At 43.0% G+C, this 72089-nt stretch overlaps 1 protein-coding gene across 1 annotated transcript; it reads left to right on the forward strand.

The window, feature by feature from the left end:
• Nucleotides 1-25892: 25892 nt before the first annotated feature.
• MAGEA11 (MAGE family member A11) lies at nucleotides 25893-31776 on the forward strand. Its single transcript, XM_055376208.2, has 5 exons — nucleotides 25893-26382; nucleotides 27654-27766; nucleotides 28989-29084; nucleotides 30112-30185; nucleotides 30261-31776. Exons 2-5 carry the CDS (start codon nucleotides 27671-27673, stop codon nucleotides 31282-31284), a joined length of 1290 nt encoding a protein of 429 aa, XP_055232183.1. The 5' UTR covers nucleotides 25893-26382; nucleotides 27654-27670; the 3' UTR covers nucleotides 31285-31776.
• Nucleotides 31777-72089: the final 40313 nt, after the last annotated feature.

Here is a 72089-nt window from a genome sequence, read left to right on the forward strand (position 1 = left end):
ACTTGTTGAATGGCTTTAACCAAAATGCTTATAGTGATATGGACAATGAAGTCCAGGCTGAGGTGGTCTCAGATAGAGATGACAAACTTGTAGGGAACTGGAATAAAGACGACTCTTGCTATGCTAGCAAACAGACTGGTGGCATTTTGCCCCTGCCCCAGAGATCTGTGGAACTTTGAACTTGAGAGCGATGATTTAGCGTATCTAGCAGAAGAAATTTCTAAGCAGCAAACCATTCAAAAGGTGAAAGAGCATATAAATTGGAACATTTGTAGCCTGACAATGCAGTGGGAAAGAAAATCCCGTTTTCTGGGGAGAAATTCAAGCCAACTGCAGATATTTGCATAAGTAACATGGAGACAAATGTAATCACCAAGACAATGGGGAAAATGTCTCCAGAGCATGCCAGAGACCTTCACGGCAGCCCTTCCCATCATAGGTCCAGAGGCTGAGGAGGGAAAAATAGTTTCCTGGGCCAGGGCCACCATACTGTGTACAGCCCGGGGACTGGGTGCCCTGTGTTCCAGCCCCTCCAGCCGTGTCTACAAGGAGCCAAGGTACAGCTCGAGTCATGGCTTCAGAGGGTGCAATCACCAAGTCTTGGCAGCTTCCCTGTGGTGTTGAGCCTGCCGGTCCAGGGAAGTCAAGAATTGAGGTTTGGCAACCTCTGCGTACTTCAGAGGATGTATGGAAACTCTTGGATGTTCAGGAAGAAGATTCTTGCAGGGGTGGGGCCCTCATGGAGAACCTCTGCTAAAGCAGTGATGAAAGGATATGTGGGGTTGGAGCCTCTACACAGTGTCCTCACTGGGGTATTCCCTAGTGGAACTGTGAGAAGAGAACTACAGTCCTCCAGATCCCAGAATGGTAGATCCACTGACAGCTTGCACCATGCACGTGGAAAAGCCACAGACACTCAGCACCAGCCCTTGAGGGAAGTTGGGTGGGGGGTTGTACCCTGCAATGCCACAGGGGCAGAGCTGCCCAAGGCCATGAGAGACCACCTCTTGCATCAGCATGACCTAGATGTGAGACATGAAATCAAAGGAGATCATTTTGGAAATTTAAGGTTTAATGACTGACCTATTGGATTTTGGACTTGCATGGGGCCTGTAGCCCCTTTGTTTTGGCCAATTTCTCCCAGGTGGAATGGATGTCTTTACCCCCATTGTATCTAAGAAGTAACTAACTTGCTTTTGATTTTACGGGCTCATCGGCAGAAGGGACTTGCCTTGTCTCAAATGAGATTTGGAAGTTGTACTTTTCGGTTAATTCTGAAATGAGTTAAAACTTTGGGAGACTGTCAGGAAGGCATGATTTTGTTTTGAAATGTGAGGACATGAGATTTGGGAGGGGCCAGGAGCAGAATGTTGTGGTTTGGCTGTGTCCTACCAAAATCTCATCTCGAATGGTAGTTCCCATAATCCCTATGTGTCATGGGAGGAACATGGTGAGAGGTAATTTAACCATGGGGATGGTTACCCTCATGCTGTTCTTGTGATAGTGAGTGAGTTGTCTGATGGTTTTATATGGGGCTTTTTCCCCTTTTGCTCAGCACTTCTCCTTGCTGCCACCATGTGAAGAAGGACATATTTGTTTCCCCTCCTGCATGATTGTAAGTTTCCTGAGGCCCCTCTAGCCTTGTGAAACTTTGTGTCAATTAAACCTCTTTCCTTTATAGATTACCCAGTCTCTGCCAGTTCTTTATAGTAGCATGAGAATGGACTAATGCAGTCAGACTGACCAGATGGCAGGGAAGGAGAGAAGACAGGACACCATCAGCTCATGAGGGGCATTAGGAGGATCCAAGAAAGGGCAACTGCCAGAGTCCATGAGAGAGACCACGCACACAACCAAGTCCACAGAGCCCCAGGCAGGCTGGCACTCAGAGCTCTGAATCGAGAGTTCAGCCCAGTGGGATCAGGGACCTGAGGGAGATAAGGGGAAAGGCAGGAGGGAGGACAGGACAATGAGCAGGAATAGGCTTGGGAAATCTGGGAACCATCATCTCCAGCTGAACATGGCCACGTGATGTGAGTGAGCAGGCCTGATAGCTGAATGCACCAGGGCATTTCATCTGCTTTCATCTGTTTTCATCTGCTTTCACACCACAACAATCAACACAGAAGACTTCTGTGACCGAATGTATGGGGATTTCTCCTCACCAAAAAGCAAGAAATCAATTCTACAGCAGACACCACCTAGGTGCCTTTTAATTCAATTCCATTCTGACGCTATCTATCTGGAGATAGCATCAGATCCACAGGTTGAGGACTCAGTCCCACAACAGTGCCCTCTCTTCAGATGCTAGTCAAAAGTCCAGGCCTCTGGAACTTCTAACTGATTGGCTTCAACTTCAGTTGTCATGACCCCTTCTTTAGGCTTGATTTGCTGGATCAGCTCACAAAACTCAGGGAGACATTTATGTTTACTGGTTTATAACAAAGGATATTTTAAAGGACACAATGAAACAGCCATATAAAGAGGTACATAGGGCGAGTTCTGGAGGGTCTGCCCTGCAAGGGCTTCTGTTCCCATGCAGTTGGGGTGCAGCACTCTCCTGGCACGTGGATGAGTTCTTATGCACCTTTCTGGAAGCCTCCATGAATTCAGCTGTTCAGAAGCTCTCAATATCCTGTCCTCCTGACCCTTTTACTAAGACTTCATTGGATAGGCATGATTGAAGCATGGACAGATGTGTAGAAATATGATTGGACAGAAAGATATAACCTAGTACTAAGACACTGAGTTGGGAAACCAGCAAGGCCTGTCTGTTCAGATTCTTCCTGTTCTCCCTGAGCAGCATTGTGTCCTCCAGGGTATGGGTCAGGACCTCTTCTGAAATGGGAGTTTAAGACCTACGATCAGACAAGGTAGGTCAGAGAATTTCTTTATGACCAGCTCTAAGACAGGTGAGGAGAGATGACTATTTTTAGTTTCTATGGCTTGTCTTAGGGAGAAAAAGAAGAAGGTGAAAGGGGGGCAAAAGAAAGTTAGAAAGCGAGACTGTGTTTTCTGAGGTCTCCTTCTGAGGCCTAAAGCACTCCAACATTACAACAAAAGACTGTCTTCCACCTTTACTATTCCGAAGCTGTTCTGAAGCTGCTTCAGGAACCAAAGACAACAGGACAAATATTTTAATGAAAGATATTCTTATTGTTTTACTCAGGAAATAACAAGATCTATAAGAATGTCAGGAATCATGGAGTGATATATGTATGTACATATACATATACATATACACATACATATACATATACAATTAGCCTACATTAAAATTTCCCCATCTCCTGTCAGGAAGGGTATAGCTGGCTGCCTGAGTCATTCTCTTGATCACTCTAGTAATCCTGTGCACTCTCACCAGGGCAGGGAGCTGTCTTGACCCCCAGTGGAGGCTGACAATTTTTTTCCTGTGTACACTGGACCCCTTTCATAGAGGTGGGTGCTATGCAAGTGGAGCTGGTGACTGATGGCTGACCATTGATACAGGCTAGGAATACCAATGAGCAAGGTAAGGGAATGTGCATCTGCAAGGAGGGGTAAGCTGGAGTGGGAATGCCCAGGACCAACTAATTCAGTAACTATAGATAAAGGGCTATGAAAAATGATCCAGATGATGTTCCCAGCTCAGAATGCCTCCCATGGTTTCTGCGTCCTTGTCACAACAGAGAACCTGTGTCCTGTGACTATAAAAGTGGGTCTATATGTCAGCAGATAATGTCTGGAATAGAGGATTGGTTTAAAGTGCAGATATTTGGAGGGTAGATGGAAAACCCATGGAGATGGTACACACTTCCTTGTTAAACCTCTTCTAATCTAATGTGTTGTAGGCAGCTGGCAACTTTGCAGTAACTAAAGTCAGTGAAGCAAAGGGCTGAAAGCAATATTAGGCACAAGTAGAGGATGCCAGGACACCACAGTGCATCCCATATCTCACTAGTAGACCATGGTTGCCAAATTTTAGACATAGAATCCCTTATGTTAACTGAAGCCTTCCATAGAACTCCAATTTATGAACATTAGAAGGCAGAGCAGTCTGGCTGAGGTGAGCACTCTAGTCCCAGAGTCGTGTTCGCCCAGCATCCTTTCTCCCTCCTTTAGGCAGTGGGCCCTGATGCCTTACCTGCTACAGAACACTGGGGATGCCCCTGCACTGCTGGGAAAGCTCTGTGCTAGAAGACCTTCCTCAAAGGTGGGCTTCATCATGCCCCTGCACAGGCACATATCTATGTGGATGCCATTCTGCCCAATGCACTGAATCCCAATTTTGCTTCCTGGCTCTCCAGCCCTGCCAACAACTGATAGCCCCCAATCTTTTTATCGTCAGCATACCTCACCATGTCACCTCTTGTTTACCCAGTTCTTCATTGTCCTACCCCTGACCTAAACACACGTAGGCACACACTGTTCTTCTACATATTTATCTATTCTCTATTCTCAAAATGGGACTGTTTACCCTCCCTCCCTCCAATCCACTATCCCTCTGAGAATTTTGCAAGGATCTTCCTTAGTGTTGGCCCCAATCTCTGTCTCTAACCTCATTCCTAGCCCTGCTTCAGCCTCTCCTCTGGGAAAGAGGCCCCTGCTACTGCCTATCATCACCAAACAGCACTATGGGCATGTTCGCTGTGTTTCCTTCTTTTGAGAGTGTTCTTAGACCATGTACAAGCATGCTCAACAAGAGCAAGGATCTTGACTCATTTTACTTTTACCTGTTGCCTCTGCTTCCGCACATGGTGCACAATCCCCTTGACTGATGTTCAGATGGCTTCATCTCAACCAAAATTTATTAGAGATATGTCTCTTAATTTCCTTTAAGAAAACAAGGTAAAGTTCTTTCTATAAGAGTTTCTCATTCAAGGAATATTACAGAGTAATTGTCTGGAGTTCACAGCACTCTCTCTGTTCACATAATAAATGATGAGTGTTTTTTAAAAATGTCTTGTTATGTGCAGGCTCACCTTATTAGTATACCTCATGTGCAATGAGGAAAACAGTCATCTCTATTCAGCTCTACCCATTGGCACTTAGAATAGTCAGATACATAAAAACCAACGGTATACTTCCATTTCCCCCTTCTCATCCTATGGTCTATTCTAAGCATACATTTTGCATTTACATATGTTGTAAGCCACATCATACATTGCTATTTTTAACTTAATACCTTTAAGTACTGTTATTTTAAACAGTTACTTTGCTGTGAAGACATTACATAATAAGGAAAATATGTTTTATACTTATGCATGCAGTTGCACCTTCTAGGGCTCTTGATTCCTTTGTGTAGATCCGGATTTTTCTCTGGCATCACTTTCCATCTGCCTGGAGGACTTACTTTAACATTTCTTCTAGTGCACATATGTTGGTGATAAATTCATTCTAATTTTGCATTCCCGAAACAAAAGTGTTTCATCTTTATTCTTGGAATATATTTTCATCAATATAGAAGTTTACGTCTTTAGTATTTGTTTCCTTCAATATTTAAATATAGTACTCTCCTCTGGCTTTCATTATCTTTCAAAAGAAATCTGCTGTCATCGTTATCTTTGTTCCTTTGTAGGTAATGTACATAATTTGTATCTCTGTTTACTTTTAAAAGTTTCTTGTGATTTCTTCTTAAAATCTCAGTGATTTTAAACAATTTGATTATCAAATGCCTTGGTATACCTTTATACATGTTTATTGTTTTGTGATTTTTTTTAGTTTATTAGATTTTGGGGTTTATAGTTTTTATCAAACCTGGAAACTTTTCATTATTTCCTCAAGTATTTTTTTATCCCTCATTTTCCCCTCTGCTTTGTGGTTCTCATATACATTCATAATTTTTTAAATGTCTTTGCCTACAATCTCTATTATCAGTGTCATGTGTGTGTTTTATCCTCATTATTGATCCTAATTTCTGCTTTTTTACAAAATTGGTCATTGTGATTGGATGGAAGACATTTTGAATTTTACTTTGTTGAGTGCTAGATAGTTTTGTATTTCTATAAAATATTATTGGGATTTATTCTTCAGCATGGGTAAGTTTCTTGAAAATAGTGGCATTTTTTTCAAGTCTTGCTCTTTTTAGGTGAGATCGGAGCAGTTTTTAGTCTATAGCTTATAATGCCTCATAACCTGGACAAAACCCTCTTAAGGTTTTTAGCTGATGTCCCATGCTTTATAAGGTTTTTCACTCTGAATACAGGAAACAAGAACTATCCTCATACCCATGTAAGCTCTGGAGATTTCTCTCCGTACCGCTTTCTCCTCTTCATTATTTTGTTCTGCAAATTTTAGTCTCCCTGTGCTCTAAATTCTACCTCCTCAACTCCAAAAACATCAAGGCTTTCCTGCTGTGTACTCTGCCCTCCAGGCAGTAAGCTAAGGAAATTTTAGGGCTCACTTTATTTTCCATCTCTCATTGCTCAGAGATCAGTTATTTGTTTCAACATGTACAGTAAACTGAAAATAGTTGTGTTACAAGAGAAACTTAGAAAAATTAAAATTGTAAAGAGTTTATTTCAGCAAACAGCAATTCATGAATTGGGCAGCATAAAACCACAAGTGGTCCAGGGCTTCACCAAAAGGGCATGAGGGCAGAACTTTTATGATGTGCATGCAGAAGCAAGGCAAAGAAAATATTTTTTTTTGGTTTAGGTGGAGCTGTAGGGCCAGGCGCAGTGGCTCATGCCTGTAATCCTAGCACATTATGAGGTTGAAGTGGACAGATCACTTGAGGTCAGGAGTTCGAGACCAGCCTGGCCAACATGGCAAAACCTCATCTCTACTAAAAATACAAAAATCACCTGGGTGTGGTGACACACACCTGTAATCCTGGCTATTCAGGTGGCTAAGTCATGAGAATCATATGAACCTGAGAGGCATAGGTTGCAGTGAGCCGTGATCACAACACTGCACAACAGCTTGGGCACCAGAGTGAGGCCCTGTCTCAAAAAAAAAAAAAAAAGTGGAGCAGTAGTCTTAAAGCCCCTAGTTAGTGGTTGTTTGGTGATTTCTGATTGGCAAAGCCCCTGTTAGAGGTTAGCTGGCCAACTTTGGTAAAGTTTGTTTCATTTTTCCATTTGTATTAAGTAAAGTTTCAGTTTGTTTACATAGGAACTCAGGGTGCTAGAGCTGCTTCAGTCTTATGGCCTCCCAATTAATTATTTTAACAAGTGTGTGCAGTGATTCATGATTTTCTTGATACTTCTCTTCATGCATATTGTTCAGTTTTTCCACTATATTCTTTAACATGTCGATATGGTTTGGCTGTGTCCCCACCCAAATCTCATCTTGAATTCCCACGTGTTGTGGGAGGGACCCGGTGGGAGGTAATCAAATCATAAGGTCAGGTGTTTCCCCTCCTTTTCTCGTGATAGTGAATAAGTCTCATGAGATCTGATGGTTCTATGAAGGGGAGTTTCCCTGCACAAGCTCTCTCTCTTTTTGCTTGCTGCCATCCATGTAAGATGTGACTTGCCCCTTGCCTTCCACCATAATTGTGAGGCTTCCCCAGTCATGTGGAACTGTAAGTCCATTAAACCTCTTTGTAATCTTCCCACTCTCAACTATGTCTTTGTTGGCAGTGTGCAAATGGACTGATACACATATTAATCACAATTCTTTTCAAGTATCTTTGTAATGTAGTCAGCAGTTAGGTCATTTCTGAGTCCAGGTCTGTTTATTGCTTTTCTTCATGAAAATGAGTTACTAGTTATTAAATTTTTTGTATTTTATAATTTTTATTGAATGCCAGTCCTCATGTGTAGAAGAACAGTAGAGGCTGAGGTAAATAATATTAATGCATGTAAATTGGAATGTATCTTATTCAGCTAGGTTGTAAGTTTGTGTGTGAGGGAAGTGTGTGGTCAATTTCTTCAGTAGTTTAGCTGGGTTTAGGCTTTGTTTTTGCTATCACCTTCAAAGTCTCCCAATGGTGATCTGTCTCTACCTGTGTGCAGAGTGAGGTCTATCATGTGAGAGTGTTATATCAGAGTTCCTGCCCCCTCTTCAGCTTTTATGAGCTCAGTAGGCTGCACCCCAGAGAGGCTCTCTACTGATGCTCTTTCCTATTCTTCACCACAATTCTGTGTGTTGTCAGTTTGCTTTCTTTTTTAAAAAAATACATGTACCATAAATTTACCACTTCAAAAGTATGATTCCATCATTTCACTATTTTTAACTATTAATAAGTTGTGCCATATCAAATTCCAGAACATTTTCATTATCCCCAAGAGAAAACACCTCCTCATTTAACAATCACTTTCCGTTCCCTCTTCTTCTAGCTCTTGGCAGGAATTAATTTACTTTTTGTCCATAGATTTTCCTATTCTGGGAACTTCATAATAATGTAATCATACAACATGTAGCTTTTTGTGTGTGTTTGTCTTCTTTCACTTACCATATTATTTTTAAACTTCATTCATGTGATAGCGTTTATCAGCACTTCATTTTTTTAAGGATGAATGACATTTCATTGTATGTATATACATTTTGCTTATACATTCATCTCCTGATGGACATTTAGGTTATTTCCACTTTTTGGTATTATGAATAATGCGTCTATGTGCATTCATGTACAAGTGTTTGATTATTTGCTTTCAATTATTTTGGGTGTAGGTCTAGGAATGGAATGGCTGGGTCATAAGGTAACACTCCATTCTTAACTTTCTGAGGATCTTCCAAAATGTTTTTCATAGCAGCTGCATCATTTTACATTTCTAGCAGTAGTGTATGAGGATTCTAATTTCTGTATATCCTTAGAGATACTATTATTGTCTGTCATTTTTATTTTTGCCATTCTAGTTGTATGTAAAGTGGTATCTCATTGTGATTTTGATTTGTGTTTCCCTGATGACTAACGATGTTGAGCACCTTTTCATGTGCTTATTGGGCATTTACGTATCTTCTTTGGAGAACTGTCTATTCAAATCCTTTGCTCATTTTAAATTGTGTTATGTGTTTTACTTGTTAAAATGTGACTGTTCTCTTAATATTCTGGATATTAGATCCTTATCCCTATGATTAACATATGTTTTCTCCCATTCTGTGAGTTGCCTTTTCAATTTTTTGATGATGTCCTTTGAAGTATTTGAGACAACTTGCTCAATTCCTCTAGTGAATTCACTTTCTCACTCTGCAAAAAATCTATTTCAAATCTTCTCGAATCTCCAAAACACTCCAGCCTTCAACAGTATCTGATGATTTTCCTTTTTCTTTCTTTCTTTTCTCTTTCTTTCTTTCTTTCTTTCTCTTTCTTTCTTTCTTTTCTTTTTTTTAATTTTATTTCGACAAAGTGTCACCCTTGTTGCCCAGGCTGGAGTGCAATGGCGTGATCTTGGCTCATTGGAACCTCTGCCTCCCAGGTTCAAGTGATTCTCCTGCCTCAGCCTCCCGAGTAGGTGGGATTACAGGCATCCATCATCACACCCGGCTACCTTTTGTATTTCAGTAGGGATGGGGTTTCACCATGTTAACCAGGCTGGTCTCGAACTCCTGACCTCAGGTGATCTGCCCACCTCGGATTCCCAAATGTTGAGATTACAGGCATGAGCCACCGCACCCGGCCAATTTTCCACCTTTCTGATAAGGCAAATGAAAGCTATTTGATGGCAGTTCACTCTTTATCTCACCTCTGATGCCACCAATATGCCTGCATTCTCTGTCATTTCTTTTCTGACAAAAGACAAAGCTTTTCAGCACTATCTAAGAGCCTAGAATGGACTCTTTCTCAAGCATTTTTCTCTTGAAATTGTCTCATTTTTTCTCTTTTATTAGCTAATCCTTGCTTTTTACTGGATCGTTGACACCTAAAAATAATGTGACAATTTCAACTTTCAAAAAATGTCTTCCTTGAGCTCATACTGCGGCTAGGTTGCATTTTTCCCTCCAATTTATAGCATAGTTTTCCCCCACAAAAACACAAATTGATAAACTAGATTTCCTCAAACTAAAAACAAACAAACAAAAAAAACAAAAAACCTTTTTGTGCTCTAAAAGGCACCTCTAGAAAGAGAGACAACCCACAGATTGGGAGAAAACATTTGCAAGCTATGTATCAGATAAGAAAGTTGTATCCAGAATACATAAGGAACATTTACAATACCACCATATAAAGACAAACCATTAAAAATGAGCAAAGAATATGAACAGAAATTTCCCTAAAGAATATCTACAAATGGCCAAAAGAACATGAAAGGATGCTCAACTTCGTTAGTCACTAGGGAAATGTGAGTCAAAACCTAAATGAGATACTATTTCATACTAACTACAATGGCTGTAATAAAAATGACAGATAATAATGTGTTGACAAGGTGGTAGAGAAATTAGAGCCCTCATACATTGTTGCTGGGAATGTTAAATTGCAAAAAAGTGCATCCACTTCAGAAAGTGGAAAGCAGCTCTTGCTATGTGGTATGCTTTTGTTGGCGGAAGATTCTGAAAAGGATCCAGTCAGGACATCCTGCCTGATTCCACCTGACTAATGAACAGAGGACCCTGAATTCAGTGAGTCACAGACTCCCTGAGGCAGAGGCACAAAGAAGAAACACCACGTCTGGATTAGCACATGGGGACATGCACAGGAGTCTCCTGTGAATCTTGTTGATATGTAGGTTCTCACTGCTTAGGGCTGAGTGGGGCCTGAGATGCTGGTTCCTAACTAGCCCCCAGGTGATGCGGTTGGAGGAGCATTGCCTGGAGTCCAGAAGCACTGTTGTAGGACAGAGTGGAAGAAATAAGTCAGACTGGTGACAACTGACCCTCAGCATAAGCAAATTTATTTCCTTGAAGAGGAGAGAAAGGTGAAGTAGAGAAAAAGCAGTCAGGGCAGGGCTTGGGCTTCCTCCAGGCAGATTCTGGGTGTGCCCTGGTGGTCATTCAGAAGGTGCTGGGTTTGATCAAGTGGCCCTGACCTGAAGCCCTGCCACATTAGGCTCCTTAAAGATTCACTTAAGGGATGGTGACAAGCAGCTTTGAATTGGTCTTTGTGTGTAGGAAAGTATCTGTGTGTAAAGTCACGCATGGGATGATGGTTGGTTGGGGGTGCTGGTCTGGCTTATGCCCTCCACTGTGATGTACTTTCCTGAGATGGCAGGAGAAGAATGGGATAGCCTCCTAGGGATGACCTGGGGCAAATCCAAGGGAGGAGGGGCACTGCTTCAGGTATAGGTCTTCTTCCAGACTCAGGATCCAAGCTGGTGGTGCCCTGCTGACTCCTGGTAGTTCTCAGTCCTAACCCACCTCACTTACTGTCTGACCAATGCCAAGGCCATCTGACTGATCCCCGCAGAAGGAGTCATAGGGTCTGGGTTGCTGGCTCCTCCTGCCACTGCTGGCCCTGACACGCGTGCATTTGGAAGCTTTTACATCGCTTCTGGCCCTAGCGTTTCCTTCAAGTACTGTCCCTCTGCTCGGGCAGGTCGAAGTTGACACCACTCCTACTGCTGTACCTTTCATCAAACACTGCAGCAAGCACTCCCTGGAGACAGCATGGAAGAAATAGTATTTCCGTGGCCACTGGCATCTTCACTGCTCTGTCCATATTCACTATCTTGTTGTCCTCTATGTGTTTCTCTGGTTAATCTTAAGGAGTGTGGACCAAGACTGCAGATAGAACAGAGCCTCCACTTCAATGGGCCCCACTCCTGGGACCTCACTGTGTGTCCCCACACCTGAAATCCTAAGACCCTTTCCTGACCCCACATCCTCTACAGACCCCAAGCACCACACCCCTTGACCCTGTGCCCTCTCCCTATTCAACACCCTCCTGAGGACCCCACATCTCTTCCCTGACCTCACCGCCTCTCTCCTCAAATTTCACAACCATCCCTTCATTACATTCCTCTCACTTGGCACCCTCCATCATTACCTATTCACCCTCTCAGGGCTCCTCACAGAAAGGAGTTGTCATGGTCTTGAGTCTCCTTCCAGTCTTTTCCTGCTACGTGCAAGGCCCCACAGTTTTTGCTCTTCCCAGGCCAGTGGCAGCCCCATTGTAATTCGCCTGGGCCTATGAGTCTGAGAAGCTAGCAACTGAAAGGCAGTGGAGAGGTCTTTTGGAGGCTGATGGACGTCCTGCAGTCCTGTACCCATATGGAAGGTCCATGATGCCCTTGAGTCTTTTTGACATCAGATGCTTTCGCCCCTACCAGGGGCAGGGGGTTCCTAGGGGTGGGAAGGCTAGGAATTCAGGACTCCTGGCTGGCTTGAGGCCTAAGGAAAAAAAAATGGTTTCGTGTGCCAGGCCCAGGGCCTTGCTGCTTTGTGCAGTCTCAAAACTTGGTGCCCTGCATCCCAGCCATGGCTAAAAGGGGCCAATGTACAGCTCAGGCCATTGCTTCAGGTAGTGCAAGCCCCAAGCCTTGGTGGTTTCCAGGTGGTATTGGGCCTGCAGGTGCATGCTGTTCTCATGATACTGACTGAGTTTTCACAAGATCTGGTTGTTTTATAAGGGGCTCTTCCCCCTTCGCACTGCACTTTTCTTTCCTGCCACCTTGTGAAGACGGACATGTTTGCTTCCCCTTCTGCCATAATTGTAAGTTTTCTGAGTCCTCCTCAGCCACCTGGAACTATTAATCAATTAAACCTCTTTCCTGTCTAAATTACCCAGTCTTGGGTATTTTTTTATAACAGTGTGAAAAGGGACAAATACAATCAATGTCATCTGCAGATAGAGATGGTTTCATTTTTTTCTTTTCCTGTCAGTATGTCTTTAATATCTTGTTCTTGCTTTATTACATTGGTCTGGACTTTCACAGAGATGTTGGTAGGATTGGTCAGAATTGACATCCCAGCTTTTTATCCAGTCCATCATTAAGTATGATGTTAACTGTAGAGGTTTTCTTTTTTTTTTCATGTCCTATATCAAGTTGAATTATTTCTTTTTTAATTCGACTTGTCTAGACTTTTTATCATAAAAATTTTTTAATCATTTGAATATGATCAAATGCATTTTCCTTTAGTCTGTTGATACAGTTAATTACAGAGATTGATTTGTGAATATTGAATTTCTGAGACAAATCTCAATAATGATACATTCTCCTTTTAATATTGTTGGTAAAGGCAGTCATGTCCTGTCTGTTGACCAACCTGCTCAGCTGCATAAGATGGGCCTTATACCTGGAACATTTTCTTCTTGGGAGATAAAGAGCCCTCACAGCCTGTGCTGTGCTTATTGTCTTGTGAGACAATATATTTCTTTGTTCCAGGCTTGATGCGTACCTCTTTGTTCTGATTAAATGCATGAGTTGATGGCCCTCAGGCTCCCACCCCGCTTTCTGGGTATTAAACTCAGCATGCATTAGCTATTTTTCCTGTTGCTCTCTTTCCCTTGCCCCACCGACAGGCCCTATTGTATGTTGTTACCCTCCCTGTGTTTTCACTGTTTAGCTCCCACTTATGAGTGACAACATGTGATGTTTGGTTTCCTGTTCCTGCATTAGTTTGCTGAGGATAATGGCTTGCAGCTCCATTCATGTCACTGCAAAGGACATTATCTCATTCCTTTTTATGGCTGAATAGTATTCCATGGTGTACATGTACCACATTTTATTTATATAGTCTATCATTGACGGGCATTTGGGTTGATTTCATGTCTTTGCTATTGTGAATAGGCACTCATTTTTCTATTATTCCATTTTATCTTCATTGTTGCCTAATTATGTATATCTCTTTTAGTGAATTTTTTGTGGTTGCCCTAAAGTTTACAATGTAATCTCTACTTAATCACAATCTACCTTCAAATAATATATTATTTCGCATGTCATGTAAGTACTTAACAATTGCACATACCCAATTTCTCCCTCTTGTCTTTTGGGCAGATCTCACAAAGTCTTTGCTAGTCCAATTTGGAGCTCTGAAGCAAAGATTGCTTGGAGGAGGGGTCCCTTTTATGGGACTTTCTAAGCCATTTTACCCTCGACTTGCTCAGTCATTGGCTGGTGGCCTTTCTGAGAAGTGTATGGTCTTGACTACAGCTGCATTGCCTAATCATTGATTGGTGGCCACCCCTAGAAGATTGTGACTTCAGCTGTAAAGTTAGTCCCTGAAAGAGATATTAGGCTGTCAGATAAGCACACTTATTGAAGCTGTGCAACAAATTATTTATTGAGGGATATCTTACAGTCTCTGATTGGGTTACCCATGCTGACTTGTAATCTATGGTGTGGCACTGGTAAGCGCGTATGTACAGGATTGTGTTCCCAACTTGAGAAGGCAGCCCATCTAAACTCTTCCATTTGGCAGAGGTAGCCATTGTTCATCTTTTGGAGTAGTTTTTTTTATTATTATTTTTGATGTAGCCTGTTCAGGCACAGCTGTAGTCCTGTATTAGTCCATTCTCACACAACTATAAAGAATACTACCTGAAACTGAGTAATTATAAAGGAAAAAAGTTTAATTGACTCACAGTTTTGCAGGCCTAACAGGAAACATGGCTAGAAGGCCTCAGGAAACTTTCAATCATGGTGGAAGACGAAGGGGAAGCAGGCACCTTCTTCATAAGGCTGCAGGATGGAGGGTTTGCACAAATGAGAAAGTGCTACACTTTAAAACCATCTGCTCTCATGAGAACTCACTCACTATCTTGAGAACAGCATGGGGGGACCCTCCCCCATGATCTGATGACATCCCACATGGTCCTTCCCCTGACATGTAGGGATTACAATTCGAAATGAGATTTGGGTGGGAATGCAGATCCAAACCATATCAAGTCCTTGGAATTTAGTGTTTATTATAGTTTAGATATGTTTAGTTATAAGCTCAGGAGAGATTCTTATTTTCATGCTTTATAAATCAGTGTTTTCTGGTTAATTGCACAGTACATCTGGTCTCTGGAAGTGGCAAAATAGGGTCATCACCATGTCTCTCTAAAACTGTGCAATCAACAATGCAAGCTAGTGCACTTGAACCATGCGATGAGCTGGTGTTCATTTGTACATGACCATGTGTGTATATATGTCTTCATTATCATTTATCTCAAAATATTTTCTAATTTCCTTTGTGATTTTTTCTTTTGCCCATTGGTTGTTTAGGAGTATGTAGTTTAATTTTCACAAATTTGTGAATATCTGAAATTTACCACAGTTATTAATTTCTTTTTTTTTTGGAAATTTAAATATGTTAACTTTTTTTTATTATACTTTAAGTTTTAGGGTACATGTGCACAATGTGCAGGTTAGTTACGTATGTATACATGTGCCATGCTGGTGTGTTGCACCCATTAACTAGTCATTTAGCATTAGGTATATCTCCTAAAGCTATCCCTCCCCCCTCCCCCGACCCCACAACAGTCCCCAGAGTGTGATGTTCCCCGTCCTGTGTCCATGTGATCTCATTGTTCAGTTCCCACCTATGAGTGAGAATATGTGGTGTTTGGTTTTTTGTTCTTGCGATAGTTTACTGAGAATGATGATTTCCAATTTCATCCATGTCCCTATAAAGGACATGAACTCATCATTTTTTATGGCTGCATAGTATTCCATGGTGTATATGTGCCACATTTTCTTAATCCAGTCTATCATTGTTGGACATTTAGGTTGGCTCCAAGTCTTTGCTATTGTGAATAGTGCTGCCATAAACATACGTGTGCATGTGTCTTTATAGCAGCATGATTTATAGTCTTTTGGGTAAATACCCAGTAATGGGATGGCTGGGTCAAATGGTATTTCTAGTTCTAGATCCCTGAGGACTTGCCACACTGACTTCCACAAGGGTTGAACTAGGTTACAGTCCCAGCAACAGTGTAAAAGTGTTCCTATTTCTCCACATCCTCTCTAGCACCTGTTGTTTCCTGACTTTTTAATGATTGCCATTCTAACTGGTGTGAGATGGTATCTCATTGTGGTTTTGATTTGCATTTCTCTGATGGCCAGTGATGGTGAGCATTTTTTCATGTGTTTTTTGGCTGCATAAATGTCTTCTTTTGAGAAGTGTCTGTTCATGTCCTTTGCCCACTTTTTGATGGGGTTGTTTGTTTTTTTCTTGTAAATTTGTTTGAGTTCATTGTAGATTCTGGATATTAGCCCTTTGTCAGATGAGTAGGTTGCGAAAACTTTCTCCCATTTTGTAGGTTGCCTGTTCACTCTGATGGTAGTTTCTTTTGCTGTGCAGAAGCTCTTTAGTTTAATTAGATCCCATTTGTCAATTTTGGCTTTTGTTGCCATTGCTTTTGGTGTTTTAGACATGAAGTCCTTGTCCATGCCTATGTCCTGAATGGTAATGCCTAGGTTTTCTTCTAGGGTTTTTATGGTTTTAGATCTAACGTTTAAGTCTTTAATCCATCTTGAATTAATTTTTGTATAAGGTGTAAGGAAGGGATCCAGTTTCAGCTTTCTACATATGGCTAGCCAGTTTTCCCAGCACCATTTATTAAATAGGGAATCCTTTCCCCATTGCTTGTTTTTCTCAGGTTTGTCCAAGATGAGATAGTTGTAGATATGCGGCGTTATTTCTGAGGGCTCTATTCTGTTCCATTGATCTATATCTCTGCTTTGGTACCAGTACCATGCTGTTTTGGTTACTGTAGCCTTGTAGTATAGTTTGAAGTCAGGTAGCATGATGTTAATTTCATATTTTATTCCATCGCAGACAGATAAAGTACTTTGTACAATCTCAATCCCCTTATATTTATTGAGACTTGTTTTGTGGGCTTACATATTGTTTATCCTGAAAGGTGATCCATGTATACTTGAGAAAAATATTCCACTGTTTTGGGTGCTGTGTTCTATAATTGGGGGTTAGGTCTGGCTGGTTTATATTGTTGTTGAAATATTCTATAGTCATGGCAACCTTCTATCTTGTTATACCTTTATTGAAATTAGGGTTTAAAGTCTCCAATAATTATTGTTGAATTATTTATTTCTCTCTTTAATTCTTTCTGTCTATATTTTGGGGTCTGTGTTATTAGGTACATATATGTTTATAATGTTTCATATTTTTGATAGACTAAAACTTTTATCACCATTATAAAATATCTTCCTTTTTCTCTAGTAACAACTTTTATTTTAAAGTCTATTTTGTCTGGTATTAGCATAGCCATTCCAGCTCTCTTTTGGTTACTGCTTGTATGATATATCTTTTCCCATATACTTACTTTCATCCTATTTATGTATTTAGATGTATACATGTATATAAATCTCTTATAATCAGTATATAGTTAGAACAGGATTCCAAAATACATTTCCCCAATCCCTGACTTTAATCGAGGTGATTAATCCATTTACATTTAAAATTACTGGTAAGGTAATATTTCTGTGTTGTAGTCAGTGATTTACTCTTTATATCACATATGTATTTTTCCTTCTTTATATTTTCAATACTACCTTCCTTTGTGAAAAATATATGTTTTTCTAGTCTACCATTTTAATCCCATTGCCATTTAAGGTATTATTTTCTTAGCAGTTGTCCTGGGGACTACAATTGATAGTTTAACTTGTACCAATCTAGTTAAATTAATACCAACTTAATTAAAATAGTATACAGTGGGTTTGTTCACATACAGTTCCATTCTCTCCCTACTTCTTTGTGTTGCTATTGTCATACAGTAACTGTTAAGAGGCTGGAATGTCCAGGGTTGAGGATTCCTACAGGATAAGAGCAGGCCTAGACTAGAGCAATGACAAGTAGACGGAGAAAAGGGGCCTCAGCTTCCTCCTCTAAAATGACCTCAGTTGTGCATATCAGGGCTGGTCACAAATATTTGGTTCTCTTCTTTCTGGACACATAAGATTGCCTTTATCTGCTCCTTTAAATTTAAGATAGGGAGAAAAGAAAATTGACAACATGTTAGGCACAAAAAGAGATTTATACTTGGAAAGTAGGTAACTCTAGGCTTTTTCAAAATACAAAAACATTTGTGCAAGGAACAATGCACTTTTTAAAATAACCATTGAGCCATCCCAATGAAGTGCAAGCAGTGGTGTGGAGAATTTGGAATGTGGCTCTAGTCCTCCTCAGAGATGTGAACCTGGGCAGCCAGGGTCAGGCACAGTGTGGGCCCTTTTCTTTGGCATTCAATGTGTTCACCTGGAGGACTCTCCCTTGCAGAGCTCTAGGGTGTGAGATTGGATGCAGGGAGGGCGAGCCTGGAGGAAGTCTTCAAAGCAACTCTCACAGACCTATGTGTTGATCCAGGTCCTGGTTCAATAGCCCTGGTTATTGCCCCAAGCAGGACTAGAACAAGTTATATCATGTCTATACAGTTCAAAGATGTGGGATTAAACAATCCATGGTAACAGATTTTCAAGGGGAAAAGAAAATAAATGCATTAATTAATGCACATGTGGATCATAAGACATATACAGTTTCAGGAATATTAAAATATGGGGGAAGGTACATCATGGGCACACAATAATAATAGCCACTTATTAATGACCATGTTATTCGGGCCAAGCATTTTACATACAAGTGGCATGTTATATGATGCTCACATAAACACTCTGAAGTTGTGCTATTATTACTCCCATTTTACAGATGAAAAAACTGAAGTACATAAAGGATACTTTATGTATGGGCTTATAAGCGACAGGGCTAATATTCAAACTTACTTTCTTATGGGTTCAAAGCCCTGTCTCTGTACTGGGTTGAGCTGCAACCCACAAACAAGGGAGTACCAGCCATCTTCCACTGCTAACTATTGCCCTATCAATATGCCCCTAGGACTGATCTTAAAGGAGCCAAGAGGTGGTGCCAGTGAAAGCTTGAAACAGAATCCTACCCAATGGCCTCTCTCCTGTTCTATCCATATGACATGGAGACAAATGCCGTGGAGGAGAGGTGGGTCCTAGGATAAAGGGTGTGAAGATGGAGAAGTTTCTGCATTGAGAGCTCCAGATGGGCTGCGGTTCAGAACCACGACCCCTGCAATGAGCTTGTGCTCCATTAACAGAACATTGGGGATCCAGAGGGGAATGCAGATGAGGTGAAGACATTAAAGAGTTAAGTAGGATTGAGAAGGGACTCCGCTCACTATTTTCCTCCCCCTTTTTTTCACTCCTGCTTCATTCAGAAAATATTTGGAGCAGGCTACAAAGAAGTACGTAACACAGCAAGATAAAATGCATTACACACAAATAAAACAAAGGGATCCCAGAGATAAATCAAGTGAAAAGATGGTGGAGCCTGAAGCAGGCTTAGAACCTCAAATATATGCCAGGAAGTCCAGCCTCCAGGAAGACTTCCATTGACCTTTAGGGTACCCTGGCAGCTCATGGCCCAAGTGCAGTTGCCCAGGCTAAGCTACAGCAACCATTTGACATGGATATCAGAAGTCCAGTCTTCCAGAGGCTGCTATTATGTCCAGACATGTGCCCTGCCTTGCTGTGTACCTGCCTGGCCTGGTCTCTTTTATTCTCAGCAGATTAGGTGACTCAACAATTTCCTTCAAGCCAACTCCACTGAGCAGGCTGGCAACCAGATACATGGTGGGGCAAGTAGGACGGAGCGCAGTGCCCATGAGACATGTGGACTCTCACTGCATCCACGTAGGTGTCAGTGTCTGCAGGGCTTGTTTGCACTGACCCTCAGTCTGAGTGATGGGCAACCTTGGCTTTGTCCTCTGATGCTATTTTGTGGATTTCCCTTGGGACATAACAAGCATCCTTCCACTAGCCCCCCTATCCCTATGTTCAGCTCCAGCCCTGGGATCAAGGATAAAAGGAGACCCAGGACTCCTTATTTGCTCAGGAAAGGCTGACAGGGTAATTGGCACAGGGAAGAGCTGGTGATATGGTTTGGCTCTGTGTCCCTACACAAATCTCCTTCTGAATTGTACTCCCATAATTCCCATAATTCCCATGTGTCGTGAGAGGGACACGGTTTGAGATAATTGAATCATGGGGGCAGTTACCCTGTGCTGTTCTCGTGATAGTGAATGAGTCTCACAAGATCTCATGGTTTTTAAAAAATGAGAGTTGCCCTGCATAAGCTCTCTTTGCCTGCCGTCATCCACGTAAGATGTGACTTGCTCCTTTTTGCCTTCCCCCATCATTGTGAGGCCTCCCTAGCCATGTGGAACTGTAAGTCCAATTAAACCCCTTTCTTTTTTAAATTGCCAGGTCTCGGGTAAGTCCTTATCAGCAGCATGAAAATGGACTAATACAGCTTTCAAGAAGCATGCAGGAGGTCAGCCCCTTGCCAAGGAAGCTGAAGTTAAGTGCAGCGCTTCAGTCATAGCTGGTGGAACAGAGAGGTCTCTTAGGAGAGCAGGACCATGGCTGACAGGCCTCACATCAGTCCCTCAGTGGGCAGGCTCAGGACATCTAGAGACAGTCAGGACCTTCCCCTGTATGGGCACAGGAAGGCCCCCATCTGCTTTGCCCTACCCTGGTCAGGATTGCCTCCATCCTCTGTGGTGTGTAACCACACAGGAGGCTGCTGTGGAATATGCTAGACCCTGGAAATGCCTCCAGAAGAGGCTGTTGGTGGGGTGCTGTGAGACCCTCTAGCTGCTGTAGCCCTGCAGCACTTAGGCATCCTAGAGTTAGCACTCTCCCCATCCGTCATTTCTCTCCAACAAAGGGCACTAAGTGTCACGGTTGTCATCCTGGAGTGCGACAAAGCAGTCTGCTCTGGAGTTCTTTCTGGAAGCACTCGGTTCATGACATCTTGCAGGGCTCCAGCTCACCTCCAGTCCCATTTTACTTCTACATTCCTCCCGTGGCCAGCCTAAGGCAGTATAGATGGGTCCAGCAGGTGATCCTTCTCACACTTTTCCAAACTCATCACAGCCTACGTCCTTTGGTAACAAGAAAGCCTTACCCTTCCCGGCTCCTTTCCAAATCCTAATTTGACCTGAGGATATTCTGGGACCTGGAGGAGTATACTAATGACCACAGACCTCACAGTGGGTTTCACCCATTAGTCTTCTTAAACTTTTTGGGGGGTACACTGAGATCCTAGATGGCTCTTTGGGTAGCTGACAAAACAGTTCGGCATCACCTCTCTGGATCAAGTTTAGAAAGCAAAAACTCATAGGCGCCTTAACGAGGTGATTAGTTTAATTAATGTGTGGGCATTACGTAGGGAATCATTTGAAAAGTAACTCATCATTATAGTGATTTGTCACTCATTCACACAGCATTCTTTTATTATTTACCAACCCCTAGGAAACTCACCAAATGGCTACCTCATCTTCTGCCAGTTCTATCTGAACCATAATACTTTGGAAGGGGATTTCTAAGTAGAGAATTTTAAATAAAAGATTAACTGTTCATGAGCCTCAGCACTGAGTCTTGAGTAGTTGTATTGGAGAGCTGCAATTCCAAGCCCCAGGTGGGAAGACTGAAGTCAGATACGGGAGACTGTGGGCAAGTGTGGGCACTGCAGCCAAGGTGATGGGAGCTCAGAGATGGGCCTCAGGAGAAGGAAACCCCAAATCCCAACAGGTACAATTAGGCTGTTAGATTCCACCTTGCAAGGACTACTGTGTTAACTTGCATATCCAAACAAGATGGAAAAAGAAATGGCATCAGGGAAAGGTCACAGCTGCCTCCTGACAAGAGAGAGTGTTCAGATAGCCCTGGGTGGCTAGAGCCCTGCCATGCTCACTTACCCAGGATGCGAGGAGCACAAACCAGAAGCTGGGAAAGCAGGCCTTTGGAGTCCCCTTAAAACTCAGATGCTTACCTGGTCCAGGAGCCAACAATTAGAAGATAGTGGGAGCATTCAAACTTTGGCTGTTGGGTGTTTGGAAAGATTGAAAATTCCATGAGACTTTAGTACCAGAGAAGCTCCAAATACTAGGACCATAGAACTGGCAGTTCTTTAGTCATTCCATAAATGAATACTGAGCATGTATTGTGTGCCAGGCACTGTCCTGGGCTCTGAGGATGTAGTATTGAACACATTTCCTCCCTAGGTGGAACTTATATTCTAGTGAGGTAAAGGGTAGGCACACAATAAATCATGAAACAAACTTAAAGGTGCAGTAGATTTAATGGTTAACTTCCAAATCACCTTTGGTAGGCTTCCAAATGAACTTGCCTGGGGGAGGTCTTGTGATTTCTGTTGCCATCCTGTCCCTCAGTAAAGTGTCTTATCCTGCATTCCACAAATTGTTTACATATGGATTAATATGTAATGTACCAACATTGAAAAGTTTGCTGATTTATTTTTAAATCATGAAATTTTACTGGTTGTTTTGCACATGGACATTTTAGTCTGTATGTTGCAATTTGGTACAATGATTCTAACCTCCGTATTGTATCCTCTAATAAAAAACGACAACTGCCATATAAAAAGTTCTCTCTTCTTCTAAACTCTCATAAAACCCTTCCAACTTGTAAGACTCTCCAGAACACTCCCAACTTTGTTGGTTTCTCCTCCCAGGTCAGTCCTCACATTTGGCTTCCAATAAACATTTATCCTCTTATTTTTGCCTAACCAGTCTTAATTTTGGTCGACATGGTGATAAATACTATGGAAACATATTGAATCTAGAGAACTGAATAAGTGTTTGGGATGAGTTAAGAGGAATGATTGCAATTTTAGAAAGGGTATTCACTTTTTAATGAGGTTATTTGTTTTTGTTTGTTCAATTGTTTAAGCACCTTATAGATTCTGAATATTAGACCTTTGTCAGATGCGTAGTTTGGGAATATTTTCTTCCATTCTGCAGGTTGTCTGCTTACTCTGTGGATAGTTTCTTTTGCTGAGCAGAAGCTTTTGAGTTTAATTAGGTTAACTTGTCAATTTTTGTTTTAGTTGCAATAGCTTTTGAGAACATAGTCATAAATTATTTCCCGAGGGTGATATCCAGAATGGTGTTTCCTAGGTTTTCTTCTAGGATTCTTATAGTTTGAGGTCTTACATTTAAATCTTTAATCCATGTCGAATTAATTTTTGTATATGATGAAAGGTCAGGATCCAACTATTGGGTACTATGCTCACTACTTGAGTGACGGGATCAATAATATCACAAATCTCAGCATCTCACAATATACCCATGCAACAAAGTTTCACACGTACCCCCTGAATCTAAAATGAAAGTGAAATTACAAAAATAAATAATAAAGACACAAATTCTATGAAGAAAAAGAAAGGTTATTCATAGAAGCCCTCACAGAGAAGACATTTGGAGAGAGACCCAAGGGTGTCTGGAAAGCAGTATTAGCTAGCAGTATTATAGGAGCATGTGTCTAGAAGAGAACAAAGGCGTGCAGTACCTCAGGGCCCTGGAGCAGAGAGTAGGAGGTAGGGGTCTAGGGAGGCTGGTCTATTGAAGCCAGACCCTTTTCTCTGAGCCATAGGCTGTCTCAGAGCCAGGTCAGCTGCACTGTACCATGAACTGGCTTATTGGATCCAGGATTCTATCCAAGGTTACTGAGTTGGTTTACATTATTCCAGCATTTGAGACGTGGGGTAGGTAGAAGTATAGTTGGAAACAGATTAGTAATGGATTGAAGATTTTTGATGCTGAATATCAAGTATATTGGGTATATTATACTATACTCTACTATTTTACAAGTCTGACACTTTAATAAAGTTATTTCATCATAATATCATGCCATTAAATTTGAAATCCTAAGTGAAATGAACTATATTTTATAAAAAAAAAAAAAAATGGCCCGGCGCAGTGGCTCACGCCTGCAATCCCAGCACTTTGGAAGGCCGAGACAGGTGGATCACGAGGTCAGGAGTTCGAGACCCGTCTGGACAATGTGGTGAAACCCCGTCTCTACTAAAAATACAAAAATTAGCCGGGTGTGGTAGCGCACACCTGAAATCCTAGCTACTCAGGAGGCTGAGGCAGGAGAATGCTTGAACCCGGGAGGAGGAGGTTGCAGTGAGCTGAGATCGCTCCACTGCACTCCAGCCTGGGCGACTGAGCGAGACTCTGTCTCGAAAAAAAAAAAAGATCAAATTGGTCCATAAAGAAACAGAAAACTTTAATCAAACATTACAAACTAAAACTGTATTCTCAGTTCAAGCCACCCACAAATGATCCAGGAAAAGAAAGTTTCAGAGGCCAGTTTTACCAAATAATTAGAACTCATTGCCATCCTAAGCAAACTCTTAAAAACCATACAAAAAGATGGGCAATTGTGGAACTCATTTTCTGAGACTAGTGTTCTTTGTTTCAAATACCAGAAGAGGACCTTACCATGAAAAGAACACTTAAACCAAAGTTACTCACATAGCAACAAATATCCTAAATAAATTAATAGCCAATTCATTAGGGCAGTGTACTAAATGGAAAAACGGGATATATCCAAAGAATGAAAATACAATTTGACATTAAAATATACCTTCAGTGTGATTCCCTATATTAACAAGATTATAGAGGCAAAACATATGATCATATTAATGGATACAGAAAAATATTTTGAAAAAATTAGTAATCATCCATGATAAAAATAACTAGAAAATTAAGAGTAGAAGGAAATTTTGTTTCATCAAATTGATAGCAAATATACTTAATTGTAAAATGTTGGGTGCATTCATGTCAGGCACGGGTCATAAATGTATGCTATCATTGCTATTTTTCAAAGTTGTATTGGAATACAAAGCCACAGATATGGATACCAAAATAAATAAGAGGTATGTATATTGGAAAGAAAGAGTGATATTTGGTAGGGTAATGCAACAGTCTATCTAGAAAATTCAAAAAAATGCACACTTGAAATAGTCAAATGAATAAGAGACGTGAAAAATAGCGAACAGAAGATCAATAAAGCAAAATCAAAAGATTTGCAAAACAGACAATAACTATTAAGAATGGGTCATAGAAAATACCCCATTCACAATAGCAACAATATCCAAAAATTACCTAACAAGAAGACTAATAAAAGCATGTATGATTTTTACTGAGGCAACTATACAAGTACTGATATATCCAGTTCAAAGAGCACCCAAATAAACAACGCAGTATATGATATCATTGATAGGGAATAGAATATTGCAAAGATGGCAATTCTATTTTTTCAAAAATTGACAGACGTAATTCCTTAACCAGCCAAGATGACTGTCAAGCTCAGGCATCTGTTGGTTTTTGATTGTTTGGTTTGGTTTTGTTTTTTTGAGACAGGACCTCACTCTATTTCCAAGGCTGGAGTGCAGTGGTGTGAACACAGCTCACTGCAGCACTGACATCCTGGGCTCCAGTGATCCTCCCACCTTAGCCTCCCTACCAGCTGGGACTGCAGTCACACGCCACCACACCCAGCTAATTTTTCATTTCTTTTTTCTTTTTCTTTTTCTTTCTTTCTTTTTTTTTTATTTTTGAGATGGGGTCTTGTTATGTAGCTCAGATTAATCTTGAGCTACTGGGCTCAAGTGATCCTCCTGCCTTGGCCTACCAAAGTGTTTGGATTACAGGTGTGAACCACTGCGTTCAGTCTTGGGCTTCTATCTTAGACTCCCCAAAACAACCCGGGAAAACTAAAGAATAAAAATAAATAAATAAAGGAACAAGCAAACAATATCAAAAAAGAAATCTAAACAAAAAAACATGAGAGAGCCCTGAGAATTTCATTGTATTTTGAAGGAATACTTGTGATTGGGGGGGAAGAGTAGCAGGGAAGTTGGGGTGGATAGGAAGAAATAAATGTTTAAAATTCTGCCCCTACTTCACTGTGGCAAACTCGGGTAGGGTCTCAGACCACAGGTGCCAGTAGTCATGGGGTAACTTCAGGACAGGAGGAAACACTGGTTGATTAAAGGAATACGGCTGGAATTTTTGCTGATAACCACTAAAACCACGTCAGTAGATAAAGATTGGCTTTTTAAAAATTATCGTTTTAATTGAAGATAAAGAATGGATTAAATTAGAGTATTGACCATTAGAGTGAAATAGGCATGGTTAGGTTAAGTATGATTTTTGACACTGAATGAGAATTAAAAAATGAAAATCACTAAAATGAACTATGAAGTGTTAGATAAATTCTAAACGCAGGACTTCCGCAAATTTCTTGCAGCCACTCAGCCTCTTCAGTGTAAAAATAAAGCTTTCAGGGCAAAAGTTTGCAAAGTCTAGATCTGGCTGGGGAGGAGCCCCCGTGGGAAGGTGTGCATCTTCTCCAAGAGGTCACTACAATCACGGGTACTGAAGCCACATGGAAGCACCTAGCCTGGGATCCGCAGCTATTCTCTGCAAGGGGTGCAGTTGGGCAATGCTCAGAGGTGACAGAAACAGAGCATCTCCCACCCATCACTTCATGAAAGAACCGGTAGCCAAGAGGAGGACCCTCCTGAGTGAGGACTGACGGTCCACCCTCCCCACATAGAGGGGCCACAGAATCCAGCTTGGTCCCTCCTGTCAGCCCCGGAAGACCTTGGCAATGTTGTCCCCTGACCTCACACCTCCCGCTCACTGCCACCTCAGGGGACTCAGAGTCAGAGACTTGGTCCGAGAGGAGCAGACATCATTGGCAGAGGACGGAGCTCCAGGCTCTGCAAGGAATCAAGGTCAGAAACCGGAGGGAGGATTGAGGCACCCCCATGACCCTCGACCACATCTGCACCCCTCGCCACTACTTTTCCCCCCGCCCCGCCCCTCCCCGCCTTGCCTCACCCCGCCCCCACACGGGCAGAATCGGGTTCGCCCCTGATGTAAATCCAGGGAAGCTCCAGGCGTGGGGGCCGGATGTGACCTCCACTGGCTTCTGCCTCTGGGATCTGAGAGAAGCGAAAGCGTCTTTCTGAGGGGTGTCTTGAGAGTGGCAGAGGGCAGCAGGTCCAGGCTCTGTGACGAGGCAAGGTGAGAGCTGAGGGAGGACTGAGGAGGCCTCCTACCCAGATAGAGGGCCCCAAATAATCCAGCGCCAACCCTGGAGCCAGCCCTGAAACAACAGGGGATCAAATTATCAGGCTGAGACAATCCCCCACCTCAATGCTCAAGGAGACTCTGCGAGTCTATGGTGTGACCCGGGCAGAGGCAGTTCCATAAAGGGTGGGGCCCCGGCCTTTCCAGACATCGACATCAGGACTCTGAGAAATTATGGAGAGGTTCCACCCCATCCTGATAGAGGGGCCCCAGAGTCCATCCTTGTCCCTGCAGTCAACGCAAAGGACCTCCGGGCTTGGTACTGCGGACTTGCACATTAGGGGGTCAGAGAGAAGTGATAGCCCGGTTCTGAGGGGTGGCTTGTGACCTGCTGAGGGCAGCGGGCCCAGGCTCTGTGAGGAGGCAAGATGAGACACTGAGGGAGGACTGAGGACGCTCCCTCCCCAGATAGAGGACCCCAGATAATCCAGCACCGCCTCTGCTGCCAGCCCTGGATCACCCCATGGGGACGGACTTCTCAGGCTGGGCCGTCCCCTCCGACACCCCCCTCGGCTTCTGCCCCCCGCCGCTTAAGCCTCAGGGAACTGTGGGGTCAGAGCTTGGTGTGACCAGGGCAGGGCTGGTTAGGAGGGAGCAGGACCCAGGTTCTGCCAGGCATCAAGGTCAGGACCCCGAGGGAGGGCTGAGGCCCCACAGAGCGAGGCTCCCTCTCTGCTGTCAGCCCTGGGAAGTTCCTGGCATGGCCCCCAGGCAAGTGGTTCCTGATTTCCGCATCCTGGGCTGACAGAGGGAAGGGGCTTGGTATCATGAGAACGACCTAGGGGGAGCACAGACAGGGCTCAGTCCCTGCTGGGAGGTGAGCAAGGCCTGAGGGACAACTGAAGGGACCCAGCACCCCAGAACAGCCCCCCCATAGCCCCGCCGTCTCAGACTGAGGTGCCTCTTCATTCAGCCTTGGGAATCTGAGGGATGGAGACTCAGTTCCGCAGAGGGGCTCTGGGGTGCAGCCCTGCCAGCATCAAGAGGAAGAAGAAGAGGGAGGACTCAGGAGACCTTGGACTCCAGGTCAGTAGGGACCTTGGCCCTTGGAGTTCCAAGGCACAGTGGCCACATGTGGTGCATCCTCACTCTGCCTTTGGGGTGTCAGAGAGGAGTGGGTTGTGGTCTGAGGAGTGGAGCCTCAGGTCAACCCAGGGAGGAGTCCCAGAGGGAGGACTCAGGCAACCAATTATCCCTGAGGTAGAAAACCTGCCCCTGCCATCGGTCCTTGGAGGCCCCAGGCAGGACTCTAGGAAAGAGAGGCAGCTCCCCACTTCCTAGTTGGGGTTCTCTGGGAGATGGTGGTCTTGGCCTGCAAAACTCATCCACAGTTCAGCAGGAGAGACATGGATAGGCCTTGTCAGGAGTAAATCTGAATACCTGGAGGAAACCCAGAGAGAGGAGGCACCCCTGAAATCTGCTTCATCTATCAGCCTTTGGCATCCCATGAGGGGTGTCCATGTAGTGCCCCTTCACTTTCTGCCTCCCATATCTCAGAGAGGTGGGGCCCTTGGTCTGAGGCAGGTCCTCAGGTCAGCAGAGGGATACACACCTGGTCAGCACAGGGTGGAGTCCAGGATCTGCCAGTAGTCAAGGAGAGGAAAATTGATGAAGACTGAAGGTAAGAATGTACCCTCCCACATGCCAAAGAAAAAGGGACCTCACAAATCCCTGCTTCCTCTGTTTTCATCCCTCGGAGGCCCCAGGCAGGGGAGGCATGTGCCATGCTCACATTTCTGCCACGAGGTTGGGGGTGGCACCTTGCTCAGGGAGGTGAGCACCTTGTTTCAAGGGGGTGATGACAGGTCAGCAGGTGGAGCCACACCTGAACAGCAGAGGGAGGAGTCCCACGATCTTTAGGACTCAAGGTGTATGTGTCCCCTTTGTGAGGACTGGAGATACCCCCATCCCATAATGAAGGGATCCCACAGAGTCTGTCCCCTGTCCTTGGCTGTATGGGGACCTCATCACGGGTGGCCCCAAGTGGCAAGGTCACTTGTACCACAGGCAGAAAGTTGGGAAACCTTCAGGGAGATGAGGTCTTGGTGTAAAGGGATATGTCTGCTCATCTCAGGGGTTGGGAGTAGAGGAAGGACAGGCCCTGGCAGAAGTAAAGATGAAAAACCCACAGGAGGACTTTGGAATCCCCAGAACAGAAGGGTCCAGCCTCTGCTGTCAGCCCTGGACAACCGCATGATGGGGTGATGGGACGTGGGGCCCCTTACTTCTGTTTTGGAATCTTGGGCAGGTGAGCACTATGTTCTCAGAGGACGACTTCCAGTCAACAGAAAGAGCCCCGTATGGTCCACAAATACAGTGGTCCCAGGATCTGCCAAGAGTCCAGGTGAGAAACCTGAGGGAGGATTGAGGGTTCCTCCTGGCCAGAACACAGAGGGCTGCTTAGAAATCTGCTCTGCCCCTGCTGTCTCCCCAGAGAGCATGTGCAGGACTATCTGCTGAGACCCCTCTCTTATACTGGGATCATTGGTCTCAGGGAGGGGGAGGCATTGGTCTGAGAGGGCTGCACTTAGGTCAGCAGTGGGAGGGTCCCAGGCCATGACCAGAATCAAGGTGGGGGCTGACGGGACAGCACTTACCAAAAACATGGGACTCAGCCCTTCCCTGCCCCTTCTGTCAGCTATGGGAAGTCCCTGGGACCGTGGGTGTTTCTATTTCCCTGATTTCCTCTTCTGGTGTCTCCTGGAGGTAGAGCTTTGGTTTAAGGAGATGGCGTCAGGTCAACAGAGGGAGGGTCCCAGGCCAAGACAGGCATCAAGATGGGAACCAAACAGGCTCCTTACCCGAGGACACATGGACCCAGCCGACTGTCACCATCTCTTGCTGTCCTTCCTGGGTAGCCATGTGTACATGTGGCCAGATGTGTATCCCCACATGTCCTCTTTCATATCAGGAAAGAGCTATTGATCTGAGAGTTTCTCAGGTCAGGAGAGCTGTGTCTTCCAGGCCCTGGCAGGAGAAAGGTGAGGGCCCTGAGCACAGAAGGGACCATCCACTCCAAGAAAGTGAGAAACTCACAGAGTTTGGCCCACCTTTCTGACAGTGCTGGGGTGCCAGGATGGGTGCTTGCAGTCTGCAGCCTGATGGCCCCATGATTCCTCTTCTAGAAGCTCCAAAAACTGAGCAGTGAGGCCTTGGTCTCAGGCAATGTCTTCAGGTCTCAGAACACAGGAAGCCTAGGCAGTGCCAGCAGTCAAGAAGAGATGTTCACCCTTAACCTACAAATGGCCCCACCTGCCCCAGTACAGAAAGGGACCCCCAGCTTGCAACCTCACCTGCCCTACCTCAGTCCTGGAGCCTCCTGCTCTGATGTCCAGCTGCATCTTGCGCAGCCTTCTCACTTCCTTTTTCAGGTTTTTAGAGAACAGGCCAACCTGGAGGACAGGAGTCCCAGGAGAACCCAGAGGATCACTGGAGGAGAACAAGTGTAAGTAGGCCTTTGTTAGATTCTCCATGGTTCATATCTCATCTGAGTCTGCTCTCACGCTCCCTCTCTCCCCAGGCTGTGGGGCCCCATCACCCAGATATTTCCCACAGTTTGGCCTGCTGACCTAACCAGAGTCATCATGCCTCTTGATCAAAGAAGTCAGCACTGCAAGCCTGAGGAAGGCCTTCAGGCCCAAGAAGAAGACCTGGGCCTGGTGGGTGCACAGGCTCTCCAAGCTGAGGAGCAGGAGGCTGCCTTCTTCTCCTCTACTCTGAATGTGGGCACTCTAGAGGAGTTGCCTGCTGCTGAGTCACTAAGTCCTCCCCAGAGTCCTCAGGAAGAGTCCTTCTCTCCCACTGCCATGGATGCCATCTTTGGGAGCCTATCTGATGAGGGCTCCAGCAGCCAAGAAAAGGAGGGGCCAAGTACCTTGCCTGACCTGATAGACCCTGAGTCCTTTTCCCAACATATACTACATGACAAGATAATTGATTTGGTTCATTTATTGCTCCGCAAGTATCGAGTCAAGGGGCTGATCACAAAGGCAGAAATGCTGGGGAGTGTCATCAAAAATTATGAGGACTACTTTCCTGAAATATTTAGGGAAGCCTCTGTATGCATGCAACTGCTCTTTGGCATTGATGTGAAGGAAGTGGACCCCACTAGCCACTCCTATGTCCTTGTCACCTCCCTCAACCTCTCTTATGATGGCATACAGTGTAATGAGCAGAGCATGCCCAAGTCTGGCCTCCTGATAATAGTCCTGGGTGTAATCTTCATGGAGGGAAACTGCATCCCTGAAGAGGTTATGTGGGAAGTCCTGAGCACTATGGGGGTGTATGCTGGAAGGGAGCACTTCCTCTTTGGGGAGCCCAAGAGGCTCCTCACCCAAGATTGGGTGCAGGAAAAGTACCTGGTGTACCGGCAGGTGCCCGGCACTGATCCTGCATGCTGTGAGTTCCTGTGGGGTCCAAGGGCCCACACTGAGACCAGCAAGATGAAAGTTCTTGAGTACATAGCCAATGCCAATGGGAGGGATCCCACTTCTTACCCATCCCTGTATGAAGATGCTTTGAGAGAGGAGGGAGAGGGAGTCTGAGCATGAGATGCAACCAGGGCCAGCGGGCAGGGAAATGGGCCAATGCATGCTTCAGGGCCACACCCAGCAGTTTCCCTGTCCTGTGTGAAATCAGGCCCATTCTTCCCTCTGTGTTTGATGAGAGAAGTCAGTGTTCTCAGTAGTAGAAGGCACAGTGAATGGAAGGGAACACATTGTATACTGCCTTTAGGTTTCTCTTCCATCGGGTGACTTGGAGATTTCTTTTTGTTTCCTTTTGGTAATTTTCAAATATTGTTCCTGTAATAAAAGTTTTAGTTAGCTTCAACATCTAAGTGTATGGATGATACTGACCACACATGTTGTTTTGCTTATCCATTTCAAGTGCAAGTGTTTGCCATTTTGTAAAACATTTTGGGAAATCTTCCATTTTGCTGTGATTTGCAATAGGTATTTTCTTGGAGAATGTAAGAACTTAGCAATAAAGCTGAACTGGTGTTGTAAAACAGAGAAATAAAAGGAGAAGGTCATTAATTCTTGTCTTCTTATCCATATTAATCTGTTGTTCTATGAAAGTACACACCCATACACACATGTACACCCCCCTCCCCCCACATACATATTCACCAAGGAAATGCAGTTTCCTACTGAGTTGCAGATTCTCTGAGATGTCCTGGACAATAAAAAATATTCCAAAGTAGAGAGTGGTAGCTCTCTAGAAATAGCTGTCAATCATTAAATATCCAGTACATGCCAGGTATCATCCCAGGTGTTTTAATACATTTTATACATTACAGCAGTCCTAAAAAAATGGTCTATCAAACCCATTTTCTGGATGAACCTGAGTCTCATGGTGCTTGGTAACTTTCCCAAGATCATATCACTGGTAAACCACAAGGTTGGTCTGAATTCATCTAGAGCCCATTCTATTCTCACTCTTTCCAGCCTGAGGTACGCCTCTGTCCCTTAATTCATTTGTTTTCTCAGTACTGCATAATGTCTCTCAAGTGGCCAAAAGAAGGACCCTGTGGACGTGGTACTGAAAGCGGGCCTACAAAAGGAAGGTGACAATGAGAATGAAACATAATCTGGGGATAGTCTGTGGGCTTTATTAACCTAGGGTCCTCCTGCCTGAGCCCTAGGGTTCCTGAGAGCTGACTCTACCCAAGTGCAGGAATTTCTGTCCAACCCTAACACTTTCTCGCGCCACAGAGGCCTTCCCTTGGTCTCCCTCATGTGCCCTCTCTTCCAGTTGGAATCTGGCCTGCTTCCTGCTCCTCCCTGCTGCTTGCTGTGAAGGCTAAGCGGAATCACCTGCCTTCCCATTTACACATCCTGTCATCCCAACTGTGTGTCTAAATACACCCTCAAACTTTTCTAAATAGATGGTGAGTGGAATGTGATTAGCACATGATATACTATTCTTGAGATACGAAGTTACAGAGAGAGAGTTTTTTAAAGCCATTTTGTTATTCGTAATAGGAATTTAATGGGGTGTTTTATTTGAAACTGGTCACTGAACACATACAAGGATGAATGACCTTACCTTGGTGGTGAAAATCTAAACTCTCTCGCATAAGCTGGAGATGAGGAAAGAACATGGAAATCACTTGGAGTCAACATCTACTGAGGCTGAACTAAAACCCCAGAGTCTCCCAGGAGGTGAAAAATGCTGCCTTGGTGGGAGTACTAGCTCAAATTTTAGTAGAATAATTAACCAAGTTTCTACTTTCTCTTGTCTAGTACTTGCCCCACAGGAAAATATATGCTTTCATTGTGTCTAAAGGCACCTGACAGGTGTTTAGGCATGTGAAGGGTAGCAGAAACTCACAGGTTAAAATTTTGACCAGGAATCAAATGGAGGAAAAGTTCAAAGCCTACTAATTGTTTAAAGAGTATTATGAAGGGAAGATTCCCTGATGAGCCTTCCTGCTGAGACTTTCAAAGTTCTTGGACAGTTGTGATCTTACATTTCAAAGCATCAGTCACGTAGCAGGCACTTGAAAATGTTAGAGAACTTCAAGGCAAATGTGGGCTTCTCAGAAACTCTAGCAATGAGAAGGGTTGTGTAATACCAAATTATCATAATTGCTTTTTTTGAGCACCTCCTACATAACAGTTTATGGGGGAGACTATACCACTCACTCACATTTTGTCTTTGTCTCCTTCCCGGACACATGGGAACAGTACAGCCCACTTGCAGTTAGGAAGGGTCATGTGACCACTTGTTACCACTGAAACATGAGCAGAAGTGTTGTTTGTCACATCCAGGCATTTGAGAACCAGTGTGCCATTTCCAAGTTTTCTTCTTCCATCCAATAGTAAACATGGCAGTTTCATTTTGAGATGATGGAATCACAAGGTGGAAGCAGCCTGGATCCCTGGGTCATGTGAGAGTGGAGAGCCCCTGCCAAACCGCATCAGAACTTATGGGCACATAAAATAAACTTTTCTTGTGTCAATCCATTCAAATTTTAGGGTTTGTCTGTTGCATCAACTAGCGGTTATTTTTACTGACTAATACACAGCAACCATTTTTGCTGCTTTTCTTATTTAAAGAGTCTCATCACAAAAATAGCAGTGTGTATATGTATTCTTGTTGCAAACAATCTAAATATACAGATATATTGTAATTTCTCCCTTTCCAAAGTCCTTCCACAATTTAAGCCCCATCACAGAGTTCACCATAATTATTAATCTGATATGTATTATTTTAAAGCTGATTTTAGGCTTCTTATATATAGATGTGCTCTGCAAATACTAGCATATTGGTCATTTTGATAATGATGTATATATTGATATGCTACTTGCCTTTACCACTTAATAAAATGGATACAGAATCTTACCATGACAGTACGTATGTATCTCCCTCGATTTTGTAACCACTCTCTAGAATCTTAAAGCATTAATATGCCATAATCAATTAAACCATTCTATACCTGACAGATAAATAAATTGTTCTCTACTTGTTATGATTAATAGAACTAAAATCAACATCATTGAACATGAATTATTGTGCAAATGTGCATTTTTTTTACTAAGAAATACTTAACAATGTGAACATTAGGTTAAAGAGGAAAGGGTGGAAACAGTTTACAGTTTTATAAATATTGCAGACCTTTCAATCCAAAATCTGAAGCAATTCATGTTCTCACAGATTAATGTGTAGGAGATCAGTCAGGGTAGTGGGAGAAATTATAAGAAGGAGTTATAGGAAAAACGCAAACCTTCTTGGAAGGCCAGGAGGTTTTGCAAAAGCTTCGAAAGATAATTTGGCTGAAGGCCGCCAAAGTCTCTTATCCAGAGCCTGAGAGCAAAAGGTAGATAACAAGGAGGTGTAAATAAATTGATCTAGATAAGCTAGTTTACTTAGGCCTCAGAACCTGGTCTTTAATCATCCATGCACAGGACTGCTCTCTCTGTGGGGGGCGACCATGTTAATTACCCACAAGATGTATTGACTCAAAGGATCTGTACTGAATACTTGCCTGCAGCGCTGGCTTGTTGGGGCCCAGGCTGCTACAACTCTTTCCGTGAACAGCCCAGTCCCCTAGCCCCCTGTTTCACTGGATACCTGTGTGTGAGTACATTTTTTCATCTGTCGCCTGGTCAGGGTCTGCCGGTCAGACCCAGCAGGTGGTGCCCCGTGTGAGGAACACTGCAACGGATCGCAACGGAACCCTCGAAAACGAAGGTGAAGAGACTGCGCAGTCATTAAGTCAGTAAGTCATAGGTGCCCGCTCGGGATTTCTAAGTTCGAAGGAATTGTTCAGGCTAGGGTTTCATCATCGGACAACAGGTATCAGCGCAACAGCAACAGTGTATAAAAGTATTGAAACAGCTGCTTAAAGCTAGCAGAGCCTCAGTTTCGCAGGCTCAATTAAGGGACCTAATGCAAACTGTTGCTTCCCATAACCCATGGTTCCCGGAAGAAGGTACGCTAGACGTAGAGCTCTGGGAACAAGTTGGGAGAAATCTTAAACAACATCATGCACAAGGGCAGCGGGTCCCAGTAACATCTCTAACGTTATGGGCTTTAGTTAGGGTTGCTTTGGTCCCGCTATACACAGAAGATCCTAAAAAGGGGAGGGAGGAGGAACCATCACCTACCTTACCACTTCTATCTCCCTCAGCCCGGCTGTTTCTGGGCAAATGTACCAAAGAGGAAATGGAGGTTTTGCCTAAGCCCTCTCCTCCAATAAATTGGAAAAAAGACAAGGGATACGCTACAGCTATGGGACCCTGTCTTAGGCAAGTGGCATTTGAAGGGGAGCTCTTGGCCTGCCTGGTAATGCAAAATCAACAAGGCAATCGGGTATATGAATCCATTTCTTTTAATGCTTATAAAGAGATAAGAAAAAGCATTAAAGAAAACAGAGCCACTAGCCCATTTACAAAAGGAGTAATTGAAGCCATGTCAGACAACTTCTGTATGACCCCATGGGACTGGTCAGTGCTAGCTAAAACAACTTTGGGGCCCAGCCAATACCTCCTCTGGAGGGCAGAATATGCGAACAACAAGCCAACCAGAATCAATTGGCCGGGCAAAACATAACAGCTGCTATGCTCCAGGCGAGGGGTCCCCATGCTGATGCACAACAACAACTAAATTTTGATCCCAGGCCTATGCACAAGTGTCTTTGTGCACTCTCAGGGCTTGGGACTGAATTCCCGAGAGCAGAGTTCAACAGGGATCTTTTATAAATGTTTGACAAGGGCCTCAGGAGCCATTTGTTGAATTTATCAATCGGTTAACCCAGGCAATTAAAAGACAAATTAGTCATGCCCAGGCCGCTGATATCTTATTGTTGCAATTGGCTTATGAAAATGCTAACATCGACTGCCAGCAAGCAATGCAGGCAATCAGAGGAAAGGCAGCCATAGTTGGGGAACTTATACAAGCGTGTCAACTGGTGGGGACTGAAACACACAAAGCAAAAATATTGGCTATGGCATTAAGGCCTCCTAAAGTGAAAAAGGAGAGAAACCCAAATTGTTTTCTATGTGGAGAGCCAGGCCATATGAAGCAGGAATGCCCCAGTAGTAGGGAGCAAGGTAATTCAGGAAAAGAACCCCCTTCTATACGCCGCTGATATAAAAAGGGGAAACATTGGGCAAATCAGTGCGGGTCCAAATTTGATAAAAACAGCAACCCCCTAAGTAATCAGGCAGGAAACTTCATGAGGGGCCAGCCCCAGGTCCCGCTCCAAACGGGCAATGCCAGTGGCTTTCTTCAGTCAGATGGAAAGCCCACAGTCCTCTCTCTCAGAGCAGCCACCACTGGGAGCGCAGGACTGGACTTAACTCTGCCCCAACGAATTAGTGCTAAAAGAAAGAGAAGACCCTAAAAGGGTTGCAACCAGGATCTGGGGCCCACTGCCTCCAGGAACAGTGGGATTAGTCCTAGGGCAATCAAGGCTATCCAGTAAAGGGATTAATGTGCTCACTTAGGTAATTGATAGTGATTATCAAAGTGAGATATTAGTTATGATGGAACGTAAAGGTCTGCATATTCTTCTCCCTGGATCAAAGATAGCCCAGTTAATACTCTTACCATACTGTGTCCCCAAAGCCCAGGGAAAAGAAAGGGGAAAGGGAAGTTTTGGAAGCACGGGAGCCACAGGAGTATATTGGAACCAATTAATCGCTTATCAGAGACCCACGATTACCTTAAAAATTGGAAATAAAAATGTTACTAGCTTATTGGACACAGAGGTGGATATTTCAATCATTAGCGATCAAAACTGGCCAGAAACTTGGCCTTCGGTCACTCAGAAACAAAAAATTGTCGGCATCGGGGAAGCGCACACAGCCAAGCAGAGCACACGCCCCCTAATATGTTGCGATTTGGAGGGAAGAAAAACAGTTATACAACCTCTAATCATGTCCATCCCTGTTAATCTTTGGGGGCGGGAACTATTAGCCCAATGTGGGGATCACTCTATAGACCCCTTTCTAATAATGGCCACTGTTGTAATTCTTCCCCTACCCCTCACGTGTCTCTCTCTAGATCCAGTTTGGGTAGAACAGTGGCCTTTAAAGGGAGAGAAATTACAAAGAGCCCATGAATTAGTTGAGGAGCAATTAAAAGCCAGCCATATAGAACCATCAAATAGCCCTTAGAATTTGCCCATTTTTGTCATTCCCAAAAAGTCTGGTAAATGGAGACTTTTGCATGACTTATGTGCTATTAATGCTAATTTGTAACCCATGGGGCCCCTTCAACAGGGGCTTCCTTCCCCCGCGGCGATTCCTCAAGATTGGCCTATAGTTGTTATTGACTTAAAAGAGTGCTTTTGTACTATTCCCCTTGCAAAACAGGTCAGAGAAAAATTTGCGTTTACAATACCAGCTATCAATAATGAAAGGCCAGCTTGCAGATTTCATTGGAAAGTGCTTCCTCCAGGAATGCTGAACAGTCCTACCATGTGTCAGTATCATGTAAATCAAGCTTTGCTCCCCAGTAGAAAATAATTTCCTAATTGCGAGATTATTCATTTTGTGGATAATATTTTACCAGCAGCCCCAGCAGAGCCAGTACTTTTAAGTTTATATTCCTCTGTCGTAAAGAACACGCAGTTAAGAGGTTCAATCATAACACCTGAAAAAGCACAAATGTCCTCTCCTAGGAAATACCTTGGGCACATACTAACTTCCCGGTCAGCAAAACCTCAAAAGGTTAAATTAAATACTAGCAACTTACACACCTTAAATAATGATCAGAAATTACTAGGCAATATTAACTGGCTTCGCCCCACCTTAGGCATAACTACTTATAAGTTACAAAACCTGTTTTCTATATTAAAAGGCAATGCTGCCCTAGACTCTTCTAGGCACTTAACTCCTGCAGCATAAAGGGAAATTGAGGGAGTAGAGCAAGCTATTTCTCACAGGCAACTAGATTGCATAGATCCATGATATTCAGTTCAGTTGTTTGTTTTTCCCACTAAACGTTCCCCAAGAGGATTAATAGGACAGATGGGCCCAGGGCTGCACTTTCTAGAATGGGTTTTTTGCTCACGTAATAGGACTAAAACACTCTCTCTATATATCCAGCTAATTAGTAAAGTCATCCATTCAGGCCGCAGACAGTGCAATAGGTTGCTAGGTTATGATCCTGATGTCATCAGAATTCCTTTGAGTAAAAAGCAATTCGAAGCAGTATTGCCTTTATCTTTAGGCCTGCAAACAGCACTCTCTGATTACACAGGCCATGTAGAGTATGCCCTTCCTGCTGATAAATGACTTCAGTTCTTATCTCATACTTCTGTGGTTTTGCCTGCAAAAATAGCTCACTCCCCCATACCCAACATTTTAACACTGTTTACTGATGGCTCTGGTAAACATGGAAAAGCGGCTATTTGGTGGAGACCGCATAATTCCCTCATTCATTCTGGATTTACTAGCACTCAGAGAGCTGAAGTTGGAGCCTTAATATTGGCCTTTGAGAATTTTTTCGCTCAGCCCATCGATATTGTTAGTGACCCTGCTTACTCTATTTATTTACTGCAGAACCTTGAAACAACCCTCATTAAGTCCACTCTGGAGCCTACACTGTGTGCACTTTTTGTTCAACTTCAGCAATTGCTAGATCAACGTACACATCCTATTTTTATCACATATATTCGAGCCCACAGCTCACTGCCTGGCCCACTGGCTTATGGCAATGAACAAGCAGACCTACAAGTTGTGACATCACGGCTTAACCAAGCCACCCAATAACATCAATTTTTCCACCAAAATTGGAGAAACTTATCTAAACGATTTCAACTTACCCAGAGAGTAGCTAGACAAATTATCCTGCAATGCCCAGATTGCCAGCTCACAGGCACATCCCCTCCTTCTTTAGGTGTTAACCCTAGAGGACTAGAACCTAATCAGTTATGGCAAACGGATGTTACACACATCCCTGAATTTGGAAAACTAAGATATGTACATGTGTCCATTGATACCAATTCTCATGTAATTATTGCTCATGCCTTTCCTAGAGAGTCCACCCGATACGTCATTAAACATCTTCTTTTAACTTTTGCATTTATGGGGTGGCCCACAAAAAATAAAATTGATAACGGTCTGGCTTATGCCAGCTCATAACTTCAACAATTTTGTCACATGTGGAACATCCAACATGCCACAGGCATCCCGTATAATCCCCCAAGGACAGGCCATAGTAGAACATGTCCATTTCACCTTTAAAAATATGCTCAAAAAAACAAAAAAGGGGGAATATGAGTTAAGGACACTGCAACACTATTGGCACAAGCCTTATTTAACCTTAATTTTTTAAATTTAAAGATAAATTTCCATCAGCTGTAGAAAAGCACTTTGCTAAAACCTCTCAAGACATAAAACCAGCTGTTTTACAGAAAGTTGTAAACAGTAATGTATGGTATGGTCCAAATGAATTGCTTAAATGGGGGAGAGGATATGCTTGTGTTCACACCCCCTCAGATCCTCTTTGGATTCCAGCAGGATGCATCAAACCATACCTTGGCATGGCTAGGACCCAACCCATACCAGAAATGAAGAAAATGACCCTGCAGGACCCGCAGCCCCAGACAATACTGCTTCCTTGGATGACACAAGCCCCAGATATTACCTGGGGGATGCTGAAGAAGACAACTCAGGAGGCCGAGCGAATCCTGCTCCGGACACAGACACCATTCACTCCAGATAATTTGTTCCTTGCTATGCTCTCTGTTGTACATTGCAACTCACGTAGGGCATTGATCCTTTTTATGCTCTCGCTTTGTCTGCAATCTGTACCTGCTACACTCTATTGGACTCATCGCTTAGATCTGCCCTTCTTCTGCCCCATCACCTGGGCAGACACCCCCTTCCCAGCCTCTAATAACATAACTGCTTGGCTGGGAGAGATAGATTTACCCCTAGTGGGGTCCCTCATTAATGGCACACAGTGGACTAAGGTGCCAGGTAACACTACATATCACTCCACTATCCTCCCACTGTGTGTAAGTTATAAAAGTTCTAACCCTTACTGTGTACCTGCTCAAACACAATTTTGGCTACATTGTGGCAAAGGAAATGCTTTAACAGTCTTAGTAGCAGGTAGCCTCAAACCAGGCAATGCAACCAATGCCATTTTCCCAAACATTCCTCCCTGTGCTAAAGAAGAAAGCTGGGAAAGTAATGGATTCCACTTTAGCTGGGAGGTCTGTCACGGGGAACAGGCCTGTAGCCTCCAGTTAAGCAATTATAACATCTTAGACTGGAGTCCCCCCAGCCATTTGCAGGGCGATCGTATTGATGTCCATGTCTATCTTGGCATCAATGGCAGTTTTGTAGCCACATCCCATTCCCCTATAATTTGGGCCGATGGGGGGAGGGATATCCCAGACCCCAAGTAGAGTCCATGCCACCCCAAGACACTTTATGGCACCTGGGTCATCTTAGCACTTCCCTTAACACCTGGCATGGGACATATCATAATTCCAGTCACAATTATACTATGACCTTTTTTCATAATCACACTGATCAGTGCCTGATTTGCCTGATTTGCACTACCCATCCATATGTTTTCCTTATGGGAACCAATATTTCTATTATACCCCAAAACTCCACGTTTGTGACTCAAATGCAGGGACAGGCTTGGTTCATCTCTTGTATCGCTAATTATAATATATCTAATTTAAATATTGCTAGTGTCATGGTATTGAGGAGACAATCTGAGGCTTTCCTACCAGTCAATTTAACATGCAATTGGCAAGGTTCCTCTGCCCTTGCCACCTTAGAATGTGCCCTGTCCCAGGTCAGACGCAAAAGATTTATAGTTACACTTATAGCCTTTATGGTCTCAGCCATAGTCATCCTAGCAACTGCTAGTGTTGCTGTAGCATCTATTACTGAATCAGTACAGACAGCTACTTTTGTAGATAATTTGGCCAGAAATGTGTCTGATGTACTTCTCTTACAGCAGGGTATAGATCAAAAGATTCTTGCACATCTGCAAGCCCTTGAGGCTGACTTGGAATATGTAGGGGAGCAACAAGATGCACTTGCGTTCCAACAGCAATTAAACTGTGACTGGGAGCTTAGGCACATCTGTGTTACCTCTCTACCTTGGAATCAATCAATACATAGTTGGGATGAGGTGAAACAACACCTCTGGGGAACCTTTCGTGATAATTTAACAGCAGACGTAAAGCAACTTAAAACTAAAATTCTAGAATCCCTAAACGCCACAGACCTACAAGCCCAACAAACAGCCATACGGAAGGGTATGACAGAACATCTCTCCTGGATAGATCCCCACTCCTGGGGGTGTCACTCCTTGATTGGAGAAGAACGTTGTGAATTATACTCATGTTTGCCTTATGTTATTTAGTAATTCTAGGATTCAAAGCCAGAATATGAGTTATAACCGCTGTGCCAGACAAACATGTTGCTGTACACATCTGTGCTCTTCAATCAACAAAATCTGATGCAAAAAAACAGAAAAGGGGGAGATCGGTCAGGGTGGTGGGAGAAATTATAAGAAGGAATTATAGGAAAAACACAAGCCTTGGAAGGCCAGGAGGTTTTGCAAAAGCTTCAAAAATTTGGCTGAAGGCAGCCAAAGTCTCTTATCCAGAGCCAGAGAGCAAAAGGTAGATAACAAGGAAGTGTAAAGGAATTGATCTAGATCAGTTAGTTTACTTAGGCCCGAAACCTGGCCTTTAACCATCTGTGTGCAGGACTGCTCTCTCTGGGGGGCGGCCATGTTAATTACCCACAAGATGTGTTGACTCAAAGCCTTTGTCATTAAATCTGTAGTGAATATTTGCCTGCAGTGCCGGCTTGTCGGGGCCATGGCTGCTACAACTCTTTCTGTGAATGGCCCGGTCCCCTAGCCTTCTCTTTCACTGGATACCTGTGTCTGAGTACATTTTTTATCCATCGCTCGGTCAGGGTCTGCCAGTCAGATCTGGCATTAATGTATGTGAATATTTTATACTCTCGTGAACATTTTACTATATTAATTTTAAAATTTTGATCAAAAATATGAGTGAAAAATATTTTCTAAATGTTACTTTAATTTGTGTCTCTGCATTTTCTAGCTAGGTTAATTAGAACACTAAGTTAATTTCTTACCCATACGAAGCTGGATTTATGCAGTGTTCTAAGTAAGACTATTCCTCTGGGCATGATTTAAAATTTAAAATTTTGAAATGTCAACATACGTTTTTCATTTGAGGAAAAAAGATTCAGTCAGACTGACCAGGAGGCACGCAAGGAGAGCAGACAGGACATGCTCAGCCCGTGAGGGGCATTGGGTGGATCCAGGGGAGAGCAATTGTCAGAGTTCATGAGTGAGACCACATGCAAAACCAAATCCACAGAGCCCCAGGCAGGCTGGCACTCAGAGCTCTGAATCCAGAGTTCAGCCCACTGGGGACAGGGACCCAGGAACCCAGGGGAAAGAAGCCAGAGGTGCAGGGAGTATACGACAACGTACAGGAGTAGTTTTGAGAAATCTGAGAATAACAATCATCAGCTGGGTTGGCATTTCACTGTCTTGATGGTGTCCTTTGAAGCCCAAAAGTTTAAAATCTTTGTGAAGTCCAATTTATCTATTTTTTTTCTGTTCATGCTTTTGGTGTCATATCTAGGAATTATTTGCCTAATCTAAGGTCATGAAGATATACCCCTATGTTGTTTTCTGCAAATTTTATAGTAATAGCTCTTATATTTAGGTCTTTTGTTCATTTTGAGTTAATTTTTGTATATACTGTGAGGTAAGGTCAAACTTCATTCTTTTGTATGTGCTTATCTAGCTGCCCCAGCACCATTTGTTGAAAAGATCATTCTTTCCCCCATTGGGTTCTCTTGACACCCTTATTAAAATCAGTTGTCCCCAGAGACACGAGTTTATTTCTGGACTCTCAATTCTATTTCATGGATCTATACTTCTGTCCTTGTACCACTACTGTCTTGACCAGTTGCTTTGTCATAAATTTTGAAATCAGGAAGTGTGAGTCTTCCTATGATTTTTCTTTTATCAAGGATGTTTAGACTAAAATGGGTACCATTAATATTTGACAAGGAAAATCAATTGTGGGAATAGCATTTTTAAAACATTTTATGTGTCATTTTTAAAGAATTCTTACTTTTGTGGGTACATAGTAGTTGTACATCTCATAAGTACATGAAATGTTTTGATATAGGCATGAAATGTGTAATAATCACATCATGTGAAATGGGGTACCCATCCCCTCAAGCATTTACTCTTTGTGTTACAGACAATTCAATTATGTTTTTAGTTATTTTAAAATAACTAAAAACTATTGACCATAGTCGCCCTGTTGTGACTTAACAAAATGATCTCCAGTTCCATCCATGTTGTTGCAAATGATAGAATCTCATTCTTTTTGATGGCTGAGTAGCACTCCATTTTGTATATGTACCATATTTTATTTAGCCATTCATCTATATGTACCATATTTTATTTAGCCATTCATCTGTTGATGGAAATTTAGGTTGCTTCCGAATCTTGGCTGTTTTGAATAGTGCTGTAACAAACATGGGAATACAGATATCTCTTTGATATACTGATTTCCTTTCTTTTGAGTATATGCTCAGCAGTGGGATTGCTGGATCATATGGTAGCTCTATTTTTAGTTTTTGGAGGACCCTTCAAACTGTTCTTCATAGTGGTTATACTAATTTACATTCCCACCAACAGTGTATGGGAGTTCTCTGTTCTCTACATCCTTGCAAACATTCGTTGTTGCTGTCTTTTGGATATAAGCCATTCTAACTGGGGTGAGATGATGTCTCACTGCAGCTTTGATTTGCATTTCTCTGATGATCAAACAGGCAGAGCACCTGTTACATGCTTGTTTGCTATATGTATGTCTTCTTTTGAGAACTGTCTATTCAAATCAATAAGGAATTCTCTATAAATACATATATGTGTGAGTATATTTCTAGACTCTCTCTTTTCATGAAGAAAAGCAATAAACAGACCTGGACTCAGAAATGACCTAACTGCTGACTACATTACAAAGATACTTGAAAAGAATTGTGATTAATATGTGTATCAGTCCATTTGCACACTGCCAACAAAGACATAGTTGAGAGTGGGAAGATTACAAAGAGGTTTAATGGACTTACAGTTCCACATGACTGGGGAAGCCTCACAATTATGGTGGAAGGCAAGGGGCAAGTCACATCTTACATGGATGGCAGCAAGCAAAAAGAGAGAGAGCTTGTGCAGGGAAACTCCCCTTCATAGAACCATCAGATCTCATGAGACTTATTCACTATCACGAGAAAAGGAGGGGAAACACCTGACCTTATGATTTGATTACCTCCCACCGGGTCCCTCCCACAACACGTGGGAATTCAAGATGAGATTTGGGTGGGGACACAGCCAAACCATATCGACATGTTAAAGAATATAGTGGAAAAACTGAACAATATGCATGAAGAGAAGTATCAAGAAAATCATGAATCACTGCACACACTTGTTAAAATAATTAATTGGGAGGCCATAAGACTGAAGCAGCTCTAGCACCCTGAGTTCCTATGTAAACAAACTGAAACTTTACTTAATACAAATGGAAAAATGAAACAAACTTTACCAAAGTTGGCCAGCTAACCTCTAACAGGGGCTTTGCCAATCAGAAATCACCAAACAACCACTAACTAGGGGCTTTAAGACTACTGCTCCACTTTTTTTTTTTTTTTTGAGACAGGGCCTCACTCTGGTGCCCAAGCTGTTGTGCAGTGTTGTGATCACGGCTCACTGCAACCTATGCCTCTCAGGTTCATATGATTCTCATGACTTAGCCACCTGAATAGCCAGGATTACAGGTGTGTGTCACCACACCCAGGTGATTTTTGTATTTTTAGTAGAGATGAGGTTTTGCCATGTTGGCCAGGCTGGTCTCGAACTCCTGACCTCAAGTGATCTGTCCACTTCAACCTCATAATGTGCTAGGATTACAGGCATGAGCCACTGCGCCTGGCCCTACAGCTCCACCTAAACCAAAAAAAAATATTTTCTTTGCCTTGCTTCTGCATGCACATCATAAAAGTTCTGCCCTCATGCCCTTTTGGTGAAGCCCTGGACCACTTGTGGTTTTATGCTGCCCAATTCATGAATTGCTGTTTGCTGAAATAAACTCTTTACAATTTTAATTTTTCTAAGTTTCTCTTGTAACACAACTATTTTCAGTTTACTGTACATGTTGAAACAAATAACTGATCTCTGAGCAATGAGAGATGGAAAATAAAGTGAGCCCTAAAATTTCCTTAGCTTACTGCCTGGAGGGCAGAGTACACAGCAGGAAAGCCTTGATGTTTTTGGAGTTGAGGAGGTAGAATTTAGAGCACAGGGAGACTAAAATTTGCAGAACAAAATAATGAAGAGGAGAAAGCGGTACGGAGAGAAATCTCCAGAGCTTACATGGGTATGAGGATAGTTCTTGTTTCCTGTATTCAGAGTGAAAAACCTTATAAAGCATGGGACATCAGCTAAAAACCTTAAGAGGGTTTTGTCCAGGTTATGAGGCATTATAAGCTATAGACTAAAAACTGCTCCGATCTCACCTAAAAAGAGCAAGACTTGAAAAAAATGCCACTATTTTCAAGAAACTTACCCATGCTGAAGAATAAATCCCAATAATATTTTATAGAAATACAAAACTATCTAGCACTCAACAAAGTAAAATTCAAAATGTCTTCCATCCAATCACAATGACCAATTTTGTAAAAAAGCAGAAATTAGGATCAATAATGAGGATAAAACACACACATGACACTGATAATAGAGATTGTAGGCAAAGACATTTAAAAAATTATGAATGTATATGAGAACCACAAAGCAGAGGGGAAAATGAGGGATAAAAAAATACTTGAGGAAATAATGAAAAGTTTCCAGGTTTGATAAAAACTATAAACCCCAAAATCTAATAAACTAAAAAAAATCACAAAACAATAAACATGTATAAAGGTATACCAAGGCATTTGATAATCAAATTGTTTAAAATCACTGAGATTTTAAGAAGAAATCACAAGAAACTTTTAAAAGTAAACAGAGATACAAATTATGTACATTACCTACAAAGGAACAAAGATAACGATGACAGCAGATTTCTTTTGAAAGATAATGAAAGCCAGAGGAGAGTACTATATTTAAATATTGAAGGAAACAAATACTAAAGACGTAAACTTCTATATTGATGAAAATATATTCCAAGAATAAAGATGAAACACTTTTGTTTCGGGAATGCAAAATTAGAATGAATTTATCACCAACATATGTGCACTAGAAGAAATGTTAAAGTAAGTCCTCCAGGCAGATGGAAAGTGATGCCAGAGAAAAATCCGGATCTACACAAAGGAATCAAGAGCCCTAGAAGGTGCAACTGCATGCATAAGTATAAAACATATTTTCCTTATTATGTAATGTCTTCACAGCAAAGTAACTGTTTAAAATAACAGTACTTAAAGGTATTAAGTTAAAAATAGCAATGTATGATGTGGCTTACAACATATGTAAATGCAAAATGTATGCTTAGAATAGACCATAGGATGAGAAGGGGGAAATGGAAGTATACCGTTGGTTTTTATGTATCTGACTATTCTAAGTGCCAATGGGTAGAGCTGAATAGAGATGACTGTTTTCCTCATTGCACATGAGGTATACTAATAAGGTGAGCCTGCACATAACAAGACATTTTTAAAAAACACTCATCATTTATTATGTGAACAGAGAGAGTGCTGTGAACTCCAGACAATTACTCTGTAATATTCCTTGAATGAGAAACTCTTATAGAAAGAACTTTACCTTGTTTTCTTAAAGGAAATTAAGAGACATATCTCTAATAAATTTTGGTTGAGATGAAGCCATCTGAACATCAGTCAAGGGGATTGTGCACCATGTGCGGAAGCAGAGGCAACAGGTAAAAGTAAAATGAGTCAAGATCCTTGCTCTTGTTGAGCATGCTTGTACATGGTCTAAGAACACTCTCAAAAGAAGGAAACACAGCGAACATGCCCATAGTGCTGTTTGGTGATGATAGGCAGTAGCAGGGGCCTCTTTCCCAGAGGAGAGGCTGAAGCAGGGCTAGGAATGAGGTTAGAGACAGAGATTGGGGCCAACACTAAGGAAGATCCTTGCAAAATTCTCAGAGGGATAGTGGATTGGAGGGAGGGAGGGTAAACAGTCCCATTTTGAGAATAGAGAATAGATAAATATGTAGAAGAACAGTGTGTGCCTACGTGTGTTTAGGTCAGGGGTAGGACAATGAAGAACTGGGTAAACAAGAGGTGACATGGTGAGGTATGCTGACGATAAAAAGATTGGGGGCTATCAGTTGTTGGCAGGGCTGGAGAGCCAGGAAGCAAAATTGGGATTCAGTGCATTGGGCAGAATGGCATCCACATAGATATGTGCCTGTGCAGGGGCATGATGAAGCCCACCTTTGAGGAAGGTCTTCTAGCACAGAGCTTTCCCAGCAGTGCAGGGGCATCCCCAGTGTTCTGTAGCAGGTAAGGCATCAGGGCCCACTGCCTAAAGGAGGGAGAAAGGATGCTGGGCGAACACGACTCTGGGACTAGAGTGCTCACCTCAGCCAGACTGCTCTGCCTTCTAATGTTCATAAATTGGAGTTCTATGGAAGGCTTCAGTTAACATAAGGGATTCTATGTCTAAAATTTGGCAACCATGGTCTACTAGTGAGATATGGGATGCACTGTGGTGTCCTGGCATCCTCTACTTGTGCCTAATATTGCTTTCAGCCCTTTGCTTCACTGACTTTAGTTACTGCAAAGTTGCCAGCTGCCTACAACACATTAGATTAGAAGAGGTTTAACAAGGAAGTGTGTACCATCTCCATGGGTTTTCCATCTACCCTCCAAATATCTGCACTTTAAACCAATCCTCTATTCCAGACATTATCTGCTGACATATAGACCCACTTTTATAGTCACAGGACACAGGTTCTCTGTTGTGACAAGGACGCAGAAACCATGGGAGGCATTCTGAGCTGGGAACATCATCTGGATCATTTTTCATAGCCCTTTATCTATAGTTACTGAATTAGTTGGTCCTGGGCATTCCCACTCCAGCTTACCCCTCCTTGCAGATGCACATTCCCTTACCTTGCTCATTGGTATTCCTAGCCTGTATCAATGGTCAGCCATCAGTCACCAGCTCCACTTGCATAGCACCCACCTCTATGAAAGGGGTCCAGTGTACACAGGAAAAAAATTGTCAGCCTCCACTGGGGGTCAAGACAGCTCCCTGCCCTGGTGAGAGTGCACAGGATTACTAGAGTGATCAAGAGAATGACTCAGGCAGCCAGCTATACCCTTCCTGACAGGAGATGGGGAAATTTTAATGTAGGCTAATTGTATATGTATATGTATGTGTATATGTATATGTATATGTACATACATATATCACTCCATGATTCCTGACATTCTTATAGATCTTGTTATTTCCTGAGTAAAACAATAAGAATATCTTTCATTAAAATATTTGTCCTGTTGTCTTTGGTTCCTGAAGCAGCTTCAGAACAGCTTCGGAATAGTAAAGGTGGAAGACAGTCTTTTGTTGTAATGTTGGAGTGCTTTAGGCCTCAGAAGGAGACCTCAGAAAACACAGTCTCGCTTTCTAACTTTCTTTTGCCCCCCTTTCACCTTCTTCTTTTTCTCCCTAAGACAAGCCATAGAAACTAAAAATAGTCATCTCTCCTCACCTGTCTTAGAGCTGGTCATAAAGAAATTCTCTGACCTACCTTGTCTGATCGTAGGTCTTAAACTCCCATTTCAGAAGAGGTCCTGACCCATACCCTGGAGGACACAATGCTGCTCAGGGAGAACAGGAAGAATCTGAACAGACAGGCCTTGCTGGTTTCCCAACTCAGTGTCTTAGTACTAGGTTATATCTTTCTGTCCAATCATATTTCTACACATCTGTCCATGCTTCAATCATGCCTATCCAATGAAGTCTTAGTAAAAGGGTCAGGAGGACAGGATATTGAGAGCTTCTGAACAGCTGAATTCATGGAGGCTTCCAGAAAGGTGCATAAGAACTCATCCACGTGCCAGGAGAGTGCTGCACCCCAACTGCATGGGAACAGAAGCCCTTGCAGGGCAGACCCTCCAGAACTCGCCCTATGTACCTCTTTATATGGCTGTTTCATTGTGTCCTTTAAAATATCCTTTGTTATAAACCAGTAAACATAAATGTCTCCCTGAGTTTTGTGAGCTGATCCAGCAAATCAAGCCTAAAGAAGGGGTCATGACAACTGAAGTTGAAGCCAATCAGTTAGAAGTTCCAGAGGCCTGGACTTTTGACTAGCATCTGAAGAGAGGGCACTGTTGTGGGACTGAGTCCTCAACCTGTGGATCTGATGCTATCTCCAGATAGATAGCGTCAGAATGGAATTGAATTAAAAGGCACCTAGGTGGTGTCTGCTGTAGAATTGATTTCTTGCTTTTTGGTGAGGAGAAATCCCCATACATTCGGTCACAGAAGTCTTCTGTGTTGATTGTTGTGGTGTGAAAGCAGATGAAAACAGATGAAAGCAGATGAAATGCCCTGGTGCATTCAGCTATCAGGCCTGCTCACTCACATCACGTGGCCATGTTCAGCTGGAGATGATGGTTCCCAGATTTCCCAAGCCTATTCCTGCTCATTGTCCTGTCCTCCCTCCTGCCTTTCCCCTTATCTCCCTCAGGTCCCTGATCCCACTGGGCTGAACTCTCGATTCAGAGCTCTGAGTGCCAGCCTGCCTGGGGCTCTGTGGACTTGGTTGTGTGCGTGGTCTCTCTCATGGACTCTGGCAGTTGCCCTTTCTTGGATCCTCCTAATGCCCCTCATGAGCTGATGGTGTCCTGTCTTCTCTCCTTCCCTGCCATCTGGTCAGTCTGACTGCATTAGTCCATTCTCATGCTACTATAAAGAACTGGCAGAGACTGGGTAATCTATAAAGGAAAGAGGTTTAATTGACACAAAGTTTCACAAGGCTAGAGGGGCCTCAGGAAACTTACAATCATGCAGGAGGGGAAACAAATATGTCCTTCTTCACATGGTGGCAGCAAGGAGAAGTGCTGAGCAAAAGGGGAAAAAGCCCCATATAAAACCATCAGACAACTCACTCACTATCACAAGAACAGCATGAGGGTAACCATCCCCATGGTTAAATTACCTCTCACCATGTTCCTCCCATGACACATAGGGATTATGGGAACTACCATTCGAGATGAGATTTTGGTAGGACACAGCCAAACCACAACATTCTGCTCCTGGCCCCTCCCAAATCTCATGTCCTCACATTTCAAAACAAAATCATGCCTTCCTGACAGTCTCCCAAAGTTTTAACTCATTTCAGAATTAACCGAAAAGTACAACTTCCAAATCTCATTTGAGACAAGGCAAGTCCCTTCTGCCGATGAGCCCGTAAAATCAAAAGCAAGTTAGTTACTTCTTAGATACAATGGGGGTAAAGACATCCATTCCACCTGGGAGAAATTGGCCAAAACAAAGGGGCTACAGGCCCCATGCAAGTCCAAAATCCAATAGGTCAGTCATTAAACCTTAAATTTCCAAAATGATCTCCTTTGATTTCATGTCTCACATCTAGGTCATGCTGATGCAAGAGGTGGTCTCTCATGGCCTTGGGCAGCTCTGCCCCTGTGGCATTGCAGGGTACAACCCCCCACCCAACTTCCCTCAAGGGCTGGTGCTGAGTGTCTGTGGCTTTTCCACGTGCATGGTGCAAGCTGTCAGTGGATCTACCATTCTGGGATCTGGAGGACTGTAGTTCTCTTCTCACAGTTCCACTAGGGAATACCCCAGTGAGGACACTGTGTAGAGGCTCCAACCCCACATATCCTTTCATCACTGCTTTAGCAGAGGTTCTCCATGAGGGCCCCACCCCTGCAAGAATCTTCTTCCTGAACATCCAAGAGTTTCCATACATCCTCTGAAGTACGCAGAGGTTGCCAAACCTCAATTCTTGACTTCCCTGGACCGGCAGGCTCAACACCACAGGGAAGCTGCCAAGACTTGGTGATTGCACCCTCTGAAGCCATGACTCGAGCTGTACCTTGGCTCCTTGTAGACACGGCTGGAGGGGCTGGAACACAGGGCACCCAGTCCCCGGGCTGTACACAGTATGGTGGCCCTGGCCCAGGAAACTATTTTTCCCTCCTCAGCCTCTGGACCTATGATGGGAAGGGCTGCCGTGAAGGTCTCTGGCATGCTCTGGAGACATTTTCCCCATTGTCTTGGTGATTACATTTGTCTCCATGTTACTTATGCAAATATCTGCAGTTGGCTTGAATTTCTCCCCAGAAAACGGGATTTTCTTTCCCACTGCATTGTCAGGCTACAAATGTTCCAATTTATATGCTCTTTCACCTTTTGAATGGTTTGCTGCTTAGAAATTTCTTCTGCTAGATACGCTAAATCATCGCTCTCAAGTTCAAAGTTCCACAGATCTCTGGGGCAGGGGCAAAATGCCACCAGTCTGTTTGCTAGCATAGCAAGAGTCGTCTTTATTCCAGTTCCCTACAAGTTTGTCATCTCTATCTGAGACCACCTCAGCCTGGACTTCATTGTCCATATCACTATAAGCATTTTGGTTAAAGCCATTCAACAAGTCTCTGGAAAGTTCTAAACTTTCCTACATCTTCCTGTCTCCTGAGCTCTCCAAGTCTCTAGGAAATTTCAAACTTTCCCACATTTTCCTGACTTCTGAGCCCTCCAAACGGTTCCAACCTCTGCCTGTTACTCAGTTCCAGATTCGCTTCCACAATTTTGGTATCTTTACAACAGCTCGCCACTACCCGGTACCAATTTACTGTATTAGTCCATTCTTATGCTATTATAAAGAACTGCCCAAGACTGGTTAATTTATAAAGAATAGAGGTTTAATTGACTCAGTTTCACAGGGCTGGGGAGGCCTCAGGAAACTTCCAATCATGGTGGAAGGGGAAGCAAATATGTCCTTCTTCACATAGCAGCAGCAAGAAGTGCCCAGCCAAAGGGGGAGAAGCTCCTTATACAACCATCAGATCTCATGAGAACTCACTATCACAAGAACGGCAGCATCTGGGTAACCACTCCTATGATTCAATCACCTCCCACGGGTACCTCCCATGACACGTGGGGATTATGGGAACTACAATTCAAGATGGCATTTGAGTGGGGACACAGCCAAACCATATCACTGACCAAACCCTTCTCGAAGTAAAGATAAATGGGAATTTCGTGTCAGAAGATGTTTACTGCACAGTGATTTCCATGGTCTTTCTTCATGTACCACTTGTGAGAGAGGCTATGGTTTTGACCACCTAGGAAAGTTTGTTTATATGCTCAGTTCTCAGTTTTAAATAAGACTAACATCAAAGGCATTCTTCATTTCTGTTACATTACCTTTGAATTCTAGCACTCACTTTAGATTATTTAATACAGTTTTCACCTCTTTGCTGTCATTTCCCATCTATTCTTGTGTGTTGTCTACTTTTTTTCATTAGACCTTAAACATATGAATCACTGATATTTTATATTCATATTTTATAAGTATAAAATTTGTGTTATACTCAGTCTGCTTTTGCAACTTGCTTTGTCACCTCAGGCTCTTTTTCCTTGCCTTGCGTCATGCTGTGGAAGTTTTTGTGAAAAACTGAATGTGATGTATTTGGTAATAGTAAACCAAGATGAAAAGCTTTTAGTGTGATACTTTCTGTTAATTTGACTAGGTCTTGGACAGGGCTTAATGTTTGCTGCAGCTGTAGGTGCCAAAGCCTTCAATGCCCTGCAGTATTCTTTTTTGTCTCCCTCCTATTGCGTTTGGTTTTCTTAATAACTACCAATTAAATTAAGCCTCTGTCTTCTAGCTCTTCATCCATTGTAATCCACTGTCGATGTGGTTGTATCATCCATTGTAATCCACCATCAATGTGGTTGTAAGGTGTTAGGGAAAGAATTGAAACCATCTTTGTAAATGTTATACAATTAATCAGGGAAGAAGAGAGGAGGAGAAACGAAAACAAACCAAGCTTTCAGCACAGTCAGCATTAATCACTAGGTTAGCTTGCTCTCTGACCCACTCCTCATAGTCATTTGTCTCTGCCTCAAAATCACACAGACCTTGCTCTATAGATAGCAACTTAAACATTCTGAAACGTTAAGTTTTCCTTTTGAGATATTCTTTCCAATCCTTCATACCAGTGAAACCTACTGATTGTAGCTGGTCTGAAGGACCCCAGGAGGAGCTGGCTCACGGAAGAATGCAGTTTCCACATCCTGATGACTTCATCCCTCTTACCCCAACCAATCAACGACTCCAACTTTCAGCCCCTTGCCCTCCATGATCCTCTTAAAAACTGTCACGCGTATCCATGTGAAAAGACCACCAAACAGGCTTTGTGTGAGCAATAAAGCTTTTTAATCACCTGGGTGCAGGCGGGCTGAGTCCAAAAAGAGAGTAAGCGAAGGGAGATAGGGGTGGGGCAGTTTTATAGGATTTTGGTGGGTAGTGGAAAATTACAGTCAAAGGGGGTTTTTCTCTTGCAGGCAGGGGCGGGGGTCACAAGGTGCTCAGTGGGGCAGCTTCTGAGCCAGGAGAAGGAATTTCACAAGGTTAATCACTCAGTTAAGGTGGGGCAGGAACAAATCACAGTGGTGGAATGTCATCAGTTAAGGCAGGAACCAGCCATTTTCACTTCTTTTGTGATTCTTCACTTGCTTTAGGCCATCTGAATGTATATGTGCAGGCTTGGGTTCAGAGACCTGACAAAAATCTCATCCCAGAAGTCCTTGGGGAGATGGATTTGGGGGTCTCCTCCCATCTCCTTACTCAAGGCCTTGTGATGATTAAACTCTTTCTCTTCTGCAAACTTTGCTGTCTTAGCGTATTCAACTGTTACTGCTCAGTGAGCACATGAACCTGTTGGTCCTATAACAGGATCATTCTTAATCTTATGATTGAATTGCAGGAGTTATTGAATATGTGTCTCTGAGTTGTGGCCTTTGTGACTGTTTCACCAGCAGTATAGTTTCTTTGCCCCATTTTCCCCAAATCCTTTTGCTCGCTCCTGTGTTCCTAAGCAAAGAAAGACTGTCAAATCAGGCAGCTCCAGAACCAAAATAGGTTCAGAGCAACTCCAGGGTTGCCACGTGGTGAGATAATATTTGTGAACCAATAAAGGATAGTAATATACAGAAAACAGAAATGACGTACAGAAAGAACTGGATTGGCAACAGCTGGGGATTTGCCTTGTTTGAACCTGCTTTGAACAGTTGGCTGCCTGTGGTTGACTAAGACTCAGTTGCTTGTTACAAGGTATATTACAATCTGTCTATACTTCAAGTTAGGTTACACTTCACTATGTGTAGAGGAATCTTTAGGCCAACCTTCAAATATGTAGAGGGGAAGCTTTAGATCAAACTCAATTTGATATCCTTTAGGTAAGACAAGAAAGCTAGAAGTTTGCAGTGGGAGGAATGCCATTCCCCAAGCTGGGATGACGCTATGGCAAAGCCTTTTACTGCTGGAGAACACCTTTGTTATGGAGAAGGCTCTGAGTGTTTTTCACAATGGCTATTTTTCTCGTACTCCTGCCCAGATGAATGAGAGAAGCTTGCTCAGACCTTCACGGTGAGAATTGGCTGATGCTCCTGGAGGTAAAGCACTCAACAATTTGCCTCCCAAGACTGTGGCTGCCAAGTAATTTATCACTCTCATGGTACTCCACATTCAGCATCTAAAATTTCATTCAATTACCATTTAAACGTTTTTTACTAGGTTACAGACCCAGAATTGTCTACTCCTGATAAGTATATCTTAGCTTTGCCTCTTTGCACCTGACTCTCCTGATTTTGGGTGGTAATTTGCCCTGCAACATCAATTCCTTAGTATGTGTGAGAAAAATAACTGATTTTCAATTTGCCAAGCATATTTTTGTAGTAAAAATGACCATGTCAGTGTTCAACACCTTTACAGTCAGGGCTGAAGTTAGAAGCCCTGTATTAACTTTTTAGTTACCGATTTATATTATGTATACCTGTTATGTATTTCTGGCAGATAGCCAGAAATGAGCAGGCAAGGGAATCCCTGGGAAAAGAAGTCCTGGGAGACACTGCCCACTGACAATCAGAAAAAAATAAAAATAAAAATAAAAATAAAAATAAAAACCAATGGCTATATTGGCTACACCTGGCCTTGTGGTTAGGCTCTTCCAGCCCAGAAGGGGTCTTACCAGGCCCTAACTGGAGGCAACAATGGTAGGGACTTTTCCTACTGAGGAGCATGCACACTCCTCCCATAAATCACCCTGGAGTAGCCTTTTGCTTATTATAATAGTGAAAAACACACCCTGGGGTGGAGACTTTAAATGCTAATGAGACATGCCACATGTGTACTAGTATGCACAACCACAGAGCATGTGCGGTCAAGGGGACCACCTAAAACACGATTGCAAGTGACATTCCGTCATGCCTCTTCATCAATAATCATGTAAGATTCTCATAAAGAGAGTCCCCCAGCACTAGCTGCTGCTGGCTCATTCTCTCTTTCAACAGCCCACTCTGATTTGTCTTCCAGAGTGTACTGTCTCTTTAAATAAACACTGCTATTGCTCTTTTTCCAGCTAAACCAGCCTGGAACTATTTTCCACAGAGTCAGTCTGTTCCTCTCTAGAAGTATTCTCTTATATCCTTAATAAACCTTTTGCTTACATTACTAATTACTAATTTGCTTACAATACTAATCTCTTGGCCAAATTCTTTTCCCCAAGTTAGACAAGAACTGAGGATTCCTGTACTTCCCAGGAAAATACCTACCTTATCAAGATTATTCCAATTATTCATTTTCTATTACTAGATAGCGCATTTTCATTGTATCTAAGTAATTGTTGACTGCTACATAAATGAGCCAAAGGTGGCCCCTGCATTTTGCCCTAAAATGACTCCCATGGCATTTAGTTCTTCACAGCAAGTTAAGGCCATTAGCCCAAAGCCGACTAGTGCTAAACTTAAATTCTTATGCATCCAATTGCTTTCAAAGTAGTCCAGATAAACATATTTTAACAATTTCGAACCTATCTATTTTGCACACCCCACAAAAATGCACCAATATCTGCTAACCATAGAAAATCTGCAGCTGTAAAAGACCTCCAAGCTGCTGTTGTCCTTTGTAACTCTCCTCTTACCCAGAGATTCCAACCTTGCTATTGTGTAACATTTCCTAGACATGTAAGCCACCTCACCAATTTCTTCTTTCCCGGAAGGTTACTTGCCTTATTCATCTTCCCAAGATGATTCTCTCCCCTCACGCAACCCTGTCCAAGTGCTTCCCAATAAAACTGGCTGTATGTTACTGCATCTCATGGTCGTGCCCCTTTCCTGATCAACTCTCAAATCCTTAAATTAACCACAGTAATCAAAGGTAACAAAGATTTTTCTCCGACATATTCTTCAAGAATTTTTTATTTTAGCTTTGACGTGCAGGTTTATGATCCATTTGGAGTTGCATTTTTCTATGAATCAAGATATGGATTGAAATTTATTCTTTGCATACGGATATCAACCTATTCCAGACATGAGTGTTAACCATTCTTTATCCTTTAATTTTCCTTTGTATCTTGTATCAATAATGAATTTTCTATAAATACATATACATGTGAGTATATTTCTAGACTCTCTTTAGTTCCATTGATATATTTCTATTGTCATGACAATCCCACACTCTTCTGATTATTGTCACTTAAATAAGCCTTGAAATTAATTAGTGTAACCCCTGCAATTTTTGCTGTCATTTTAAAAGTTATTTTGGATACTCTAAGTTCTTTGTACTTATACATAAATGTGAACACCAGCCTGTCAATTTCTATTTTTTAAAAAGTCTTTCAGGTTTTTGATATGGATTTTATTGAATCTATATATGAATTTGGAAAGAATGTACATCTTAACAGTAGTAAGTCTTCCAACTCATGAATAAGATAGCTATCTCCATTTATTTAGGAGACAAATACCAAAATAAACTTTATTTAGGCATTTATCCTTCATTAATTTATCACTGCAATATTTCGTAGTTTTTGGTGTACAGATCTTCTACATATTTCATCATAGTTATGTCTATGTATTTCATGTTTTCTAGTGTTACTTTTATTTTATTATTTTATTTTGAGACGGAGTTTCGCTCTTGCTGCCCAGGCTGGAGTGCAGTGGCGAGGTCTCGGCTCACTGCAACCTCCATCTCCCAGGTTCAAATGATCCTCCAGCCTCAGCCTCCCACGTAGCTGGGATTACAGGTGCCCACCACCACACACTGCTAATTTTTGTATTCTTCATAGAGACGGGGTTTCACCACGTCAGCCAGGTTGTTCTCGAACTCCTGACTTCAGGTAATCCGCCTGCCTCGGCCTCCCAAAGTGCTGGGATTGCAGGTGTGATCCTTCACGCCTGGCCTAGTGTTACTTTTAAATCATATTGTTTTTAATTTCAATTTCCAATTTCTCATTGCTAGTATATAAAATAGAATTAATTTTTGTGTATTGATATTTTATCTTGTGACCATGCTAAATTCAATTATTAGTTCTAGAAGCATTTTTATTTTAGATTTGTACAAGTTTCTGCATAGACTAAAGACGGTTTTGCTTTTCCCTTTCCAATCTGGAGGTCTTTTTCTTTCTTCGTTGCACTGAGCAACAAGTATAATGTTGAACAACCACTCCACCTCTGTGAACTCAAACGTCTTAGGTTGTAGTTTCCTGCATGCAAACACCCCGCACAACTTCTGGCAAATGAATATCTCCCTCATCCCTCCTGTTAAAACCCAAATCTGGTACTACACAGACTGAGATGAACACAATGCCCATAGTTGAAACAAGACTAATAAGATACTCAGTAGAACAAGGCTATTTACAGCATGAGAGCCTGGCAGCCTGAAGGCAGCGATTTCAGATTGGAAAACAGAAAACTGAAGGGACCTCTATGGACACTAGGAAAAGAATGCGGGATGGAACTTTTCCCTGACAGTAACCAAGAAGTGAGTGGTCTTCAAGTTACATAGGATAAATTTTTAGGAGGGAAGTGGGATGATTCACATCTCTGCATACAGCTAAATCGGCCATATTACCTTGGAGGGATTTTTGGTAAGATGTACAAAAATTAGATAATCGTGAAGGGTAGGAGAGAATGGAGTGAGCCACTCAATGAGGTGGCCATGGGGGAAGGCTTGGAGGGAACACTCTCTCCCCACGATGTGACCCACCAGAACTTAATATGGGGAGATGGAGAGGGTAGCAGGTTAGTTTGGATGGCTGTATAGGGTTGCTAATGAAATGCTACGTTTCTCCAACCAGAGCATCTTGGCCCCCTCACTGCCACCCCTCCCCCACCATCACCACAGAGGTGTCAGGTTGGTGCTTTGTATATTTAAGCCTTCCAGAGCCACCACTGGATGGGTAGTGGCTCTCTGACTAGTCAAAGCTTAGGGATGTGGTTCGTCATTGTCCTGGGAGGGGTATATATGGGGAGGCCAGGTGGCCTGGAGTAGACCATTGAGAGATGAGGACAAAGCGAAGATGGCCAAGAAACCATAAGCCTCCAGCCCAGTTGTGGAACAACCACCTGCCAACACCAAAGAGGCGAGGAAGAGGAAGACCCCTTCTCAATCAAGGTCCAGAAGCCCTATCAAGGTGAGGAACCCGCCCAAGCTCCTCCTCGTCTTCCCCTTGACTCCTCCCTCCCAAGACTTCTACCCTATCCTGGCCTGACACAACCCCCCACCCCAGCCTGTATCCCTTCTCATGAAACCCGTCTTTCCACCCCTCCTCCATCCACTTCCCCAAAACCAATGTCTTTCTGTGATCTCCTTGTTGTCCTTCCAGGTTCCCAAACAACCAGCAAGAGAAAAGAAACACTTTGATGGAGTTCCAGAAAAGAAGCCTCTCCCAAAATGACCACTGCTTGAAGAAAACTCCTGACCAGCTGAATGAGGAGCTCAATCACAATGAGCCACAGCGGGACCAAAACCATCTCCAGTGTGTCCCCTGGGCAGCCAGTAATTTCAGGGCAATACCAGAGACCTGAGATCTATCTGCAAAGTCACCAGAGGTCTAGTCCCCAGAGAAATAGCCAACAAGGTCTAGGGTACATTTTATACCCAGCAGGGCGTGGTCCATGGTGATGAAAATTAAATGACTCATAGAACAGAAATATATAAAAATATATGTTGAATGTTAACAGGTATTTTCACAGGTTTGACTTGTTTCTTGATAGCTATTCAGACACTAGGGAAAGGTAAATAAAAGTAAATGAAATAAACAACTAAATGAGACCTAATAATTGGCCTTTGATTTTAAATATTTAATTTGTTATTATAAACCTTATCAATAACAATAAATCTAAATCAAAAAAGAAAACTAAATGAGTCTGTTGTAAACTGATATGTGTGTCTACACGTTCTCAGATGGTGGGGAGAGAGGAAGGAGGGAAGAGGTAGTGTGTGGGAAGAGATGGAGGTGGGTGTTGCCCGGTTGGGGTCACATGGGCAACCCCAGCCAGGTTGATTCACAGTTAGCCAAGCACATAGGAGAAGGATTGGGTCGGGGCTGAATTCTGGAGACAAATTTCCTCCTTAACACATTGGCCCATGGGAGAAGAGGAAAAGGTTGGTATATCCGTGTGTGCTTGCAGGGCTGTGGACCCAGCTGGGGAGAGGAGTTATGTGTATGGTTCCAGCGTCGCCCCCATAAAAGGCACACAAAGTAATTGCCCTCATAAAAACCGAAAACCTTCCTACTAAAAATTATGAACAGCACTCTGAAGCAGTAAATTAATGGTGTTTGGACATTGAAAATCCAACACTGATTCAGCAACACTCTCGCTTAAAAAATACCTTTGGAATGGAGCAGTTGGCTACCAAGGATGGGGTGTGGGAGTGGCTCCTCCCTCGTGCAGGCAATAAAGGGGAGCATTGTCTACATATTATTATTCAAGTTCAATTTTTATTTGAGACAATTGTAGACTCACATGCAGTTGTAAGAAATAATACAGATAGACCCTGTGCACCCTTTATGTACCTTCCTCTAATGATAACATCTTGCAAAACTGTAGTACAGTATCACAATTAGGATATTAACTTGATACAATCAAGACATAGAACAGTCACCACAAGGGTCCCTCATGTTGCCCTTTTATAGCCACAGCCACTTTCTTCCTACACCACCTCCTCCTCAACCCCTAGAAACACCACTCATCTGTTCTGTATTTTTATCATTTTATCATTTCAAGAATGTTATTTGAATGCAGTCATACAATTATGTAAGCTTTTGGTACTGGCTTTTTAAAAATCTGGCATGACTGTCTGGCGATTCATCCAGCTTATTGTGTGTATGAACAGTCTATTTCTTTTCATTGCTGAGTAGTATTCCAAGGGACCTGGATGAAACACAGGTTTTGTTTGTTTGTTTGTTCGAGATGGAGTTTCGCTCTTTCACCAAGGCTGGAGTGAAGTGGCGTGATCTCAGCTCATTGCAATCTCCGCTCCCCGCCGGGTTCAACTGATTCTTCTGCCTCAGCCTCCCAAATAGCTGGGATTGTAGGTACCCGCCACCATGCCCGGCTAATTTTAAATTTTTAGTAGAGACGGGGTTTCGTCATGTTGGCCAGGCTGGTCTCGAACTCCTGACATCAGGTCATCCGCCCGCCTCGGCCTCCCAAAGTGCTAGGATTACAGGTGCGAGCCATCGCACCCGGCCAGCAGTTGTCTTTTAAACCATTAGTCTGTTGAGGGACATCTGGGCTGTTTCCAGTACTTGCTTATTAATAAAGCTGCGGTGAACATTCTTGTACAGGATTTCGTGTGAATATAAGTTGTTAGTTTTCTGAAATAAATTCCCAGGTGTGTGATTGCTGGGTTGTTTGTTAGTTGTATATTTAGTTCTAGTTGTTTTTTAATGAATAGGCTTTATTATTAGAAAAATTTTGGATTGGTAGAAAATTGAGGAGATAGTACGTTTCCCATATACTCCTTTTGTCCCCTGTACAAAGTTTTCTCTGTTATTATCCTCCGCTGGTGTGCTACATTTTTCACAATTAATGAACTACTATCATTATTGATACATTGTTTTTAACTAAAGTCCGTAGTTTACATGAAAGTTCACTCTTTGTGTTGCAAGGATCTTTGGGTTTTGACAAATGCATAATATTGTGTATCCACCATTACAGTTTCACCACCCAATGAATACGTGTGCTTCACCTATTTATCCCTCCCTTGCTGCCTCCAAAACTCTGGTAACCACTGATCTTTGTAACTGTCTCTCCAGCTTGCCTTTTCTAGAAAGTCATGGAGTTGGAATCACACAATATGTTGTCCTCTCAGACCGGCTTCTTCACTAGGTTCCTCCGTGGGTTTTTTGTTTGTTTGTTCGTTTGTTTTTATCGTTGTTGTTTACAGACAGTGTCTTGCTCTGTCACCCAGGTTGGAGTGCAGTGGTACCATCACAGCTCACTGTCCATAATAAACCTTGAACTCCTGGGCTCAAGAAATCCTTCTGCCTCAGCCTCCTGAGTAGCTGTGACTACAGGCACACACCACCACGCTCAACTATTTTCTTAAATTTTTGTACAGACAGGGTCTCAGTATATTGCTCAGGCTGGTCTTGAATTCCTGGCCACAAACGATCCTTCCACCTTGGTATCCCAAAGTGCTGGGATTCCAGGTGTGACTCATCGTACCCGACCTGACTTATTTTTATTGATAACATTTCATTGTCTGTAAGTACCACCATTTATTAATTCATTCACGTATTGAGCACCTCTTGGTTGCTTCCAATTTTTGGCAATTATGAATAAAGGAATTTCAACTAAAGGAAAACGCTTGCTCACAAGTAGAGATAGAATCCAGGCAAAAATCTAGTCTACTACTAGTCCATGCAGCTCCAGAGGCAAAGAGGAAATGCGGTTTGTGGACAAGTTACTGTTGGAAGAATGATGGTTTTTGATGACAGCTGCAAGGCACACAAGCCCATTCTGTGATAATAGCTCAAATGAATGAATCACTTTGTTAGCTTCCAGCTGCAGATGCTGAGCCACAGCTTCTGTAACCCCCACCCACCTGCTCCCCAGAGCTCTTCTGTAAAGCTGCTGGCTCCAGGCATGTCCCTCATGCTTCAGGGTGTGGAGGCCCTCCAGGGCTGGCTACACCGGGGTCCTGAGTTGGCCTAAGCTTGTGGAGGACCAGAGAGGTTGTGCCAGGCAGAGGCTTAATATCACCTTTCAAAATTAAACAAGAAAATATCTTTTTATTGGAAATTTCTGGTTTCTGGTCTGGCATATAAGGAGCTTAGAAGTCATCACTCTCATCCTCACAACAGGAACAGAAACTGAGCAAAGCAGAAATCAGTAACTCTTCTCAGATTCATCGGAGAACTAAGGTCACAGAGCAAACCAGTGCCCCCAAAATTGGAGAGCTAGACAGGTGGATACAGAGAATCACAGCTTACTGAAGCAGAAGCCCAGAAACAGAAATCATTTTTGGAGCCAGTAATGGTGTAGAAAACTTAAACTGTAACTGATGAACTGCTGGAGGCTCAGTGTGGACAAACTTGAGAGTTAAAATCTTCAAGGTTGCCCAGTCTTAGGTTGTTGGGTTTTTTCAAACTTTATTGATGTATAATTTACGAACCACAGAATTCACCCATTTGAAATGTATAAATCAATGATTTTTTACTAGAGTTACTAGGTCATGCAACCATCACCACAGTCCTAGTTTTAGAACATTTCCATCACACAATAAGATTCCTATGCCCACTTATAGTTAATTCATGTGCCCAGCCCACTCCATGGCAACAACTAATCCACTTTCTTTCTATCTTTAATGATTTGCCTTTACTGGAAATTGCATATAAAAGGAATTATATCACATGGCTTATTTGTTTAATCCATGCTGTACCATGTACCTGTAGCCCTTTCCTTTTTACTGTTGAACAGCATTGCAAAGATGCAGCATATGTTGCTTATCCATTTACTAGTTGATGGACATTTGGATTGTTGTAACTTTTCAGTTACTGTGAACATGCTTCGATGAACATTCCTGTACAAGTCTTTGTATGGACGTATGTTTCCTTTTTTTTTTTTTTTTTTTTTGAGACAGAGTCTCACTCTGTCACCAGGCTGGAGTTTAGTAGCGCCATCTCAGCTGACTACAACCTCCGCCTCCCGGGTTCAAGCGATTCTCCTGCCTCAGCCTCCCAAGTAGCTGGGATTACAGGCGCCTGCCACTACACCCAGCTAATATTTTGTATTTTTAGTACAGACGGGGTTTCACCGTGTTAGCCAGGCTGGTCTTGAACTCCTGACCTCGTGATTCGCCCACCTCAGCCTCCCAAAGTGCTGGGATTACAGGCGTGAGCCACCGCGCCTGGCCAGACCTATGTTTCTTTTCTCTTGGATAGTAGAATTGCTTCTTATATGGTAGCTTTATGTGTAAATTTTAAAGACATTCAGTTGCTTTTATTATTGAGTTTTAAGAGTTTTGTATATCCTGGGAAAAAGTAACCAGAAATACGTTTTTCAAATATTATTCCCAGTCTGTGAGTCTGTGGCTTCTCTTTTTTCTTTCTTCTTTCTTTTCTTTCTTTTTTTTTTTTTTTTTTTTGTTGTTGTTGTTTTTTGAGACAGAGTCTCACTCTGTTGCCCAGGCTGGAGTGCAGTGGTGCGATCTAGGCTCACTGCAAGCTCCACCTCCCAGGTTCATGCCATTCTCCTGCCTCAGCCTCCCCAGTAGCTGGGACTACAGGCGCCCGCCACCACGCACGGCTAATTTTTTATTTTGTATTTTTAGTAGAGACGGGGGTTTCACCATGTTAGCCAGGATGGTCTCGATCTCCTGACCTTGTGATCCGTCTGTCTCGGCCTCCCAAAGTACTAGGATTACAGGTGTGAGCCACTGTGCCCGGACTTTTTTTTTTTTTTTTTTAATAGAGTCTTGCTCTGTTGCTCAGGCTGGAGTGCAGTGGTGCAAACATGGCTCACTGCAGCCTCAACCTCCCAGATTCAATGGATCCTCCCACCTCTGCCTCCCAAGGAGCTGGGACTACAGGTGCGTGTCACAATGCTGGGTTAATTTTTGTATTCTTAGTAAAAAGGAGGCTTCACCATGTGCCTCAGGTTGGTCTCGAATTCCTGGGCTCAAGCGATCTGCCTCAGCCTCCCAAGTGCTGGGATTACAGGCATGAGCCACCAAATCTGGCCCATTTTCTTAATTGTGACTTTTCCAGTAAAAAAAGTTTTAAATTTGGATGAAGTACAATTTGTTGATTTTTTTTCAAAAGTGTGCTTTGCTGATGTTAATAAAACTTTGCCTACGCCAAGGTAATGAAGATTTTCTCCTGTGAGTTAATTTTTGTAAGGTCTGCTATAAGGGTGCAAATTCATATTTTTGCAGGTGGATATTCAATTTTCCCAGTGCTATTCGTTGAAAAGACTATTCTTTCCCCCATGGAATTAATATGTTAGCACCTTTGTTAAAAATCAGTTGATCACAAGGATATGTGGGCTTATTTATAGACTTTTAATTCTGTTACATTGATGTGTATGTCTACTCCTATACCAAAACCATATAGTCATGATTACTATATCTTGAATCGGCAAGTAAATGTTCTCCAGCCTTTTTTTTTTTTTTTTCCAAAATGCGTGTGGCTATTCTGGGTCTTTTGCATTTTAACATAAATTCTAGAACTAGCTAGTCAAGTTCGACACAAAGATCTGCTGGAATTTTTATAGGTATCATGTAGAATCTACACATCATTTTGGAAAGAACTGACATCTTAACAATATTGCATCTCCTGACTCATGAACACAGTGCATGCATCTCTCTCATTCAGATTCCCTTATACTCCTCTCAAGAATGTTGTTTAGTTTTTAGTGTATAAGCTGTGCACTCATTTTGTTAGATTTCTTCCTAAGTATTTTATTCTTAATGCAATTATTTTCTTAATTTCACTTCGGGTTTATTCATTGTTAGTATATAGAAATGCTACTAATTTTTGTACTGACCTTGTATCTTGTGAACTTGCTAAACTCATTTAATAGTTCTAATACTTTTTGGTGGGTTTGTTAGAATTTTCTGCATACAGGATCATGTCAATGAATAAAATCAATTGCACTTTCTTTCTTCCAAGTTGGGTTAACATTAACAATTCAGACTTCACTGACTGCACGCACTCCTGCATGACACGGGGTCTCTATCCTCTTGTAAACATGACTCAGTTGTTTTTTTGTTTTGTTTTGTTTTGTTTTGGTTTTAATTTCTGGAGCTGCCGCATGTGTGTTCATGAATAGCGCTCTGGTGAAATTTATACTTTCTCCCCTAGTCCAGACCCTGGGAAGCCATGGGAGGTCAGGGCCCACAGCATCACCTGTGGTCAGTGAATTCTGGAATTGGTGATATGCAGATGCTGTCTACAGAGTCTCTATTTCTTGCAATTTCACCCCAAACTGGAAGCTTTGGGCCACCTGCCCCTTTGACTCTGGAAGTGGCACTTAAATTTCAAAAGCAAGATGGTCACAATGATCATAATAAGCAGGAAACTTGAGTGGCAAACAGGGAATCTCATCTGCAGAGAGGAGCAGACTCTGTTAACAGAACACAGTGCTTTTAGAGCCAAGATAGAAGAACAGACAACAAGTATGTTGCTTAACTTATATACCACATGAAATTGAGGCTCAATAAGCAGTAGGCTGGGTAAACTGCTCCAATAAAGTTTTAATCCATCTCCCAGTTTCCAGACCTGAGCCAATTCTCAGACACAGAATTTATTAACTGAACATAATACAATGGTAGAGTCCTCTTGAGGAAACCACCTGCAATACTATGGCAAGTTGATACAATAGTGGTTTTCCAAGCCCAGTTTCCAAAGGAACCTATGTCTATTCACCTCAGTAACTGAACACTGGGAAGGGGGAAAACACCCAAACATTTCAAGGACCGCTGGACACAGAATCTGCATTGACACTGACACCTAGGACCTGAAGCTTCATCATGGCCCCCTGTTTGTTAGAGTGGAAGCAAATGTGGGCCAGGAATAAATGGAGTTCTTGCCTAGGTCTGACCCAGAGTGCCCATTTATCCAGTTTCCAAATGGGAAATTGAAATGGACTTCCTCGATAATGGGCACAAACCCTGATTGGGTCCGTGGCTGTTAGTAGAAGAGCTAGCAGAGTAGAGAAGGCCAAGTGCACTTCCTGCACCTTGGCCATGATAGTAAGTAATAAACAATATTGCATCTTGAGGGATGGAAAATGTTAATGACACCCTTAATACCTAAAGGATGTAGGGGTGGTGATCCCCATCATATCTTAATTTAAGTTAGCAGCCTGGCTCCTACAAAAACCTGATGGGTCACTGGGACTACTGCAACTTTGCACTACTGCAAGCTCAATGGCAAGAGCCTTAACAGATTTGTTATCTTCACTAGAACAGATCGCCACGGCCTCAGGCACATGGCATGTCGCTATTGATCATCATGAGCTAGGTTCTGTCAGACCCACAAAGTCAGGTGATTCCAAAAGTAATCTGTGATAAGATAGAAGTAGCATATCCAGGACCAGATACCAGCACGGCCATAGATTACAAGCAGGTGACCTAATCCCCAATGTCATCTGCCACTGTTGTGTCTGTGTCTCTCCTTCAGCTCTTTATTTATTCCTATAGATTAATGGACCAGGAAGTTCTCAGCTGCTGGAGGAGTAGGAGTGCTGAGCTTAGATAAATAGATGGTTTGGCCGGATATAGAGTGCAAACTGAAAATGAACTTCTGTTGTAATACTACCTCAATCGTATGTGGTCAAGAAATACATTGTTGAGCAGAAATCCCCAGGTGGCAGAGCTTCAAATGGTGCATCTGATGATCCACTTCATATCTAAAAAAGAAGTGACCCAAACTACGAATGGACTTACGGACAGTGAAAAATAAATTGGACAGCTGCTCAGGGACTTAGAATGAGAAGTAGTGACAGATTGCAATAAGCAGGATTGGGGACGGAGGTTTATTGATGGACATATGAGAAGGGACACTATATGTGAAGATATATGTATCACGTCTTAAGGCTCAAGAGAGCATTCACCATGGAAGAGACACTAAACGTTTAATCAAGAAAAATGACCTAACTAGTTGACATTAGCCAGCCTCAGTCGCTGGCCACATTAATGCTACACAATGGCCTTATGTGTGGAATAGCCACGGTGGAAGAAGTGGATGCTATGCATGTGTTCAACAGCATGGGTCCCCATTCACCCAGGCATATCCAGCTATTTTTGCCAAATGTTTAAACTGCCAGCAACAGAGGCCAGTGCTGAATACCCAGTAGGGCACCATTACTTAAGGAGACTAATCAGCCCCTTGTGGCTTGTTGATTGCGTCCAGCAAATTCCATCCTGGAAGGAGCAGAGATTCATCTTTACTGGAATTTGTACACATTACAGGTATAAGTTTGACTTTCCTGCTCACATTTCTTTGTCGGGCACCACTAACAGAGGGCTTAAAGAATGTTGGATACACTGAGCCAGGATACTCCATATGATCAGCTGGGACCAAGGGACCCACATATAGCAAAGGAAGTGCTCAGTGGGCACATGACCGTATGATCTAAAGTTGTTATCTCATACTGCACCACCCAAAAGCCACTGGTCTACTGGAACAGTGGAGTGGCTTCTTCAGAGTGCAAATGAGGTGCAAATTTGGAGATCACAGCCTTGAGGATGGGGTGTCATTCTTTACTGTACTGTATATACCCTAAATCTATTATCATTCTCTTCCATCAATAGATAGAATACATGATGCAGATACCAAAAGGTGGAATGACCTCACTTACTGTCACTCCCTGTGACCTGTATGGGAATTTGTACTTTCTGCTACATAAGTTTAGGTTCTGTAGTTCTAGAACTGTGCTTTCCGATAAGGTGTCACTAGCCACATTTAGCTATTTGCACGTAAGTTTACACTATTTAAAATTAAATTTAAAGTTCAGGTCCTCAGTCACACTAACAAGGTTTGTATACTCGATGGTCACATGTGGCTGCTGGTTACCATATTGGACAGTGCTGGCTAGATATATTGGTCCCCACAGTAAGATTACTTCCACCAGGAAAAAAACAATTTAATGGGACTCTTTCCATTAAATTTCAAGCTATTGCTCCCATCTGGGCACTTTGAGCTTCTCATGCTATAGGACCAGCAAGCATAAAAAGGAGTTGCCATGCTTGCAGGGATATTGGCCCTGATCATCAGGAGGAGGTAGGGCTGCCCTTATGCAATGGGAAAAGAGAGGAATGTTTGGCTCTCGAGTGACCCCTTGAATGTGTCTTCGTAGTCCCCCGCCAGATTTCTATAGTATAGGGACAATTGTAAGTGCCACAGCCTGAGAAGGTCGTGGAGGACCAGGAGCCCAGAACCTTCTGGGATGAGGGTTTGCACTACTCTATTGGGTAAGTAATAGAGAACAGCAAAGATTCTGGTTGAAACCGACAGTACTCTAGAATGGATAGTAGACAAGGAACAGAATTATCATCAGTTGTGGCTTAGAGGCCAGCTGCCACAGAAGGCCTATCGTTTGTCCACTCTTCTTTCTCATGTGAACTTCTTTAGTAAGAGATCACCAGAATCCTTGAGGAGTTGTGCTCAAATGAGGTGAACTTTCTACATGAAAAAGTAGGGTTAATCCACTGCTTGGTATATACCCAAAAGAAAGGAAATCAGGATACTGAAGAGATATCTGCACTCCCATGTTTGTTGCAGCACTGGTCACAAAACCCAAGATTTGGAAACAACCTAAGCATCCACCCACAGATGAATGGAATAAGAAAATGTGATACATATACGCAATGGCGTACTATTCAGCAATAATAAAGAATGAGATCCTGTCATTCACAACAACAAGGTGGAACTGGAGGGCATTATGTTAAGTGGAATAAGCCAGGCACAGAAAGACAAACTTTGCATATTCTCACTTATTTGTGGTAGCCAAAAATGGCAACAATTGAACTCATAGAGACAGAGTGGAAGGATGGTTAACAGAGTCTGAGAAGGGTAGTGGAGTTGGCGGGGGGGGGGGGAAGGATGTTTAATGAGTACGAAAATACAGTTAGATTGAATGAATCTAATATTTGATCATATAACAGGGTGACTACAAACAACCATAATTTATTGTACATTTTAATAACAAAAAAGAGTGTAATTGAAATGTGTGTAACACGAAGAAAGGATAAATGCTTGAGGTGATGGATATTCCATTTACCCTGATGTGATTATGCATTGTATGCCTGTCTCAAAATACCCCATGTGCCCCATAAGTATATATGCAGCTACTATGTACCGCAAAACATTATAAATAAAAAAAAATAGAAAAGAAATGTAGGTTTAAGTGTTGCAAGAGAAGATGGACTGTAGTGGATGGTATAGTGCTACCAAGATCTTGGCTTTATAACTGAGGCGCTCATTCCCCCAAAGGTATTGTTTGTTGATGACCGATAACCAGGGTCCTCTCCATGGATGGCCCTCAGTTGTAGAAAACTTCCTTTCCGGGGTCAGCTTCCTTCTAGTGACTAGTCAAGGAATCAATGGGAGGAGTACGAAGCCCCCATCCCCCTGCTTCGTATGGGGTTACTTCTTCCAGGCTATCCTGGTTGCTTTCTGTTTTCAACAATTACTGTAACTACTGTGCTCCGAAATGACAGCAGAGTGAAGTGGAAGTTAGACCCTGAGATATGACCACTATTGGAGGCTTAAGCCATGGGCAGGGGCCATCCCTGTCCTCTGTCAGGAACTCTAAAAATAGACTCCTCAGGAATTTGACTTGGGCTCAATCAAAAGCCAGAATCTCAAGCCTACTGTGTCCTGTTACTTGTTTCAGCAAATGAGATAACCTCTGTGGCCCACTGAATAAACTGTAAAGTACTAGTGAGAGGATGCTATTATTGCTGTCACAGCAATAGTTCTGCATCCCACAGTAAGCCAGTGTGGTGGATAAGAACTGAGCTTTGAAATCAAAACACCTGTCATTTGAGAGCTCCACTGAAAAAATGCCTGTGACCCACCCCGGGCTGCCCAGCACTGCATAATGATGGCAGAAGCCATTCAGGATGTGAAGGGGCTTCACCAGGACTGGACACTAGGAGGCTGCAGAAAGTAAGAACATTTGACAGATGCAACAGCACCCTCTGGAGCACCCGAGGATCAGGGGAAGCCTTAAGGACGAGGATAGCTATACACCGTTGACAGATCATTTACTGTGCCAGGCAGTGGGATAAGTGCTTCAAGTTCCTCACAGCCCCGTGGAGGACAAGTTTCGGCCATATTTTACCAACCTTCCACGAGCTGTCTTACTGGATCCTGAAGCCACACACACACCAGTGACTACTGAGGTCAGGAGTTGCTGATTTAATAAACACTCCCATGACACTTACTATGTACCAGGCATTGTTTATGTGCTTGACAGATATTACCTGATGCAGTCCTTATATGTGCTTCGTGAAGTACATGCTACTGCTATTCATGTTTGACAGATGAGGGAACTGAGATACAAGGAGTTTGGAAGCTCGCCCATGATCACACAACTAGGAAGTGGCAGCGCCAAGATTCATATCCAGGCTGGCTGGGTCCAGAGCCCCTGCTTCCAGCTGTGTCCCTTAAACCTAAGTCCGGCTAAACTATTCTCACTTGGAAACAAACATGTTTCTAATTGAACATTTGTGTTCTACACACACCTTGGCTCTTCTGAAACCATGCAGAAAGAATCTACTAACCCAGCCACATACCCTTATTAGATCGTGAGCACCTCAAAGCAAGGTTTGAATGCCGTGTTTCGAACTACTGGTGCCCGTGATAAGCCTTAGCGCCCAGTGGGAGATCATGATATATTTATTAAATAATGGTTTATTGAAAAATCAAATAATCTTCTTGGATCAACTTTATCTGGCTTCCAACACATGCAACAGGCTTGGGCCCTGGTATGTCAGCATGTAAGGATACGGGTGAGGATGTTGGATCCTGGAAATGACTCCTGAAAAGGCTGTGCATGTGGGAGATGGGGAGGTACTTGGGATGTCCTTAACTGCCTAGGGCACCACTCTCCACACCAACTGGCTCCCTCCAAAAAGGGACATGTGATGTCGCTGTTTCCAGTAACGTCCTGTTCCATCCTGGAGTGCCCACAGGGGTCTGACCCAGGCCATTCCTGGGAGCACCCACCTAATGACCTGGTCCAGGGTTCCAGCTCACCTCAGCCTCCTTCTGCTCCCATGTCCCTCTCCCCACAGCCGGCCCAGGGCAGTACAGCTGGATCTGGCAGGTGCTCCTCCTCACGCCTCTCCTGGGGTGGCTCATGCTCAGCACAGCCTAATCCCTCAGGACCCCAAAGCCCTCTCACACCCAGCTGCTTTCCAAGTCCTAACGTGGATCTGGGAGTATTCTGGGGACTGCGGAGTGTCCCGATACTCAACGCCCCCACCATCTGCTACAGCCTTTAGTCTTCTTTAACTGCCTGTCTGGGGATACCGAGGCCCTAGCTGCCTCTGCTAGGAGACCCCAGCCCCACCTCTCTGGATCAGCCTGAGAAAGCAAAACCTCATAGTCACCCATTTAAGGTGATCGGTTAATCAAAAGCCAGGCATTACCTGGGGAATTATTTGAATAATATCTCCTAATCATCGTGATTTGTCACTCATCATATCAGAATGCTTATTATTCACTAGGAGACTCCCCAAAAGGCTTCATCATCTCCTGCCAGTTCTGTCACCACAAGACCTTGGAAGGAGATCCTTACCAGGGAATTTATCACAATGATAATCGCATATGAGCATCAGCTCCAGGTCTTGAGC

This window comes from Gorilla gorilla, chromosome X, assembly GCF_029281585.2.
Source record: "Gorilla gorilla gorilla isolate KB3781 chromosome X, NHGRI_mGorGor1-v2.1_pri, whole genome shotgun sequence".
NCBI lineage: Eukaryota > Metazoa > Chordata > Mammalia > Primates > Hominidae > Gorilla > Gorilla gorilla.

What these genes read in the sequence shown, in the direction of transcription:
- MAGEA11 (XM_055376208.2), top strand. Translation starts at nt 27,671, where the DNA reads ATGGAGACTCAGTTCCGCAGAGGGGCTCTGGGGTGCAGCCCTGCCAGC. An exon ending in CAGGAGACCTTGGACTCCAG is followed by an intron (nt 27,767 to 28,988) that starts GTCAGTAGGGAC and finishes AATCTTGGGCAG; the next exon opens with GTGAGCACTATGTTCTCAGA. An exon ending in ATCACTGGAGGAGAACAAGT is followed by an intron (nt 30,186 to 30,260) that starts GTAAGTAGGCCT and finishes CTCTCTCCCCAG; the next exon opens with GCTGTGGGGCCCCATCACCC.